Source organism: Numenius arquata, chromosome 15 (genome assembly GCF_964106895.1).
Source record: "Numenius arquata chromosome 15, bNumArq3.hap1.1, whole genome shotgun sequence".
NCBI classification, from domain to species: Eukaryota; Metazoa; Chordata; class Aves; order Charadriiformes; family Scolopacidae; genus Numenius; species Numenius arquata.
Window position 1 is genome coordinate 8,921,257 of NC_133590.1, and position 72,089 is coordinate 8,993,345.

General features: G+C 40.3%; 1 protein-coding gene across 1 annotated transcript; it reads left to right on the plus strand.

Moving 5' to 3' along the window:
* Window positions 1–926: 926 nt before the first annotated feature.
* Window positions 927–29,094, plus strand: TRUB1 (TruB pseudouridine synthase family member 1). Its single transcript, XM_074159020.1, has 8 exons — window positions 927–1,110; window positions 2,888–2,980; window positions 6,759–6,814; window positions 19,881–19,962; window positions 24,514–24,586; window positions 25,869–26,008; window positions 27,117–27,173; window positions 28,554–29,094. The coding sequence occupies exons 1-8, from the start codon at window positions 966–968 to the stop codon at window positions 28,766–28,768; spliced, it is 861 nt and encodes a 286-aa protein (XP_074015121.1). The 5' UTR covers window positions 927–965; the 3' UTR covers window positions 28,769–29,094.
* Window positions 29,095–72,089: the final 42,995 nt, after the last annotated feature.

Consider the following 72,089-nt stretch of genomic DNA (forward strand, 5'->3'; position numbering starts at 1 on the left):
TAGCTATGTAGATGAGGCCTAAGCAAATAAGGTGCCTGATTAATCACAGGCACAAGAGGCGTGCAGGGGAGGCCAGTTGGCGTTGCTGGTGGCAGGAGGCCATCACCCCTGTGATGGAGGTGGCGGTGGCAGCTTGCAGCTGGAGGCTCCAGGCCCCGTGCGGCCGCTGTGGATGGTGTGGGCTGGCACGGAGCGAGCCGCCGACTCTGGAAAACCACACAGGGCCCTTGATCCTGCTGTGTGCAGAGACAGCCATCGACTTCAGCAGGAAGATTTGCTTCTTTTAAGCTCTGGGAAGGGCTGGGAACGTGCATAGCCCTTGGCTAACCATGTGGTTATTTCCCCGAAACAGTGTCTCTTCATGGTTTCAGTGGCAGGCTCTTAGAAATGAATAGATGAAATGCATGGATGAAATATCTAGGCTTGCTCAAGCATAGCTTGCTTAAACGCCTCAGGAGTGCTGTCAGAGAAGCGAGTCTGTACAAATGGGGCCTGAGGAATCCCCTGCGCTGTGCTGCTGTTGGGAGGCGAGAGACCCAAGAGACGCCCGTCTCCCCAGAGCCCTCTTATGTGACACATGGGAGGGCAGGCAGATTAATGGACCTGCCACCTAGTTAGTGGAATATAGTTCTTTCAAGTTGGGCGATGAAGGTACGAGGACTGGTGTTGGGATGGGTGAGGGGACATGCAGCAATTAGTGAGCTTCCGCAGCAACGCCTCAGTCAGCCCCTCCGCCTGGCAGAGCTGCCTAAAGCCATCTCGTTTGGGCTGACGGGTTGCTACCGGCCAGCCGGTCCCTCCGTGTCGCCGGGCCGGGTTGAGGGGTGCCTGGCCTGCCGCTCCGCCGGCCTCCCCTCACGGCCTCCCCGCCGCGGCCGGCGGACTACGTTTCCCAGCGGCCGCCGGGCGGGGCGGGAGGCGGGCGGTGGCGGCGGCTGCCCGGCTCGGCGGGGCCTGCCGGGAGCATGGCTGCCAGGGAGGCGGGCGGCGTCGTGCTGGGCAAGTCTGCCGAGAAGCTCTTCTCTCTCAGCGGGCTCTTCGCCGTCTACAAGCCCAAGGGGCCCACCTCGGCCGGCGTGCTCAACCTGCTGAAGGAGAAGCTGCTGGCAGGTAGGCTGCGGGCCGGGGGAGGCGAGGTCAGGTCAGGTCAGGTGAGGCGAGGCGCAGACTCCCCGAGTTGGGCCTGGAGGCCCGAGGTAGGGTTTTGGTGATAAAATAAGGAAACTGTGACAGAAGAATGGGCGTAGGCCCTGCCCGCAGTCCCAGGGCAGGAGCAGGCCGGCCTGAAGCGAACACAGATTTAGTCCTCGAGCGTTTTGACCAGGGACGCCTTCCCCAGCATGGCTGCGGGATGGCCGTCATGCAGTAGCGTGTGCGTTCCTTAGGATGCCAGAGCCACATCCCCTGTCAAGCCACTGCACACTCTTTTTCAGCATTCAGAAAACTAAAGGAGAACTGGCTTTTTGTTAATCTTTTTTTTTTTTTTTGGTGGTAATTCACAGCCATGGTGTGGCGCAGGCTGGGAAATGGAGCCGTTCCTGGACATGTTCTGACTTGCTGCGTGGAGCTGCTGGGTCCCTGCAAGGCTCAGTGTGTTGGTCACGCTGCATGGTGAGCCATAAGGCCATACTCACCACTTCCTTATTTGGGGCAGTCATCTGTTGTCACCTAAGGTACAGCATGATGTGAGCCTTTGTTTTGGATGGGGATGAGATTTGCCCCAGAAGAAAGCTCCAGTTCTGCAGTGCACAGTGCAGGGGATCCCAGCTTCCCTGGAGAGCTGTGGACCATGGTCCTAGGGACATCATGCACCTGTCTGCATATCAGCAACATCCCTGCAGCACAACAATAGCAGGATGTTCTGCTTCAGTTCCATTGCCTATTACCATTTAAAAAAAAAAGTCACCAAATGAGTGAAAACCAGTGTTTTGAGGAGTTTGAAAGTCCTGGGCGCACTCTGCAGAAACTGCTTTTCTGAATACAAGGGAATCTGGGTGTCACATATTAGGGAAAAAAAACCTAAAAGCATGATCAAATGTGAGGGACTGTGGCCTCGATTCTTTTTATAGTGGATATGGGGACCTGACTATATAATCTGAGCTTTCGGGCACTTGCTGATGAAGTGAGAACATAGACTTTCAGACTGGTGGTTGCTTATTTAGGCTGATTTACTCTGTAGTGAACAGTAGTGTAGGCACTGACTTCAATTCAGCTTTGTATGGAAGAGATTTAGCTGGATCATGTCTGATTCCCTGATGTGAAAAGCATAATGAAGAGATAATAAAAATTGGTAAGGGAGCTTAGACCATTTGTCATATTTAATACTAATAAATAAGGAGCATTGGACTCTGCAAAATTCCTGGAGTCATAAGCTGCATGGGAAGTATGGTGGGTTGAGATGCTCTGACAGCTTGAAAGCAGCAGTGAGCTGTTCAGTTCATTGCAGAGTTTCCATAGGGCTGCATAAATGCAAATAAATGTGGCCCATTACATGGCAGTAAATACAACAAGAATTACTCAGATTACCTAGCGTAAAATTTGTGTATAATAGATGATTTTGGGGACTCTGCTGCTAGTTCTTGCATGCTTTGTTAATGAAACTTCACAGGTGAACTGTTTGCCAGGTTTTCTAGTGGTATTTTCTCAACATCTGTTTATAACAGTATGGAAGATTTGATTAGAATCTAAGTGAAAATAGCTCAAAGTTTTTTTGAGGTTGGGAGTAGGTATAGATGAATCATTGGTCTTATTCAGTACACCAATTTCTGCACTACTAATATAGTTTAAATAATTAATTTTTATGTCCTTTAGCAATCCGGAAAAACGTGCTATTTTTCTTATCTTCTAAGGCTGTCCTATAATGCCTCCTTTCAATTTCTATTTGCAGAAGCTGGTGTGCAAACAAATGGGAACAAAAGAAACCAGGTTTTGAAGATTGGACATGGTGGAACTTTGGACAGTGCAGCGGCAGGAGTTCTAGGTAATGAAAAATATAAACACAGTCATCAAAAATGATTTCAGGAAACGTTTTCATGCCTACATGAAATCAGAGGTGGAGAAACAATTTTGGATGCACATGACAAGCTTTGTGGTTTTGTGGGAAGGACAGGTTACTGTGGAAGAGTGGTCCAGGTTAAATTTCCTCTGCATGTACTTTTACGTGCGAAGGCTATATTCCACCCCCTCCTAAACTCCTGAAATAACTTGTCAGTTACTACATGAAAATACAGACTCTTGTGTAATGAATTCTAAATTACCTCAGAAATTGATTGCCTTTTTGCTTAAGCTGGGGATTTTTAGTCATCATTATTTTCTAAAGTATTTGTTCTTAAATGAATGCTTTTCTGGGATTTTGAGGGAACCTTTTGGGTTGTAATATGAATCAAATGAAAGATGTGTAAGAGCAATTCAGCTGTTGCTTTTTTTTGAGACTCAGCACAGAAGCAGTTTTTGATCCCTGTCTTGCTTAATAAAGAGGAGTCATCAAAGAGATTTTGTCTTTTAATTTTCAATCCATTTCTCAAATTGCTTTGTTTTATTAAGGAACAGGATGTGTCGGTTGCTGGTGTTGAAAACTCAGCTGTGGGTGTGACCATTGGGCTGGATTGTTCCCATATCATATACATCATCACCGATAGTTTTGTTGATCAGTAACATACATACAAACTACAGCTTGCTTCAATCATAGCCTTGTAGCTTTACTTGGCTAGAAGAAATAATAGCAATACTTTTTTTGGTATTGAAATCAACAGGTGCAACTATGAGTATACACTGGAAGTAAACCCACTGAGTTTTGATGTAATGACTTCTCACGGTGAGAAGGGGATGTTGTTTGCTGAGACTGTTGCTAGTGGAGGCCCATAGGCTGGTAATTGTCTTTCTCTGTCAGCTGTGAACATTGCAAAATGTAACATTCTTGGGCTAGAAGTAAACTTGTTTTATTCCAATTTCCTGTACTGTGTGGCCGCTCACTGGAGAATACCATGTGTATTGCTGAAGCGGACATTTTCCTTTTACACAGATGTTCCCTTTGAGCATGCTACTGCTCGTTGTGGGAAGTCAACAGCATTGATCCATAGGAAAAGAAAAATCACTCATGCTTCTTAATTGCTTCTCCTACTGTTCTCTGATATCCAGCCGTCTCCAAAGCCTGCTCCTGTGGCATGACAAAAAGTACTTGAGCTTGATGTGCTTGGTAAAGACAGAGAGGTGCATCACCTTAATATGCTATGGATCGATTAAAAAAAAGAGGCACAGGATCTTTCATTCCACTGCCATACAAAACACAGAGAAAAATCAATGGTAGCTAGTTTGGACAACAAAACTGGAGAGGATTGGGAAAGGGAATGTGCTTAAATTTCTTGTGGGCTCAGATCGGATAATGAAGAGAGAGGGGAAGACACAACAGAAACAAGTTATTCAGAAAATGTGTGCTGCTTTTTGGCATAGAGTGGTAGGGCAGGAAGCTCTCTTTCCTCATGGACAGTAGCATAATAGAAGTATTTATTTTTGGAAACCTCTAACTTTTTTTTTTCTTGATGTATACTGATGTTGCCCAAATAAAGTACTGCCTATCTATAACTTTGTTCATGGGAACTAGCTGATACAGTCTTGCTTATTGTGCCAAGTATACTGCAAATAACTGGGCAGTGCTTTTCATTAGAAAATATACTTTTGTGTTTCTTTTCCTACTGACACCAAATGTCGATGAGGAAGGACCTTGGAGACGGAGATCAGTGATGTGTGCATGGCATGTGAGTGAAAGGCGCCTTAGAGACCAGGTGGCATGTGATGGCCCTGCACTGGTGGGAGCCTGGAGTGACTGCTGTCTGAGAGGCAAAAATCTTTTGTCTGTTGCCATCTGTGGCTTCTGTTGCATTTGGAAGGTGGTGGGAGCTGGGACTCAACTTCTACTTCTGACTGCTGGGTCTCATGTTTTAGATAAAAGAAGCAAGGAGTTGTAGGTCAAGTCTTAGTGAGTATCTTCTTTAATATCTGTCTAGAGCTGTGGCTCCGGTTCAGTGTTTCTTGCTGCACAATGGGAATGGTAAATATTTGGTTTGTTTCTATATGGCAGTTATGAAATATGCTTCCATAGTAGAAGAAAAGATGCCAAAGTATCAAAATTAAAACCTAGCAGTAAAGTTTCTGAGGAGAACTGCAATTACATCTTTTGAGAGTGAGCACATCTCCGTAATGCACCCTGAACCTTACATAAGGAAGATTGGAAGTCCTCTGTCCTGGGAGAATCTAAGCCATGTATAAAAAGGCAGAGATAAGTGATGGTAATTCTTTTGAAACTGAAGTATGTATTATTTAAGCCAAGTAGCAAATGCCATTCAAGAAGTGGTTTAGAGGCTGGCAAATTAAAAGTAAAGTATTCAGTTAAACCTTGTTACACTCTATGTAGTCTGGCAAGGTTAGTTGATGTCATCTTTCAACAATACATATGCTACACAACCTGATGATTAGTTGGGAAAATTGTTAGTTTCTTGTTCACAAAAGCGTTCAATGTCTCTTTAAAATTATTCTCTTGACACTCTTCAGCAGATTTCAGCTCAGCAGTTATGTTGAAGTGTCAGTGATGTCATCACATTGCAAGAAAAGTGCTTGGTTATAAAGTTTTATCTGTGTGCTTATCTCCTTTTCTCAGCCGTGTTGCAGCTCTTTTCTATCTGGTGAATATGACAGGAACAGGCTGAACTGAAGGAACACAAGAGCGTGAGCACAAGGGCATGTGTGACTAAAAACCCTCAGGAACAAGAGGAGAAGTAATTGAGAATAAGAAGTTGTCTAATGAGTCTCAGAACGTACAGACTGAGAAGCAGTAGAGCACATGTGTTTGGTTAAAAAAAAAAATTGTTCATTGTCTGATTCAGTGCTTTTAGTACTGGCTCCTGGTTAACACAAAGCTGATTTCCTGCAAGCTCCCTTAACTCCTGTAATTCTATTAAAATCAAGGACATAAGCTGTTTCGTATTCCATGAGTTGTACATGAAGCTAATGTCCTTCTAAAATTTTCATTGTCTCCCATCTTCCTTCTGTTGTCATTGTTTCTTTAGATTGCTGTATGTGGAGAAAATCAATAGAAAATCATATTCAAGGAAAGCACCTTGTTGTAAAAAGCTTTAAAATAAAATATAAAATAGAGCTCTCTTGCCATCTGCTTCTTTTATGAAAAGCTGGCTGATTGTTTCACAGAATACCGGTGTAAGTTTGAAAAGACAGTAGTCTGTATATACGCAATAATAGGAGGGTTTGATTATAAAAGATTTTTTGACAGAGGCAATTGGACCTTTTGATTATTTTGCTTTCTTGCTGTAAGTCTGATAAACAGTTTCATTGTACTATCTTGGCTGTATTACTCCTGGTCACTATCAACCTTTAAAAGAGCTATTTAGTTACAGCGAAGGCTCGATTCATTATTAGTGAGCCATAGCCTTCATCAAACCAAAGGCGGTGTTAATTGCACTATCCATTTCTATGGTGATTAAAAGATAAATAAATCTAGGGGTTGAATTAAAGCATTTTAACAGTAGATGAAGCTTATTTATCTTCTGCTTTAGACTTTTTTTCCTTTCACTGGTCTCGTGGTGTTTGAACATCGGAGATACTTTCTCATAAGCATTGATTCTATATGCTACCAGAACATGAAAGGCTGTATTTCTGACCAGCATAATATCGAATAATGAATGGTGTTGAATAAGCGAACTGCAGAGCTGTTTTTTGAAGTCGCGTTTCTCCTTCCATCTTTGCAGTGGTTGGTATTGGAAAAGGAACAAAAATGCTGAGAACGATGTTGGCAGGTTCCAAGGTAAGGAGTGCTAAATTACTTGTATTAGTGGGGGTTTTTTTGTGTGTATTTTGTTCTTCTCTTCCAGTGAAGAGCACCATCAAGATACAAATACCTCAACCATCCTGTGTATTTTTTAAAATGTGTATTTCGGTTCCTTTGTGCATTTAGTCAGAAATTTGATATTAAGACTTTTACGTCCAGAGTAGTTATTTTAAAACCTTTGTTTGTCTTGTTTTTTCTACAAAACGTTAATAAGGACGGAATTCCTATTTTACAGGAAGATTTCTAGAATAATTAGTGTTTTCAACAAAAAAAGAAAGGAAAACTGTAATGAGGATGGCTCTGTAAATGATGTTTTCGGGATGTAATTGTGTATGACGGTTCAGTTTTTGGTTGTTTTCCTTATGTGTAGATAACATAATTGTTATTTAGCTCACAGTAACAGATGGTCTTTGTTTCTTTTCTCTCTTCTTAAATACCATGGGGCCTTAAGAGGCACCTTTTGGAATGAAGAGTGTTTTGTGTTCGTGATAGTAGCTGTCGTTCCAGATTGCAGCTCCTGTAGACGGGTGCTCTGCAAATGCGGGGACAGGCACGTGTAAGAAGCCAAAGGTAACAGAAGCCCTGTGGCTGCATGAGATAATCCAGACTGGAGCCTTGACAGATACCAATCTTGTTCATCGCTGCTTTTGATTAGTTGTACCATGTCTTTGGTGCCTTCGCTCCAGATTGTAGGTGTTTTGTATGCAAACAAGTGTAGGTACTCGCAAGAACAATCTGCCAGTGTTGATTCCTTCTTTGCAAGTAACATCCTGTGGTTTTAGCTATTATTTTTAAATGAGAAGTTCAGGTGAGAATGGCAGATGCAGAAATCAATTAAGCCTTCCAGATTTCATCCTGTACTCAGGGAAAGTCAATAGTGGGCTCAGCAAATTGATAGCCTTTCTTATGCATTTGTTTCTGCTGTTTTTCCCATTCTCTTCTGGTCTTAAGCTCTTTACAGGTGCTGAACTGATAACTTGAGGTATAATTTGATTGACAATCTTCAGTTCAACTCAAAGGAAAATAATTTGGCAGAAGAGAATACAACCAGGTTAAAAAGACGTAGCTGTAGTCTGATTCAAAACTTCCTGCAGTGGGTGTCAGTCTCTGCACTGACTGTAATGGGTTTGCACTTGGTTTATAGGACCAGATTTCAGAGGTGTCTGCATTTTAAAATATGCACTAAGCAGCTGGAGCTGGGTGTGCAGTGGAAGTGTAAGCAGTTACCACCTGACATCTCCTGTCGAAGAATTTTTTAAGTTAAAAAAAAAGGCATTCAGATACTTCAGCTAAACTAAGTCATCATAGCTAAATGTGCAAAAATTGTTGATTTAAAAACACATGAAGCAATTGAGTATCTCTTAAGCTGATGTTCACAGTGGAAACAGCTGTGATGAATGAATTAATTTCAACCTTTTGGGCAGAAAAGAGTATGCCATGCACAAGTTCCTTGGCAGCTTCACTGTGAAGTCCTGTAGCCAGTGGGAGTGTTATCAGCCAAGTGTTGGCCCCAGATAGCTCAAGAAGGCTTCTAGCTGCTGCTGAGGGACAAGGAAGAGGAACCCAGAGGAGAAATGGGCAGTGGGGGCAGGCTGGTAAGCTACTTCAGGTAGATCATCAGCTTTCATCTGGCCTTAGATTGGTGTAGCCTGTGGGCACTTGATCCAATGAGGCAAGCAAAGTTACATCCTTACAGTAGATCAGCTCTTCCACTGCAACGGTTTGTGTGTTCTGATGTGGCAGAGAGTGTGAGGTAGGTGACAACTGTACCAGGTGGCATGGCAGGCATGAAACTTCATTTGGAGCTTGTCTTGTCTCTGCTTTCCTATTTTCTATTTATACTTAGGCACACAATAATTTGAGAGGCTTAAAGAAGTTGAATGATATCGCACATATATCTGCCTATTTGTCTTTTTGACCACACTGACAACAAATAATGTAATCCATGACTGTCTAAATAAGTTTGAGTATCTTTTTGCACCCCATGCCATGTGCTAGGAATTTATACTCTTCTTTCATCTTTTTTTACCATTGTGGATGCTAAAGTGTTCCTTGAAGTGGGATGTTTTTCTTTTGTTCCTTTTATTATAAAGATTCAGATGAACTGTCTGAGCCTCTCTGGTTAGGATTTACTATTTGGTTATAGGAATGTATCTTGTAAAGAAATAGTTCAGTCTATCATTGTTGGCAGCAGAGTTATGCTGAGTGGCCAAAACGTATGTTACTGCAGTAAACTCCATATGGTGGCTCTGCCAGAGATTGGACGACTTCTGATTTTTTCCCAAACATTGTGTGAAACTTCCCTGACTTTGTGTGGCAGCTCTGAACATTATCACTCGATTTGCAGCTCATACACATTATGCGAGGGGTGTTACTCTTTCAGTGTAAATCGAGTTCTCCATTGCTTTGACCTCCTTGTGAATTAACTCAAAACAAATAGAAATGTGCAGCCAAGGGCAATACCTACTTTGTGTTCCAGATTTCTCATTGAATTCTTAATATTTATCCAGAAATAAAAATATGCGCGAGCTGGCTTAGGTTTTATTTGTTTGCCTTATTTTATTTCAAATGTTCCAAGTGAGGGGGAGAAGCTGAATCCTCTTGGATCTGGAATTTAAATACTGAGCATTTAATACATATTCCCTAAGAGAATCACTTTTCCTTTTTGTATTCTGGGACTTTGACTTGGTCTTGCTTGGAATTTTTGCACTGTATTATTTTGAGAGAAACTTTATTGTGTTTGCAAAATAAAGATGGTAGAATGAGAAAATATTTCCTGCTTTAGTAGTAAAATGAATATGATGAGGGTGGACCAATTTTTATTATGGTAAATTGCTCCTGAAGGACTCAGTCTTATGGGTGACTAGTCTGGGTCAAACACAATGTAGAAGTGATTTTTTGTGGCGGGGGGGCAATGGGTTAGAAAATGCTAGCTAGCAGCACAGTTTGCAAAGCAGTAATCCTGTTTTTAAACCTCTCATCTACCAGAATGTGCTGTTACATAGAAGCAATGAGGGAAATTATCAGGGACTCGGCAGAGAAGAAAAAAACAGAAGAGCAATAAGCAATGAAATTCTTCATTATTAAAATACTTTCTGTTGGGAGGAGATGTCTTCCAACACATGCAGCCTTTATTTTTAGGTGGGATAAAACAGGATAATTGACATTTTCAGACTTCAGTTCCGTGCTTAATCTGCGTATTTTTCAGTGAGGTAACATCTGGGTTCACCATAAGAGAATTTTAGTCATGCTAGTGTGAATGAAGCCAGAACTTGGCCATCCATCAAACTGTGCTTGAAATCACTGCCTCTCGATGAGCAGAAAGCATGGGCGTATTGTTTTTATCTGAGGATGCAACTTTTTGTCATGGTCCACATATAATCTGAAACCCCAAGTGCTTGGGCAGGGACTAGTTAAAATAGAAAATTTAATCTCAAAAGCTGTGGCTTTTGAGATGGATGAATAAGAATGAAACTATCCAAAAAAGAAATAAAAATCACTAGATAGAGTAAAACCCAAACTCCAAACGATCACAAGGACTAGGAAGAGAAAAAGAGAGTATGGGCAGAATTAAGATATGCCAGTGACCTGATACGTGACAACTTCTATTTATATAATTGGAGAAATTTGAGTTCTTCAAATCCTGGATGGAAAACAAGTGCTAGTTCAGTGATCAGGTCTCAGAACTTGCTGGTCACACTTGTATCCTGTGAGAGAGGGCTTGCCTGGGCAGGAATGGGTTCATATCATATAAGAGAATTTCTGAGCCTTGTAAGTTGCTTTTTTGCAGCCTGATTCAGTATATTGCAAAATTGTTTCTCTAGAGGGTTGGCACCAGATGCTGCGGAACAAAGTGTCTGAAAAGAAGGTTGTTTCTTTACCTCCTGTGATTATTTTACTGTCCTAAAAATTAGGCTTCTCAAAGGTTGCTAGCTTTCTCCCTGAATTCCTTTTTTTTTTTTTTTTTTAATTAAGTCCTTAGCTTCCATCTTTTGGCAATGAGTTCAATGAATTAATAATGCATTAAAAAGCACATCCAGTAGTTCTATAAGGAGCAGAACTAATGAAGCCTTGTCTTGTGACTTCGTTTGTTTACAGCTCGTTAGACACCAAAGCCCCATGTGGACTCTGCTATCCAGTAATACACTGGGGCTCCCTCTGGAGCCTTTTTTGCAGTGGAAGCTTTATAGCCTTACAGGTTTATTTCCTCTATCTGTCTATTTTCAAGAGGATTGTAAGAACTCATCATCTGTGAGACCTCTATTCCTCTGCCAGCATTTGTGTGTTTGCATGTTAACATGCACACCATGATGGTGTAAGTGCTATTTCTTTGGAAATCCTAATTTTCTTTTTAAAGAACCTTGCTGTATTTTGGGGCTTTTTGGGTTTTTTGAGGGGTTTTTTTTGTGTTTTTTTGGGGTTGTTTTGTTGTTGTTGTTTTGTTGGGTTTTTTTTCAAATGTACTTCAGAAGCAGTTAATGCTCCAGTTCCTATATTTGAGTTATGAGTGCAAGAAAATTGAGTTGACTTTCATTTTGAAGGATCCTCTTGGTGGTGTGTGCTCTTACTTTCAATCTTAAAAATTTCTTTACAGTATCACTGCCTGAGCTCTTTGCTTCATCTTGCTTTCTTTTGGAGGCTGTAAAACCAAAACTACTTATCCGTGTGGTGCATCGCGTTGTTCTCTTTTCTTTTTCGTATTCTGATTTTAGCATTCTCTCGGGAGGGTAAGATTTGTGGGTAATAGTAATACTTTTTGTTAGACTAATTGGTGTATTACAGAAAACTAGGTGTTTGGATATGTAAGCCCTTTCTCAGGTCTAAAATAGAAACCATGGATTTTAGAAGTAAGTGTATTTCAGATTTGTTTGGAGTTTAGTGAAGTAGATATCTTTTAGACCATTTTTGAAAGAAAAAGTAGTTAAAGCTTGTGAGTGTGTTATACCAACAATTGTGGGTGGGCCAGCCGTTATATGTAAGGCCCCAAGACTGTTCCACACAGATGGGCTATGTTTCATTACCTGCTTTAATAAAATAGAGTAAGAAAACAGTTTATCTCCCGTGTTGGATAGCAAGGTTTTGTTCACAACTGATCAGCCAAGCTTCCAATCACAAGGCGAGGGGGACCGTTACTGCTTGTTTGATGATTCTTCAGTTCCCATCTTGCTTATGTTTATCTGTGGTTTTAGTCGGGCTTTTTCTTCCAAATGGCAGTATTATCGTATCCAACTGTCTATATTTGTCTTGGAGGAATCCAAGTAAATGTGACTTGTTTGCTCTTTAGCTCTTCCCCTAGGAAATTTTTCATCTGCAACACCTTCTCATTTTTCGCTCTGTGGTTCATGCCCTTTCACATTCTCACACCTTTTTGTTTATGGTATCCCATCCACGATAACCAAAGGTCGGACTGAGTTTCTGTTTCTATTGAGATGGGAGAGGGAATAAAAAAGGAGTGCAGTGTGTGACCTGCTCATTTAAGCAAAATGGATTGTAGCTACACAAAATGTCATTACTTTGCCTCTGTTCAAGCCCAAAGAAATTATTGTTTCCTTACAAGGGAGGTAGGAGAGGAAAGAAAGAGATGATAAGGTTATCTCCTAGGGGAAAGAGAGAGCCTGGTAGATTATACATTGTGGCATGTGAAGGGGTTAGTGTGAGGTAACGTTGTAGTGTGCCATAAATCCAGTATCTCTATTGAGCCCATGGTTGTTTTTTTTCTGAACCCAATGGAGTTATGAATTTTAGTTCCCAGGCTTGTTTTGAAAGGTGTTTTATAGGTTTCCCTTGAGGAACAGGACTGGCAGGTTGGAGATGGAGTGATCTTTTTATGAGAGATGTTAACCCACGGGCAGATGGATGTGTTTCAGCCCTTGTAGACTGGCTAGGTGAATTCTTCCTGACATGCAGTGGTTGCTTAATTTCACCCATTTAGTTGCCATTTTGTGTGTTCTATGAAGTACATTGTATTCCTGAAATATATGTATAGGACAGAGAAGTCTTGACATTTCTCTTAGAGAGTATTTGTCACGGTATTGTGCAAACATTGAGGGAATACTTCCCTGTATGTTTGCACAATACAGTGCAAAGGTGTCATGTCTATTAATAAAACTTGTCCTATTTATGTCTGTAGTCTGTAACAGCTATATCCAAGTACTGCTATAATAGTTTGCTTTTTTTTTTTTTGACCACTACTGACACCTGAGAAAGTTGTCGCAGAACCAGAACTTTCTGTTGTAATTCCACGACCTCTTTTCAGAGCAGAGGCGGTTGGTTCAGAGACCCATCGTTGTTTATGCAAACTTAGCATTGGTTTCTATCCTGTGTGTATTATTTTACTTTAATGACAAAAAAATTCTTGTTCCCCGAATGCTTCCAGATACTTAGTAGAGATCAATGTCAGTTTATGAAAGTAAGGGTGTCTTCCTTATTTTGTCACAAGGAAAATGCTTATATAAAAGGAAGGCTGGGAAAATGCATGATGTTGGTTTTGATGTGTTTTGAGAATGTGTAGAAGGTGTTATCAAAACTTGAAGTGGTGTCTGTACAAAACAAGATGCACTGAGAGAATGTTAAGGCCGCACAGTGGAGGATGCAGAAATCGGGAAGAGCTAAAATATTAACTGGATAAAACAGTCTTAAATGTGCCCCTTACATGTTACACATGGTCGACATCTTTAATTACCTGTTACTGGATAACATATGATACTGTTTTTTTTTGTAACAAATCATAAGAAGAGGCTGATTTGAATATCTAGTCTTTCCTGCCCTGCCCCAAAACAAAGTTGTAGAAGAAGCTGTTAAATAGTACAGATAAACACTTTCCTGCAGTGGTACCATCAGTAAGCTGGCTTTACATGCTGTGTATTTCTCAAGTCTCTTTTATGCTCACCCTAGAGGCCTAGTCTATTAATAGCACAGCTTCATGCTCTATTAATATTCACACTTTTTTTAAACTGTTGAAAATCTTGAGGAGACTGCACCTATTGTGCTGCAGAAGCTCTTTCTTCCAAAAATGCAGAATATTTTAAGAGCATGCTCTAATGTGATATTTCTGTTCTTCCATTCGCGAGGTCAGTGTCGCCTTCTTTCCTCTTGACCTTTCTATAATTGTGTGTCTGTCTGTGCTACATGTACAGTTCTTGCTTGCATTCATTAAAAAAAAATCATGACTGCAACAAGGCAAGATTTTTTCTCTTTCTTAAAAAAATCCCAGGAAAAGAAAATATGTTAACAGATTCAAACTAGCCATTCTGCATTGGTTTCTGTGGTTCCTTTCTAGTAATTTGGAGAAGCTCTTAGCACTGCCTTTTAGAATTTCCTGCGTCTTAGCCTTAGCGGTGTCTTTGAATTCACCTAAAGGGTTTCATGCATTCGATTTTACCTGTGCATTTGTGTGTGAAGTTTTACTGTCTGACAGAAGGACTGTCTTATATTTCTGGGCAGAGAATTATGAATTTCCTTAAAACTTTGCTTCTCAGATAGAAGCTGAAAGTCGTCTTTGTTTATTTTGTATAATCTGTGGTGTAGGTGCTAGAGGACACAATAAGGGAGCAGGTAAAGAACAGGTATTGAAGCTGAAGATGAAATTTAGGAGCCAGCCTGAGACATTTTTGTGCATGTCAGAAAGGTTTGTGTAAAGAGACCGTGGATTACAAGAGGCCACTTTTGCGCATTATCCTGCATCCCCTCTTGGATGTTGTGAGCCTGGATTGTGTTTGTAAGTGATGCGGGGCCATGGTGCTTGGGGTGACCTACTGTTCCTGTTACTGTTGGGATTGTTCCCCCTCCTGCCCTCTTTCCTGCCCTCTCACACCAAAATTTAAACTTGCTATAGTTTTTAGCTACCGCCTTAAGGCTTCTCTGAACTATAGATAAAGCATCTTCTGTGGCTTCCCCCATTACAGGTGGTTTTAGTCCTTCATGTTGAAAATCTTGTCACCCCATATATTTGAACTTTTAAAATAAGCTGACATAAGAGGTCAGAAAATCCTGTTAGTCCAAGAATAAAGATCAGATAGTTCTTCAGCAATGACAGTACAATTACAGTATCTAGCAGTAAATAAAATTTAGTGCAGGCTTAGCACAAAGTCAGCTTTTTCTTCCAGGAATAAAAAATGAGTGGTAGAGAAGAGAAGTTGTAATGTTTGTGTGTATTAAGAGGACATGTTTAGTGTTTGATAACTTTGAATTTGCTCTATCATAAAATACGGAGCTCCTCCCTCATCCTGCAGTCTTTATTTTGCCTCTGTGCAACCTGCTTTTAAGAGATTAGGGCTCTGTGTTTTTAATATATTGGAATCTGCTTAGTGAGAGTGCTTTGTTTTGGAAAATAATTGAAACTATGGCAACCCTCATTTTTTTTTCCCAGCTTATTTGTCTACCTCCTGCACTCCTCTGGTTTGGTGGATGATTAGCATACTGGAAGCCACTGGTAGCTGCTAATGTTATACAAACAGCAAATATAAGTTATGTAAATATTAAATCCAGAGCACCTTAGTTGCGCTTTAGAAATCATTACACACAAACTGAATATCACTGTAAAACTTGGACTTGAAAGTCTCTTTGCTATCTCTGTGGCTCAAGTCTACAAAAATGTAAGTGCTCGCCCCGGGGTGCAGGCTGAACGGGCCAGGCACAGGAGCACTAATTCTGATGGGTGCTTGCCTGCTGTCTGCTCACTCTGATTTCCTTCAGATTCTCTAGGGCACTTGTTTTTTGTTTGTTTGTTTTGTTTTATGTTCTCTCAGACTTGTCAGCCACACGCAGACATCAGTTTACATAAATTGACTTTCTGTTTTCTGTCGAATATGGCTTCTCTTTCCCAGCTTTCAGTCTCTTTCACAGGGGACTGTAGTCTTTATTTATTTATTTTCCTTTTACACTTCTGTGTTCAGTTGCTGCTGTGATTAGAAAATGGGTCATCCTTGGATGAACTCTTATGAACTGCCTCTTCCAGAGAGCTTGCTTGCCTGGGAAATTCTTGAAATGGGAACCATCTTAAAATCTTCCTGACAGCTACTAGTGACCTTATTTCGTAATTACTTGTGTTTCTGTCTAGCTCTTCCAAAGTGTTGCTTCTCCATGTTTGAAAAAGCTTTTAAAAGATGCTATAATTTAAGATTTCCAGGCTCTGGCTTCTTTCCAAATAAAACTTTGATATATTAACAGTTAAAACCGAGAAGCTCCGTGCCGTGGTCTGTCTGGCATTTGAGCCGCTAAGTGGGGCAGACACGCTTGGCAGCCAGCCCAGGGCCTTCAGCCTCCGGGAACCCCCCCCCCGGGTGGGTTGTACAGCTAATAGCTATGCTGGCTGTACAGCCCCTCTAACGGGAAGGGATTCTTCTTCCTTCTCCTCCTCTTCCTCCTTTCACAGTTAAATATGTAAACTGATAAAGGCTTGCCTTTTTCTCTCTTTTTACGGATACACTTTCCCTTTCTGTGTTAGTGAAATCCAATTTCAGAGAAATCCTATGAAATGAAAAAGCCAAATGGTAGCTATTCTCTTACTGGAACATTATCGTAAACATCATATGGTTCGTTGTTTGTGAGAATTTTGCCTGTGCCCTGTGGTAGTGACTCTCAAAATTCCTCTTCTCAAGATCTGTCAGATTTATTATTAGAGGGTCTGTAATTTGTTTCTTAGGGGCTTCTGTCAACCTGTTCTTTCTCCAGTCCTGGCTCTTATGGCATGTTTCTTTCTAGTCACGGCTATGGTAGTAACTGTATGGCTGCTGGGGCACGTCCCTGTCTTTCTGGGCTGGTTGAGGTAACGTCCACTATGTCCTCCAGTCTGTGTGACAGTTTTCACCTTGCATCATCACTGACAGAGTGCAGTCACTGTAAAGCATCTTAAACCTGTCTCCTCACTAGTGTAAATGAAAGAGTTGTATTTGAGGGCTTCTGATCACTTTGCTGCCTTTTGTTTCAGTTGCCATAACGTCAAGAAAATGGTTTTCTAGATGGCTGAGAGATGTAGCCATTCCCTAATGCAGGATAGTTTGGGGAAGGTCTCTATGCCCTCGGAGTTGTTGTACTGTTGTACTATTGTGAGGCTCTTCGGGACCATGCAGACCACCATTAGAAGTTGGAATTAATGCACAATGTCACAATACTTGCAAGCTGGGACTGGGAATGCTTGATCTTAGCTTTTAATGCGCTCCACTTTCATGTTGTGGAATCCCATAGGGAAGCTGAGGTGCTGCTTTTAATCTTTAAATGGTTTGGGCCCTGGCCTCTTGAGATGAATAGGGGGCAGGGACGTAGGGGCTATTGGTTGACAGAGCGTTCTCTGATGAGCTGCTGATATAGGGACGTTTCCTTTCACAGTCTGCGCTTGCCAGGCTTTTCCACTGCCTGCGACACCTACTACCTTGCTTTTTTTGTTTCAGGTTGAGTGGGTTGAAGGCAGCGTGGTTGTGAGCAGTTGCTGTCTGTGTTGCTGCAGTGATTTGTAATTTAAGAGTACAGGAAGAATGCCCCTAGATGTATCTTATAAAACTGGAAGAAATAAATGATTGCCAACACAGGTGAGAAAAGGTCACCAAAGACTTATTAAATGACTCAGAATCCATTGGGCGCTTCTGAGGGCAGTGTGAGTTAGAGTCTAAAGAGACTTAATGCTGAATTTTGACAGAAAATAAGAGGAACAATAGATTAAGTCTGGACTCTCGTGTTATCTTCTACAAGCTTGAGGTCCTGCACGCTTACAAAGGGGAAGTAAACCCTATTAAGCGGCTAGTAAGAATTATGATATATGATTGTAGATACCCCAAGGGCACTCCAGAGACTGATCATAAGCCAACTGTAATTCTTAATTTCCTGACCTGTTATAGCCTTCTTTGTGGATTATTGCATTGCTGGCTTGAGTCTTTTGTGACTCTTTAAAGGCTCCTGTAAGGAAAGGGGATTTGTGACTAATTTTTAAGGATGCTCTTTTCACAAATTGGATGGCTTTTTGCCCTTTTTGAAGAAATAAAAGGGGAAGTCAAGTGTTGAGATTTGGATTGTATTGTTCATACATTTTGTGTTTACATATAAACAGATAATACTGTCTCTCTGTTGCTGGGAGGTCAAATATAACATGTTGTTGTAACAGACAGCCTGAAGGAAGATAGCCAAAACCAGAATTAAGAGGAAAAAAGTAATTTAAATTGAAGTAGTATCAGTACTTTGATTTGAAAACATCTGGAGATGGTGTGTGAGGTCTCAAACTTTCAGATTTAGAGTTTTACTGAACTGCTAAGATCATTCTTCATGCTTGAATTATGAAGATCTGCTCACGTGTTTTCATTAACCTCTAGAATAGTTGCTGAATAGTGTCTCTTCTTAGCGATGCTATTAAATGTTAAGAACTAGATCATTAAATGTCTCGGAAAGAAGGCCATTTTATGGTCCTAAAAGCAGATAATATACTTTAAAGTTTATTTAAATATTTGTTGTGGAACAGCCTTCATCCATTCTTCCTTTAGTTTCTTTTCCGTGCATTCCAAAAGTATCTAAACTTCAAGAATTTGATTTTAAAATGCCTAATTTTGCAGAGTTGTCAGGGGATTCAGACATCAACAGTATTTAAGAAAAAGGTAGCCTTAATGTGGTAAGCAAAGAATGCAGTTATTTTTATGTTAAAGTCTGCAGTGCCTTTTGTCTGATTATTCCTGCTGCTTCCATTTCATGGCAGTTGCTTGAAGAAATACATTCAAGTGGCAGGTTGTCACATGGAACAAAATCAAGGCATGTCTTAGTAGTCTCAGTTGGTTTTTTTATAGGTGTGATTTATATGCCTACACTATTATTACTTGAGCTTGTACTTCACAAGTACATGAAAAAGGATGCTTTGCATCAAAGAGTAAAATGTTAGTGCTTATACCTGTTTGGATGTGTAGAATTTGGTCAACTGACCTCTAGAAGATACATCCTTTTACAACTTGGTTCAAATTTGTATTAGCTCAGTTGGGAGTAAGTTCATTGAAACCCTACTGGGAATTAGGCGTGTGGAACACCTTGATTTTTCTCTCCCAGGCTTTACTTTGAAGTCCCCTGGACTTAACATAGGGCTGAGGGAAATGGAATGGAACGGGATAGGCAGTGGGTCAAACAGCACATTTTAATACCTGAAGGTATCTCCAGACTTGACTCAAACTCATGTTACAGGGTGAGTCTTCATGTATTGGCAGCCTTGTGACAAGACACAGGGCAGCTAGTTCACGAGAAGCCTTCTGGCAGATCCCGCTCATTCTGCCCTATGCCCATGTTCTGACAGTGCTTGGAAAAGAAGGACATCAGGTGAAATGCAATAAGGACAGGAGCTACTGGCCTGGGAACAGGTTAATTCCTTCTTGCAAGCTACAAAAACGTACACTGAAGATTTCTTTTAGAGAAGAACTGTAAGGAAAAACCCTGAAACAGAAATATTTGGAGAACCCATGATGAGCAGAGATGTCACCCAGTGGCCTTGCACTCCTTCTGCTGGTCACAGGGTCCTTACCAGATTCCACAAGTTCAAAACTCCAGCTTCAGGCTCTCACATATCACTACATTTCGTGGCAGAACTCTTGTAATTCTTCGCCTCGGAAGTGGGTGTTTTGCCTTCAGAAGCAGAGGTCTTTGTGTCTTTTTTTGTCTTTTTTTGTCTTTTTTTTTTTTTCTTAAATTGTGAAGGAACAGAAAAACTGTGTGTGAAAGGTACTTTATGTGCCTTACTTCAGCAGTGACATGTGGCACCCCACAGAGACTTTGATTTTACCACCCTATTATTGTCTTTATGGTAGTGATGTATTTATAGTAAAAATTAGATTCCATGTTGCTTCTTCCTGGGGTTTCTAAAACTGAAATCATAGTGGCATGTAATGCAGGATTTAATTTTTATTTAGTTCCATATCTTTTCATCTTTACTTTTACTTAGCAAAAAGTTGCTGGATTGACTACTCAGATAGTATTCTTCCTGTCCTGGTTTGAAGTACTTCGTACTTGCAGTCTTTATTTTAAAAAAAAAAAGAAACAACCTTGAAGACCTGACTCACTAATCTCTCTTTTTCCTTCCCAGAAGTACACTGCCATTGGACTACTGGGCAAAGCTACTGATACATTAGATGCTACAGGAAAAGTAACTGAAGAAAAACCTTATGGTAAGCGTAGATATATCTATATACTTGATGTAATTTGAAGGCATAAATGGTCTCTATCATAGAAAAGTGGAAGAGATGTTTGGGACCCTGTGAACTAAATTTAAACGTGAAATCAAACTAAGATTATTTCATCTTCAACTTCAGTGCTCATATAATTCAGACCAGCTTAATGCAATTATGTCCTGTGCAAGTGTTCATTTCTGTTGGAAAAAAAACAAGTCAGGCATTAGATTAGGAGGGAGAAAATAAAATTGGGCAGGACCGTGTCCTTTTAAATCTTTGACAGGCTGACAAATGACATGCTGTGTCCAGTAAAATTTTCCTCTTTCAGTGTATAGTCCCATGAGTGCTCTTTTAATAACACCCTTCAAGGCCAGTGGAGGAATAAAGTACTTAGATCTTCCCTCTAGGATGCCCCTTTAACTACAGACTGTAGTAGATGCAACTCCCGTGGTCAATTAATTAAAAAAAAAAAAATTATCTTTTTCTTGAAACACTAGTTTTGCTTTTCTATTTTGTATTGTTTACTGCAGACAGAATTTAGGGTGTTATTTTCATGCACTTTTTCACTGGCAGCTCTTGTTATAGTAGTTCCCACCTCTGCACCACCTCCTCTGTTACGGCGGTTTAGCTTTCTGTTAGACTCTGTGCTTGGGGAACTGATTTGGGTTAAAAATACCCCCTATTTTTTGAGTTGCTTATCTTTTTAAACTGAGATCGGTTGCATGATCCAGTTCATCACATGGTCTCATGAAGAGCAGTATTGGCTTTGCTGGGACAGTGCAGTTTTGGGTGCTGGACAAAGTTTTCTTTTGCTGAATCTGACAGCTGAAAGAAATGCTCATGAAATTGGTCTCAGTTGATTTCCATGTTGGTGCAAATCAGTTGGATTTAAATTCTTCACAAAGGAGAGAGAACATGCATCATACTCCTTTTTCTCTGCTAATCTAGCAGTTATTTCTCATCTTTTCCAGTGTCTTCTCCAAAGCAGCTTGGTTTTCTGCAGGATTCTCTGAGTGGCCCACCATCCCTAATCCCTCACCCTAATTTGTACTCCGAGAACCAGATATTTGAGCTGAATTTCAGCTTTCCTTTGACACTTACAAGGGTCCTGGGAGAAGCAGAGCATCTGCTAGGGTATATAAATCCTACAGTGTCAGCAGCATCCAGGACTGGGCCTTAGTGCAGAGAAAGGGCACTAAAACAGCTTGCAAGATATATAAAACTCTTCTTGAATGACTCCACTGGACCACAAGAGGAAGGTGCCTGCAGAATGTTCCCTGCTATATTGACTATAAGAATGTGTTACACTTTAGTCCTCAAACTGTCCCTGGACAGCAGTTTAGAGAGCAAACTGTTGTGTATTACAGTTAGTGGCAATGAAAGGATGTACTGATGAGAGCTCCTTGGGTTAATCCCTCCTGAACTTCTCATAGTTTTTAGTTTGTTTCTTACCAGAAGAGTTTGCATTTCCACATGAAATTAGGTTGTGGTTTCATACTGCTCCCAGGCTATCAGATGCTGACTTTGGAAGCAAGTAGTATTTAGTGTTCCTCTGATGCTTTCTTGGGAACGTTAATGTTTGTCACCCTTTTTTCAATGTTTGTAACTGTGCACAGGAATATGCATTCTGAAACCCACTTCCTCCTGGCTGCCTACAGACTATATCCAGACACGGAGAACAAAATTCACGAGGGTTTTCTGCAAGTCTTCGCTGATTATGCTGAAATACCTGTTTAATAGAGTTATCTGAATAATTTGAAAAAAGTAGACCTTCAGCATTCTGCTTGTCTGTTTGCAGATAATTTGTGCTGGGCCAGATTGAGTGGAGTTCTGTTGGGCTGTCATGGATAGTTCTTGTGTTCTGTTTTGGTGTAGTTTGTGAACAAGCACAGGGCAGTATCACCCTTCAGTGGAGCCTTCTTGGCACACAATTGGCACCTTTTGGTTTGGTAACTAGTTAACTTCCTTTATGATCATAGCAGGAAAATCAGTCAACGGTCGCCAGTGTTCAGAAACACAACTGTTCTTTAAAATTTTCATACTGGGAGTTAATAGGCTCATTTTCAATATTTTTGGAAGCACTGGAGAACTGAAGTTTGGGGTGTGCTTTGAGATGCTGATAGAATCGTAAGCAATAGCCCGCAGGGAGATGCATAGCCTGTGCAGAGATCACATAACCACACTGTTGGTCCTGCAGAAATGTCTCTCAAGCCCTTACTTTCAGGGAGTAGAGAAGGGAAGTCAAACAGGGAAAGTTTTGGAACTGTTGATGTTAATTAGCCTTTATGGATGTGTTCATTTCATATTTCATGCCTGATGGAGGGTTGAGTCCAAATGCTGCCCTAAACTTGCTGACCAGACAAGCTGTTCACTACTAAACCCAAGCCCACAGCCAGGTGAGGGAGATGGGTGGGCCGAGGGCCTGAAGGGAGACGGTTCTCCTGGGCAGCAGGACTTCATTCCCACCTACCTGTGCTGTGGATGTAATGACTATGGGAGATGAAAGGTGGTGAAGGAGCTGGTTCCGAGTGTGGGCTGTGCCCGCTACAAAGCCATGAGTCCAAACTGATGCCTGGGACAAATACAGAGCTCAGACATAGTGGAACTGTTTGTTTGGGATGAGACTAAGGGTGCATTCTTTATGACTGAGAGCTGGACGAAAGCCCCACCAGCTTGTGTGTTGTTCTAGGAGAGGGCAAGAATCCAACACAGTCCATTAACATAAAGGCAGCACATGCTGGGGGAAAAAAAAAAAAGCACAGCACATGGTTTTAGGTTATCAGAATGTAATACTAGCCAACTTGTGCCACGATGTATTGCAGAAGACAAATACAATTTAATCTAGATCTTAGCAAACTCATCTGTAAATATTTACTTTGATAACACACCATACAACTTTGTTTGTTAATGGCTTAATACATCATTCCTCATATGGGGATTATTTCTTTTTTTCCTGAGGCAGAGATTACCTGTAGCATGAGTGATTTCCTCAGAGGCTGGATGTAACCTCTCAATCAGGGGAATATGAGATCAGAGCAGGAACTGAACTCAGGTGTCGCATTAAATGCCCTAGCCACAAAAGCAGCTTACAGGGTAAAAACTGAAAGAGAACCCCAAGTGACACTTACACTTAAATCTTAAATATTAAATTCTAGCCTGAAGCAACCTGGGATTCACAAGAAGGCTGCCAGGATCACTGACATAGAGCTGGGTCATGCTAACTTTCTGCCATGCAGTTTTGTTATGGTATGTTGCTAAACTAGAGTAATGCAAACAGAAGGTTAAACTAACCCTGTAAGAAGCTCTTCAGAAGAAGATCCAATCTTACTGTACAATCGATTTTGTTGTTCCTGCCCCGTATTTTGATGTACGTTGGTCTCTCAGCATCCCTGACTGACACTTGTGCCTTGCAACCTTGCTGTTAATTGACACTTCTTGAGACAGCTGCTGGGGCCTGGGGACAGCATCTGCTCTTGAGGCTGCAAAGGGTTCTTTGCAGAAGTGAGGTACCACATTGCTGTCTTCCAAAGCTGCTGTGGAAAGAAACCTCTTCTTTTTTTTACTTAAAGCATGAAATACATCTGTTTTGCAAGGTTTGCAAGTAATGCTCTGTTCCAAAACATAATGAAAGCTCAATAATAAATTTGGTTGATTTATGTTCCAGGATGCTGTTGACTTAGCAGGGTAGCACTAATTGAATATAACTTATGAGAAACAGGACTAGTCAAGTCCTAGACAGTAGAAATGCACTGAAGTGCATTGTGATTACTGATCTCACGTTTGTACTCATTAAACAGATTAGAGATGAATGTCATCTGTATTGAATGGTATTTCAAAGGACCAATGCAATCAGCTACTTAGGTTATAGCCTTCTAATAAAAGCAGGACAGATGTGTATGTGTACTCTTAAAAGAGAGTAGATTGCCTAAAGCAGCTATCTTTCTTTTACAGGATTTCTTCACTAAAATTGCCTTACTTAATATATAACAATACCCTGGTGTGCATTTGCAGGTTAGTTGTTTGATACGGAAACGTGATGTGTTGTTCCAGATGCAGTCTTTTTCTTCACTAGAAAAAAAAAAAGCCGCAATGTTTTAGTTCTATAATAATCAGTCGTGTTTTTCCCCTCACTTAGATATTCTTAAAGAGAAGTTGCCAAGGTCAGATGAGTATTTTATTCTTTTTGATACTTTAACAAAAATGAGAATAGGACAAATTTTGTAGTTTTTGCATAGTTCCCAAGAAAAAATGAATTTGCAGTCCCAAGAGAGAGAAATTGCAAAAGAAAACTGTGTATCTTGGGAATTTTGCCCTTCTGAAAGCGTCCAGACTGTCTTAATCACCTTGGACAGTTTGTTCCACTGTTTTTGTGATAATTCACACTCCTACCTACATTCTGGTTTTTATCTCTTTTCTTTGGTGTTTTTCACCCAATCTAAATTCAGACGAGAGGGGCCTCTTCTTTGTATCTGTTTGCAGAACGTGATTGATGCCATTAGTGCCATGTGAATAATCAATGCTAACGTACTTACTCTTTTCTTTCTACAGACCAGATAACAAAAGGAGATATTGAAAATGTGCTGCAGAAGTTCACAGGAGACATAATGCAGGTTCCTCCACTGTAAGTTCTACAGTATCGAGACACTCAGGGCAGTTGGGTTCTGCTGTCAGGACGAGCCAACAGAAGTCAGTTCTCTCAGAAATAAAAATACATGTTTTGGCAAGAGGATAGAGGAAAGGCCGACTTAGGAGTTTAACATTTGCAACTGTAGATCATGCCCATTTCAACATCAAGCACAAATAGTAACCTGGAGTCTGATTTTTTTAATGGTAAACGTAAAGTAGCAAAGCAGTCTTAACAGCTTTGCAGGGCTTGGTGACATCTATCCTGTCTTCCAATTAGAAAGCAAAGCTCCGAGTCTTTAATTTTAGTTGTGGGGTAAAGGGAGGCTTACTGACATCTGTGCGGAAGTGTCTTAAATGACTTTGAATTAGTTTTCTGAAAACTTAAAGAGTATGAATGAGTGATTAGTGACTGGGCTTCTGTTGCGTAGCAAATTTCTTCTAGTCAGGTGAGCCATAGTAGCTGGCAATGTGCAAGCACTTAGCTTGCGACAGATGGCTTTTATGGTGATTTAAGCTAACGTGCTTTCCTTTGCATTTGCAATGGGCCAGTTACCGTGGTTCCAATGTGAGCCCTGTAAGGTCAGTAATTCAGTGGATGTTCTGCTTCATGTGACCTGTTTCAAATCACCCTCCGATAATTTGAGCAAGATCTTCTTTGCTTTTTCTATGGTCATCGTTTTGTCAAGACCAAAGTTGGAGCTTTGCATAAAGTTTCATGTAATCAATGAAATTAATTTATTTTTTTTTGTTCTATAGTGGTCCCCTAAACACCCTAGAACAAGGCTACGTAACTTGGCAGCTGCTGTTCAGGGAAGACCCTGGTGTGAGACGAGTAAAGGTGCAAGGCAGAACTACAGTAGTTGCCTGAGCAGCTCCCAGTGCTCAGCTCGACATAATGCTGAAACAGAGTATGCCCTGCAGACTTCTGAGAGACAGTATGTTAGAGGCAGCTACAAGTGTTGTACCCCTTATAGGAACCCTTTGTTTTCATAAACTGCAAATTGAGCAATGAAACACTTTTAAATCTGTATGGCAAGAGATAAATACAAGACCGTCTCTTGTTTTCCAGTTTACACAGCTACTGGCGAATGAGATGATTCTCTCTAAGAGATTTCAGAAGCACTTACTAGGTTTTTTGGGTTTTTTTATGAGCACTTGGAGAGGATTAGAAGGGTAAAATGTATGCTACTGCAGTACAATATTAACAGGATCTGGAGGATGGGAAGCTTGTTCTATTACAACCGTATGACACACATTTCCATGCTCTATCTGATCAGCTATTCTGCTTTGAAAAAGGATGGAGAAAGGCTATCAACTCTGATGAAGAGAGGAGAAGCAGTCGAAGCAAAGCCTGCTCGTCCAGTAAGAGTGTACAGCCTCTCTCTCCAGCAGTTTCAGCCACCACTCTTCACACTGGGTAAAGGCCAAAGAATTATTACATAGAGTGATGCTCCCAGCTTGTTAGTGCTTATTTACACTCAGAATGGGAATAAGAGAGTGAAATGGGTTTCATTTCCCTCAGCTACTTATTTTGGTGTGAGCCCATGTGCAGAGACTTTCACTTTGCAGTAAAAGCACCGTATTTTGGTTTTAAGTTAAGCTGATTATATGTAATCTTTCTGTGAGGGAAAATTCTGAGAGACTGGTCAGGGGATTATTTGCATCTGTCCATGATTTCGCAACCTCCAGCTCACTCCTCCTTTCTCAGGTCTGCTTACTTCGCTTTGCCCGGTCTTTTCCCCAGATGTGCAGACCTGCTGGCATCGTTCCCAGGGCACATCAAGGACCAGTATCTGTTACTGCCAGGCCTCTTTCTTGGTTGAGGAGGCAGGATCTTATCCTTCCTTCTGTCATACATGAAGAAACCCGGGTAGTACATTAAGGAGCACATTAATAAATAAACCAAAAAGACCGTTGTAAATGTTTGATGCTACTGTGAGGTCAAGATACTGTCTTGCATTGATCAGCTCCCTAGTTGACCCATAGTCCTCTGATGGGCCAGATGTTACATGACGTGCAGGTATAAGTGACAGAACTCAGCGCTGTGTTACTTCAGCCCTCGCTTTATGGTTGGGTGACCAGCAGCCGATCACTGGGGGAAGGAAAGGGCTGAGAGAGCAGGGAAAGTCAAAGATAAATTTTAAAATTTTATTGGACTGCCCATGTGCAGAATCTTAAAAGCCAGTTTAGACTCTACTTGAAATAACATTTCATCATTAGAAATATGAAACCTTCTGAAACCTTTAAAATGGCAGGACTGCAGCATTTGTTAACATACCACAGCAAGTACTTAATTTCTAGTGAGTTAGTTCAGTTGCCATTGTATTTGCTTCCCCTCCTGTCTAGCTTAGCAATCTCACCCGCACATATGTTACAGGATGAATAATTGATGTTGCATCCTATAAATATTTTATCACTAGGTTGTTTGCTTAGCGCATTTTTACATTTATGTGGGGGCATGGTTTCTATGTAAAGTGGATTTCACATTGCACTGGCAATTTACCATGTCACTATTAACATTCCAGATGTTGAATGTGGTGGTGGCTTTTATGTCAGGAGCCTGGTCAGTGACATTGGCAAAGGTAGGCATGAAAAAACCCGTGACAGGTTAAGGAATGAATGTGTCTGTTTATGGAAAAATTTTGTCATTTTGTGTATCTCCAGTAACTAGACCTATGTGTTATTTTGCAGAATTGTAATGCTATCACTTATTTTTATATACTGAGGTATTTTCATTGGGAGCATGGGGGAATGAAAGCTAAATAATTGCCAGCGGACCTTGGGGGCTGGGGGATAAAAATGGAGCAAGTAATAGCACTGAGCAAGATAATAAAAGGCAAGGTGGGGATTTTTTTTTTTTCCTCCTCCATATGTTAAAGCTAACTCAGATTAAGGATGAGAAGAAGAAGAAAGATACTGTCTTTTTAAACATTATTCATCACATTTTGAAAACAGATTGCACAGAACATTACCATGCACATAATAAACCCTCTCTGCTGGAAAGACTTCCACATTTGTGATGATTTTTCCAGTGTTTTCTTTCTCCTTTACCTGAACTGTGAATGGATTTGTTTTCCCACAGGGTTATTTGTCTTGTGCTCTATATCTATCAAACTGCATGATGGAGAACAGATAATCCATTTCAAATTTTTTTTTTTTAAATGATACATTCGCGGATCAAGAAAGCAAGTGATGTGGGATAACCCTATGAATTTAAATGTTGTTATTTGTGCTTAGGCAAGTCAAAGATTCTCTTTGTGTTACTGCCTTCTGAGCATACTGGCTTATGTTTAGTCCTTTAATGACAAACCAAGATGAAGTCTGTCCTCAGTTGGTTTCTTTTCAAAAATATAAGATGTAGTAAAAATCTTCCTGCATCAGAAAGGATGGGAGAGAATATTTTAGTATATGTGTGCGCTTACAAGTCAGCTCTGGTTGCTGTTATGTTCTGTAGCCTCTCATTATGTAACTCTGTCCTACTGGTATTTATTTAACATAGGAGAGCATTTGTTTATATTTTTTATTTTTCCTTATCTTAGTTTATATTATCTTAGCACAGGATAAAAATGTCCAAAACCCTTCTTAAAGGCAAGAAGTGTTAAGGCCTCAAAGTCTGTGGAAAAATAGTGCATGGTCTTCTCAGTCACTTGTGAATACAGAATGTTCTGCTGACATCTTATGTCATTATTTCCTCTCTTTTCATTCTGATTTAAATCTGGAAAACCTTTTCACAACTTTCTATCAGATTTTGAACTGTTTACTGCACTGGAGATCTATTGAAATCAAAGGCATTCCTTGGCTCAAATTTAAGAAGATATAAATGAGTGATAAATCTTAATGAGCTTCCTTCTCAAAGCAGAATAATGTAGAAGGTTACATGTTAAAATACATTTTAAGTGAGTTGCAAATAGTTAAACTTGACCATGCACTTTTTCTAAGTTCTTTTTTCTCCTTTCCTGTAGAACTCTCTACCTGTGCCACTATGCAAGAGCTGACCCGAACCAAACAAGGGCCATTTACGCTGGAGGAGCACGCCCTTTATGAAGACAAATGGACAATTGATGAAATTGCACGATCCTTAGAGCATTGCACGTCTCTTCTCCCGGATGAGCCATCTCATAAAAAATTGAAGACAGAGCATCCTGGTGAAACTGCTGTGAGCTGTGAAGATAAGTGATAAGTTGAGTCAAGGAAAAAGACTGAATGATTGAGACGTTTTAAGATTGGATTGGGATTGTCTTGCCTCCTGTGTAAATTTACAAGCCTGTACTGGGAGGATGACAAACTGCAGTGCAAGAAAAATGGTTCTTTTGTTTTCTGGGGTTAGAACATGCACTGAAAATATCCAGCGCTTGCTGTTTCCTGATCTGTTTATTTTCCTTCTTTTACACTGTAAATGGGCCTGATGTCAAATCTTCATAAACTTTTAAAGAACTCGTAGCGTGCAATATAGCTGTTGTTGCAAATTCCTCAATAAAAAAATTATAAACCTTAAGTTTTGATAAATGTGCTCCAAAAAACAAATCTTTTTTTTTTCTTTATAGCTGGTAATCAAACCCTGAAATACCATGGTGACAAGACGGTCATAGCTTGAAGGATACAAGAATGTGGTGTGGCAGTTTGCTTACTTGAAATCCATTTCAGGCTTTGTCCATTTTGCTGTAGTTTTCCCTATGAAGATTGTTTTTTCAGTCAAATGTCAGTCAGAATGCATTAAATGGAGATGCTAATACTTTATGTTAAGTCTGAAATATCAGTGTAAGTGAATAGTTTTAAGTATAAACAATCCGCTAAGAGAATTATTTGATGACAAATGCTCTGAAGAGTGCAGTCATCATTGCAGGTGTATATATCTTATTCTGGTACAATGTCCCAGTTGGAGACCACCCATAATTTAAAGTATAGTTACCTGTTATGCCCTTCGTGGAATTTACTTTCGTCATTTGTGTGTTGCTTGAGCTGTCTCCCATGGGTTGGGTAGGAGGCTGATGTGCTTCTGGGCTTTGACTCCAAAAAGGACTTCCCTATGTCCCTGTACAAGTTAATAGTGGCTCTATTTATCTGTGATAATGAGGAACATGAGTAGTTTAAACATGTGAGTGATATCTGAGAGAAAGCCCTGCTTTTGAAATAGTCACTGAAATGTCACCAGAGAGGAATGGACTGGCTGCTGTCACAGGTCTGTGCTGCTGCTGGCCAAGTGGCCTGCTGTGGCACACGTTTGGGTTTTGGTTCTGGAGTACAGGGGCTTGACTCTCTTACTCTGAGTCACTGAACGCTCTAAAGCCAAGAGTTTGTGCTTGTATTAGGGTGTAACATTTACAGAGAGACATGAAAATTTGATTTAATACCCTGTGTTAATGGACTTGCTACTTTCCATGGTAAGTTATCTTGGTAGCTAATTACCTCTGTTGCTTAAAACAAGTTGTGTTCTATTCCCAACCTGACTTGAATCTCCAAATGCTGCATTTGATGTCTTTGCACCTTACAGAAAGGAATTTCTCTGTGTGCTGAGTGAAATGAGCAAGTTCCAACCTTACTTTCAACCTAAGAAATTAAATAAGTACCCTGAAGTTTCTCATTGCAGGATACCTTTCCAGAAATCTATAGGGTTTTTTGTTTTCTATAAAATAAGAAACTGAAGTCTATGCAAAATGAATGAAGCTTTTGTTTAGAGAGAGGGTAGAGTTCATGTTTTATTGTTCAGTAAACAGACAGTTTTCTTTTGTATATTCTTGTAAAGAACTTAAGGGAAATATTGAAAACCTCACAAGCCAATTGAAATCTTAGAGCACTGTGGCAGCAGTATATTTAATGTACAATATGGATGAAGTCACCATTGTTAAAAATTTTGATTTCAGAGATGGGAGAAAAGAGTTGTGTTCAGTAAAAGAACAGTGGGAGATTTTAGTTGTTTCGTTTCAGGTTGGGTTTTTTGGTACTTTGGATAGGAACAGAGAAGAAAGAGATTATTTCCTAAAGAAATCAAATAAAGCAGAAAATGTCATTTTCCAGTATGTTTATCTTGAATGATCAAAGACTGATTGAAACGCAGCTTCTTTTATTGTCTAAATCTCTATTTTTCCAAGAACCTAATTTATGTTGTCCCAGTGGTCTTCTAGATTAAGTTCTCATTTTATTTATCTTTCTGACTTTTTAAAAATAACCCTGTAGATACAATTCTGTTAGTCCGCTTGCTTCATCTACAGGGATTTGTTCCTTAAAAAATTAGTGCAGTTGAGAAATCTTTCTATTAATAGGGTACATTTGTATACAGTGTTGTAAGGGTCTAGCACATTTTTTATCTCATCTGTTTGTTTAATGCTCACCATGGCTCTCTTGCTATTCCATGTAGGACCCCCTGATATTTTTAATTTCAGATGGAGTTAGCTTGCAACTGGTCTGTTGTAATTATTGCTAACAGATCTGTGATCCTGAGAAGACAAGATCTGTTCCATAGTGTAGTCACTCAAGAGCAATGAAAACCAAAAGAAAGCCTCCTATTGACATCAGCGAGTTCTGGCTTAGACTGCAAGTCCTAATGCACATGGAAAGCAGAGGGAGAAAAGGAATGCAGTTGCACACGTTCAGAAATCTGCATAAGGTGTGTAAACAGTGTTTCTAAAGACTGGAGGTATTTTTCAATTTACAAATGCACCTTCCCACAATGTTTTATTCCTCTGCAGCAAGTAGTCAGACTTTCACCAGCTCTAGCTAGACTTCTTTTTTTCCTGCGATTCCTCTCATCTTCCCCAACGCTAGCGCAAGGTTCTGTCACCTTCAGAAATAAAGGCAGAACCTCTTTATCTCAAATTAATGACGAACTTCTCCCCATGCAACTCGTATTGAGCTACAGAAGCTATTTCACTTACAATTTGGGTAGCAATTACATCTGTCTGTAGTTGTAGATGGCCGGATAGCACACAAAACTGTGGCAGACAGCAGATACCTGTTCTTAGAAGACACAGAGCAAAGAGTGCATAAAGTCATGAACAAATTACACAATAACAGCTTGTTTTATGACCACTGATGAGTGTCAGCCCCGTTCCAGCCCTAAAAAGCTGAGCTAGTTTTTCAAACATTCTGACTCCTCTGGCTACTTCCCAGTGTCTTTTCTGGATGCTCGGCCTCACTTGTGTGCTCTTTCCTAGGTACCCGTGGGATTTAATGGGTCTCTGCCCCTTGAGCCATTTGTCCCAGTGAGTAACCAGGAAGCCACTGAAAAATCTAGGAATGGTTGTTTTAGGTATGTTTTAATACGTGTTTAACCCAGTGTCGAGAAACTATCCAGATGTGGAAGTAAGTGGTGTGTTCCCATGGGAACCTAGGGAAATACTCATTTTAACTTCTTTATTCCTATTAACATGCATGTCCCTGAGATACCAGACTTCAGAATTGTCCTCAGAAAAACATGGTTTTTTTCCAGAACAAAATACGCTGGGATCCTGGGTCTTGATTACTGAGAGTCGTGATATCTCAACATTAAGGGCTATTTAGAGTTGAGAGGAAAAGTGTCTATGCAATATTTCTGAGATTAGTAGAAGAGTTAGTACTGAGTGCCAGCTGAGGCAAACGGTGGTTAGTAGGAATTTTATGCTACTCTGGCCAGAAAATATGCATGTCCCTGTGAATTACCATTTAAAATATACCCGTGACACAGACTGAAAGATTTGTCTCATTTTAATGAGCATTGTTCATGGTAGAAAAGCGTGTCCTGCTTTTTCGAGCCGAATATTGTCTGTCTCGAATTTGGACTTGTGATCTTTAGTCCCTGGTAGTACGGAGCCATAGTCTGGCCCCAAATCTGCCCCCAGCGCTGGTGCTGCTTCAGTGGGATTGACAAGGGTTTCCTAATTTGTCTCCTTCTAATGTCTCTGCCTGGCTGTCTCTCTTTCTTCCTTATTTAAATGGTGGTTTTTCTGTGCACTTCATAATATATTTCTGCTGCCAGCACGTTGAGCATTTTTTAAATGTTTTTTAAGGAAAATCAATAGGATCTTTTTTTTTATATTAATCAAGTCTGAGCCATTAGCGAAATATTCTAGGAGTGCCTTCATCAATAACTGAGCGTTTGGCATCTTACCGTGCAGTTCTGGTTTTGATGTATATGTTAATTAGAAGAAAACAAAGTCACACTTATAATAACTCTCCGAATTTTGGGGTACCTTAGGATTTAATTTTTTAGTGTGATAGATGGTGAAGTTGCTATTCTGGGCATGAATGGCTGTGAGACTGTAATGGCTGGGGTCGTTCTGTTTGCTTGGCAGAGTCAAGAAATCAGCTGGCAACAATATTAATTTTACTAAAAAGGCCTTATTAAAGAGACAAAGCCAGAGTGCACGTGTGCATACATGAGAGTGTGACTACAATATATACAACCAGAGGGAAGCCACAGAGACAGCAAATGGATTCAGCCAGCCTGGGCAAAATTACCGTCCCTATTAAAAAGCAGTCATTGTTTCTAATAGCCATAGGTTTAATTTGCTTCTTCGTGAGACCCGATTAAGTAAATCACCAATACTTAAGAGCGTGTCAGACAAGCAGGTGTATCATCTGGATGCTTTTGTCTCCGCTCTGGGTGATACGATGGCACATCTTTTCTTGCTGTCTCTGAGATCAACTGCTGAGATCATCCAGGTGTTAAACAGGCAAAGCAAGAAGTTGGTAATTGGGAGCGGTTGGTTTCAGTGCTCAGGACAAAAAATGGACTATATTGCAAGAAGAAAACCATCTTTTTTTCTAATTCTGTTTTTGGGCAACTGTTGGAGACACTGCCATGGCTCCGAGAAGCTCAGAGAAGGTATTAGCATGGCTGCCTGAGAAAAGCCTAATGTTTTTGTTATGGTTGTGCATGTCGTGGACTTTAATCCTCTTCCCTCCTCACCTCTAGCTCAAATAAGTGGGGTTAAATCAAAGCGGCAGCCTTTCCCTGACTCTTCCATGTCACATTGCTGTGTGTGTTGTGGATGCTGAGAGAATCCTTTGCTGAAACTCTGGGTTGTAAAAGGGCTTGTGTGGCTTGGCCCAGGAGTTAACAATAACTGAGAACAAGTAGGACGAGAAATGAGGCAATGGAATTTGTAGCATAAACATAAAACAGCTTTCATGTATTCATCTTGGGTTACAGCTCTGTGCCTGGCCTTTCCACTCTGCATCCCATTAACTTATCTACTGGTTGAGACACTTCATCCTAAAACTCCCTTTTGAATTCCTTTCCAGGTACATGAGGGCCTTGGGATAGCGTGGAGCAAAAACGCTGCGTAGTGTCTGGGGGGACAGGAAAGCTGGTTACAAAGAAGAACTGAAAAGGTTGAGGTGTGTCTGGCCCGTTTCTTACCCTGACCCTTCCACAAGAAAGATGTAGTTCTAAATGCTTTGGTGCCATTTCTCTGGGACGTAGGATTATTTTAGATATTTCAGAATTAAGTACTTCAAAGTCAAATCTGCAGCTGAGTGCATGCATTAAAAACAAAATACATTGTTTCACAGATGTCACGCTACTTTTAGTGGCTTCAGAACATGATTTTACAGCTTAAAAGGAGGGGGGTGGAAAAGGAATGGCAAGAGGTAAATGCGTATTTCAGTTGTTACATTTTTGAAATAGATGAACTCATTTTAGGTAATCATGAAAGAAAATACATTAGGTACTCTAATGGAGAAAAGCTGAAGAGAAAGGACACAATTTTTACTACCTTTTCTGTTTCTTTTAGCAAATAAAACAATTAGCTTAAACATCTTTTCAAAGCTTAAGAAGCTTTTATGTGGAAATGCATGAGAGGTTGTTACTGTATGCTGATGTGAAAAAAGGCATTTATTTTCATTTCAGCAGGTGAAAAGATAGTCTTCTATGATGCCCTTCAAAAGGTAGTGTTTTGTTTTGCTTACATTGAATTGCCATAAATCCTTAGCATAACTTACTCTTTTGTGGGTGGAATGTTCATATTAAATCATTTCCCGCAAGTGGCTTTCCTAGGGGTCAACAGAACCGCTTCAGGTTCCGCAGGTACATAGTACCCATACCCAGTGTAAATGGAACGTTGTGTATAAACAAGAAATGTATTTAGAAAACAAGATTAATTCTCTGTAATCTTTGCTGTGCAGATTGCTCTTTCAGGAAAATGTTACCCAGGCTGCATTGAACCCGGCTGCTGCTTTGCTGCGTTGCTTTGTGTACAGCTCCTGCTTTGTACTCTGATTTGACAAAGGGCACTGGCAGACTTTGGTGATTTCTCCTCGAGGTGATTGATTTCACCCCACTGCTGCTCATACAGAGAGATTACTGCCTTTAACTTCTGTATTTGCTAGTTATGAATCCCTAGTCCTGTGCTCAGCGCCTCTGCTGGAGACTGCCTACCCCCAGCGAGACGTGTGCGTCCACCTCACCCGTCCCATCCATAGACTGGTGTGTAACGTGGCGGTGGTGCACATTCTGTGCAAATAAACTAGACCGTGTTAGGAGAAGACCGTATGTCTCCTCGTGTTGCTTAGGTAACCCCCAGCAAAAGACAGAGGGGGCAAGTAAGAGGGGATAGTAATGTTCTAGAACTCCTCCTTCCAAGCAAGAGTGGGTGCAAAATGTCAGGGAGGTGTATGGGTACATAGCTTAAAGCACGTCATTATTCCTCTTGACCTCAATGAGAGGACTCCTGCCCCGTTTAACTAAATTATCTAAATTATTACTCACTGGATTAAGGCTTTGTGTATTTCATTTTCACCTATCATGGTTTTTGTCGATTTTCTTTTCTTTTTATTTTAGTAATGCAAACTGATGGATTGAAAAATTGTATTTCTTTTTACAGGAAGAAAAAAAAAAGAGTAAAATAAATATTAATGGTGTGGCACAACACTTAGGTTTGTTCCATGTCTAATGAATATGTAACAGCTCTATTTTCTACTTAAAAACAAACACGCAAAAATTGTCAAAATAGAATTAGTGTTGTTTTTTAAAAAAGTGTTTATCTAGGAAATGCATTTCTCTAGAGAGTGCTATTAAGGACTGTGCAGAATGGATAAACCTATTTGTTGAGTGTGCTGGTGATCTGTTTCTAGATTTAGGAACGTGTAACTTTTATTGGCTTGTATACCGTTTCCCTGCACCAGTTTTATCTGTTCTCTGCCGTGTTGTGGTGTTTATTACTGGAAAGAGCATCGTCCTACAATCTGAGTTGGTTTTCAGCTGTTCCTTTCTGTCAGTGGAAATATGGAATACTCGTCCCCACTCTCTCCCCCCTGCATTAACGAATCCAAACGGATCCTTCAGAACTTTATAGAAACAGCCCAGAAGTAAGCAATTGTGCCACAGAGAAGGCAGTATATGATTAGGATTTGAGGAGATGGAATTTATCTAGAGGCAGAGCGTGTTTTACTGCTGCAAAGAAGGGCAAAAGTCCAACAGGATAGTCTTTCCCACGCATCTCCGATCTGATCCCGAATGCACCATCCAGACAGCTTTTTCATGGATGTGCATCTTTTAGAAGAATGTCCAGTTGTTGGCTCACAAGAGTAAAGCTTCCGCCATTTTTCTGTGTGTCAAAATGATTGAGTAAACTTTCCACCTCTCCTTTGCTAAAGGAGCTCACCGACTTTGTTTTACTCTGGCATTTCAAGGCTCTTTTTCAATCAGCTCTTGAAATTTCCCCATTTTTCAGTGACTTATACACACATTATGTGCTTGGGAGAGCTCCTCCGACACTACCTTTTGGTTTTCTTAGCTTATTTAGTTCGGAAAAAAAGAAGAAGGGACGCCTGGCAGCATCTCTTTTGTTACAGACACAGCCTTTCTGCTTTGTGCCTGTTCTTGTGTGAGATAAACCTGGTGGTGGGAGAGGGAACTCCACAGCTGAATCTCTCCTGGAGTGTCTTTCTGATGGTTCTGTGTAAGAAAAGCACAAATCTTTCTCATCACTTCTGGAACATGTCCATGCTTGGTTTTCTTTAGAGTTGGACAGCCTTCCCCAAGCCCTTCTGCTCCCAGGTACCCAAGAATCATTTTTCTCTCACTACAGCAATCCACTGGTTTCATGACTGGCCCAAGGCTGTGAAGCAAAGCCACCGGGCTGAGGGTGTTGCTGACTGTGGTCCAGAAGAGAGCAAAAAATTGGCCAGGAGCAGGTAACTGTTAAGTGGCAGAAACAACTGGGAATTCTTGGTAAATCAAGAAAAATGGCTGGTGTCTGAAAACACTGATGTGGTACAAAGCTGGGAAAAAAGTGTGCTTGGGCTTTCTGAGGTGTTTTTATAGCACTTAACTTTGTTCTTTCTTTACAATGCTACAGCCCTCTCAGAAAAGCGGTTTTATTGGTATCAAGTCAACTCCAGTTGCGGGTTTTGGGAAGCTCAGTTGATACAGCATTTGTTTATTTTCTAGCAAACTTCTATGTATTCATAAATCCTTAAATAAAATGCTATAGACAGTGGGCAAAGTTGAAATTTAAACTTACATGTTCCTTTTCCAGTGCACTTTCCAAGGACCTCAGCTCCAAGAGGGGTGAGTACCCTGTGGGTCCCCCACACCTCCTTTTTATGGGGGGCAGAGCAATTGCTCAGGACAGCATGGGTGTTTTAAGGAAGGGGGGATGGCTGTGAAGAAAAAGAAATTTGCAGACTCCACGTTAGTATGTTTAATCCTTCAGTGAGGAAAATGTTTTTTTCAGTGTTCATTTTGAAGTAAGGTCAACCCAGTGACTTTTTAATTATATATAAGCCAAGCAACATGCTTCATCTTCCATTCTGGGAGATTTATTTGACGCAGAGAGACCAGGGAGGAGCTGTTGTCAAGGGAAGGAAACACTTTGTGTTCCACAAACCTGATAAAATACCAGGTGTGTGCCCACCATGGAAGAAATTTTAGGCTACATTCAAATTTACATTTACCTGACTTCAGTGACATAAAGGAATAAGAAACTTTCTGATGTGTCAGCTTGTTTCATTTCCCATAATGTTTTCTCATTACAGGGGGCTGCTTCAGTGTAATAATTATAATTTCACTCCATTGCTATGAGCATCACAGTGTATGACTGTAGAGAGAGACTCGGTTCTTGCCTCTAAAATCTACTTTCTGTACTGACCACAGCATAAGCATCTGACGTGCTGAGCTGAATGGTAAGCTTCAACCAAGCACTGCTGCTTTTTTAAAATTATTTTTATGAGTATGAAAAGCTTTAAAAAAAAAAGTGAGTATCAGAGAATGATTTGAAAGGGGAAAAAATACTTGTATTTTGAAATTTTTGCTTTAGAAATAAGCCTGTCGGTAATCTCCCAGGGTTAGCAGGGAACGTTTCCAAAGCACAGGTTAATGGCTATTTAGAGAGGAGGATTCTTAGCCACGCTGTTGAATATTCCAGGTATTTGGTTCAGTGAACTATTGCTCTGTGGGCCTGACTGCCAGCTAAGGGGTTGTTCCTCACTGGGGTCCTATTAAGTCACTAATATTTAATTCGAGTGTGGTGTTTCTGTCATGCTGAGTTGGTCAGTCCGTTGGCCGGTCTGTCGAGGTTACAGCCTGATGTATCAAAGCTTGAGAGCTGCTGCACAGCTGGCTGAACGGAGGTGATCAAAATTAGCTCCGTGGGAAGGATGCATCTAAGCAAAGAGCACAAGATGCACCTAGGCATAAGGGTACGCAGAAAAAAATGTGTGAGGAGAAGGGAAAATTTGGTTTTGCTTTAAAAATCTGTTTTATTATACTTTATCTGACTTTGGTTGATCAAGCTTGCGTTAGTCTGTGCATTGTATTGCAGGCTGAAGGCAGAATGAAAAGAAACTGCAAATTCACAGAGATCAAAACTATGATGGTTAATTGAAGAACTGTCAGTGTCGTAAGTGTGCACCAGGTAAAGGCACTTCTGAGTTTTACTTAATACTCATCTGCTCATCTTCTTTCACATCTGAAAGTTCTTCATCTGCCCTGGTACATATCACAAAGGGCAAGCCCTGGAAATGAAGATATTGTTGTTATGCTTTAATTTTAGAAGCAAATGGTAGAATCAGGACTGTTGACTTGTGGTCACAAGGGCTTTAAGGCAATTATTGAGGCATTATTTCACTTAGAATAGGATCTGGCGTGTGAATGTGAGACAGCATTAATGTGAAACATTAGTGTTCCTTCCCAGACTATGGACATGTCACAGCAGAAGATAATTTTTACCTCTCCGTAGGTTTCCCAGTTTAAATAGAAATCCAGGCATATCATGAGGAGAGGAAATAAACGTTCATGTTTATGGATGTGAACTCTTTAACAGCAACTAAGCTCAACAGATCACTCAGTTGGGCTGAGATTAGCAGTTCCCTGGGTCATGGTTCTTGTCCCCATACTGAAATGCAACTTGCAGTATAATTTAGGATTCATATACATATGGTTATTGGAAATATAAGCTGGTATCTTAGGGCAGGAAATGCACTTTTTTGTATAAAACTATTTTAAAAATATTTTTGGGAGTAGTTTAGAGTTCAGTGTTCTGTGCTTTAAAGCCTCCAGCTGTCATGTGATAAAGCCAAATTTGATCAGAACACCACCCTTTTCAGAGCATGCAAACCTCTGTGTTCCCCTGGCCCATTAACTAATTGTGAGATATCTGCTTGTCTCTTCTTGTAGTTAGATTAGTTTTAACCAGTTCTGCTCAAAATTGTCTATGTAATGCCCAGAAATTTTCTATTGACTTCACTGACATTGTTACAGATTTATAGTGGTGTGATGTAGAGCAGAAATCCTGGAGAACGTAGAACCCCAAAGGCATTCACAATCCTTTTTTTTTTTTTTTTTTTTTTTTTAAATAATAATAAAAAAAGATGTCAACATTGAATATCATTTGTCATTGTCTCCCATTTGCTTGTATCTAGTTATAAAGGAGGAAAGCAAGAAAGCTATCCCATTAGGCTGTTAGTTCAAAAGTAGTTCAAAAAGAAAGCCCAGTGCCTCCAGGAATACCTTTCCAGCAGCAGTCTGATCTCTGCAGGCTACTGTTCGGAGTTATTTTAAATCAGCCTATCCTTAGGCTTTGCTGGCTGGAAGTACCTGTTACCTCCAATCCCGTTTAGCTTGTAACTTCAAAACATAATTGAGGATATTATTTCAAAGCACAGTGCTTTCTGAACCTCCTTTTCTGAGAAGGATTTTGCACTTTAACAATTCGTCTTCTGATGCAGTGAGCACTGACCTCTGTCCTGTTTTCAGTAAAGGTAAAGCTAAAATGGAAAGGCTCTGGCATTCTTTAAAATGTTTCACCTAAATATCCTTTAATGTTTCTGTGGCCAAAAATGCAGATGAAATTTAAATTCTGTCTTCTATTATTTTCTTTAAAGAAGGGCCTTGCTAAGGAGCAAATTATTCCACAAGCAATTCATTTTTCTCTGCACTACTGAAAGAGCTCAGACATAAAGGCTGTTCCTTTATAATGTCACATATTTCTCCTGCATGTATTACTTGGGGATATAAAAATAATTTGCAAATGTTAATTAAGGATTGCACCCCAGTCAAGTGCTAAGACAACAGATTTTCCCTGGGAAAAAAAAGGAGTTGGGAGCTGGCTGGCAGATGAGCAGTGCATGGTCCTAGCGATAATCATAGAATCATAGAATGGTTAGAGTTGGAAGGGACCTTAAAGATCATCTTGTTCCTAACCCCCCTGCCATGGGCAGGGACACCTCCCACTAGAGCAGGTTGCTCAAAGCCCCATCCAGCCTGGCCTTGAACACCTCCAGGGATGGGGCAGCCACAGCTTGCAGGTGATGAAGGGTGAACTTCAGAGCTGTTCCGACAGCAGCTATAGCTCTCACCCAGCAGAGCACGGAGCAGAAACTTCATGGCTGGAAACTTGTTCTTTGAACTCTAACATCCTCATGGATGGTTTCCAAAGGGGTCTGACCTGGACTCGCTGAGGATCCTCTCCTGCCTTCTCACTACCACAGACAGAGATTTAAGGCCTGTAACAAGTTCATGCATTATCCAGGGGGAAAAGCCAAAGTTCCTCCTGGGTTCGCTGCCAGGTCGCAGGATCGTGTCTTCTGTTAGGAAGATTAAATTTAGACCCTACAGATGACACCTGCAAGCAGAGTTCAGAGGTTGGTCTAGCTTAGATCTCTCTTAGTTCAGGTCCTAACCTGCAGGTCCCTCAGCCTGCTGTCGGATGCCTGGGGCTGGAGGCTGTTTCAAGGTTATGCTTGGTTTTTGGCCAGCGCAGGAGGAAAGAGAGAAAAGTCCAACAGCGTATGAATCACGGCATGTAAAACTTAGATTGTTCCTGTGCTCATGAGTGTGATTCTGATTTTGTAGCCATGGGAGTTATATCACATAAAGTTCAGGTGATGAGACTAGATTTTCTGGAAGAGATAGATTGTTTGGTTTTCATTTTATGTAATATCAGAATGCAGCTAGGCTGAGGGGTTTCATGTCTCTTCATAGATGCCGACACGTCAATTGTGCCTGATAGCAGCACTACAGAAAAATCTCTTCTTTTCTGTCGGTAACTACTATATACTGGCCTAGTTTCCTCCCAGCAGCTGCACAGCGTGGCACCCGCAGTGTAATTCAAGTCTAAATTTATGAATGTCTGTTAAAGTGTGAGTTGCACTCTTATGCACCGCTTGTTCTCAAACATGTTAAAGCAGTTAGAAAATAAAGGAGCGGATGGAAAGAAGGCACAGTAATGTAATAATAATAGTGGAAAGCACCATTTTCCCTTCTAGTTGTCTGAGAAAGAAATGCGTGAAAAGATTCTGAAAGAGTGCTGAAAGCTTGCTGCTGTAGTACGTGGCTCGGAAATTTTAGAGGGGGAATGTTGCTCCATGAAGACATAGCCTGCTTCTGAGTCAAAAGAGCTGGGGTGAGCTCGGCTACAGCAGCAACACCCAGTCAGTTCTGGGCTCCTTCTGTATTGGGAATTACAGTTGAAACCATCGGTAACCTGGGATGCAAAGACAATGAAGGGCTTCGAATGGTCGAGGATAAAAATCTTCCTGAATAATTTTGAAAGTCCCAAACATTAACCATCACAGTCCTTCTATTAACTGTTCCCATGCACTAATTATAGTGAACCTGTTTTGGGGGTATCTGTCTTTGACCCTTTCTAGGGTGAATTCTGCACGAGGAGTCCCCCCAGAGCACATTTCCTCATGGCCTGTGCTGTGGCAGTGTTATTTCCCTACCTCTGCACTACTCCTTAAAGCACTTTCTGTTTTATAAACTGTTATGGTTTATAGCTCTCTGCTTCTCCCTTTCACCCTGCTCTACTCTTTCTATACACAATCTTTCTTTTCTTTTCTGTCTTTGCTTGGCCCTGTGTTTTGCCTCTGCTGTTTTTTTGTTGTTGATGTTGCTGTAGTGAGGGCCCAAACAGCTGGATTTCCCCTTTCCTTTTCTTTGGATTGCCTGTTTTTCTTTTCACCTTAATGAGCACCACACTCCATAGGTTTTCCTGTGCAATGTAGGGTAACTGACTGGCATTCTCCAGCCTTTTCTTAAATTACACTGCCCTTAGCTGTATTACTGTTATTATTTACTGTTTTTTCTTTCTCCTTATCCTTGGCTCCAAAAAGAGAAGCAGGGCTTCATTTTTCCAAAGAAGCTGGAACTTGATGGATGAAGGTTGGGAGGAAAGATGGTGCCCAGAGTGGTGGGGTGGCTCTTGTCGGTGGTGCTGAGGAAATTTGCTGACACCTGAGCTGGTGTCTTTTAACACTGTATGCTGATACATAGCATGATACACAGCACTCCACTCCCTGAGGACTTAAAGTAATAATGTATATTGAGGAGGAAAATACGTTCTTAGAGGTGTCTTCCAATATGCACCCAGGTACCTGGGAAGATGGGAGAATGAAGACAAGGCAATAGTCGCTCTTCAAAGTGATTTTTTTTTTTTTTTTTTTTCCCCCCTGGTTCTTTATTACTGTCTCTCGCTATCCATTCTTCACTCGGTCTCACCATTATCTATGATCACCATACCAGTAAGAGCCCACTGTGGACCAGTATCCCAATTGCTAGATACTGGATAAACTGAGACCGAAAATGCAGTCCCTGCCCCAGAGAGCTCCCAGGGCCCTGCTGCTGCTGCAGGACAGTCAGGGGCATAAGGGCAGGATGAGCCTTTTGGGGGAACAGGAGTGGGACAAGCTCACAGCGGTAGGTCACAGAGGGGACTGTGGGATTTAGATGGGCATGGGAGGACTGTTTCTTAAAGGTATTATTTATGAAATAATTTGTAAGATCTAGATGTGGCCTGGCTTTCTGTAAGAACAAACAAAAGGAGGGCAACCAAGTCATGATCATGAATGTCTACCAGGAAGGTGGGGGGGGGCACTGGGAAGAGGAGAGGAACTCGTGGGAAGGGGTTGTGAGTGAGAAATGCAGAGCTCTGTTTAGTTAGAAGGGATTGCTAGATATCTGTGATGCACTCTTGGGCTGTGACTTTGCTTGAATAAGGGAGATAGATTTGTTTCTCTAGTTTAGACCTGAGTCATCAACAAAAACGACTGAAGAATTCGTGTTTTTTGCGGACAAAAGATTGCCCAGAGATAAAGGGACACAGGGGACCAATAATACATCTCATGGTGACCCTCTTTTCACTGTACCTTATTTCCAGACCTGGAGAGAGAGATGAACATCCTCCAAAAAATGTACTGAAGGAGCGATTAAAGATTAAAGGAATCTTATTTCCACCTTTCTCCTTGTTTTCTTAATTTAATTTATTTTCAGTTCTTCCTTGCCATCTCATCACTTCTTCCAGAGGTTCCTGTTGTCTTCTCTATGCTGTTAATTCTGGTTCTTCCCTTTCCTTGTCTCTCTTACCTGCTCTCTCCAGCTTCTACCTCTTTCCAGTCTCACTCTTCCTTCTTTGAATCGCTTTCTGAGAGTTTTATCTGTGCCTTTTCCCTACTTGCAGACTGGGGAAAGTGGGGGCCGCTTTCTTTAAATGTAAGAGATGCCTGTGGGCATGTACCTTAACTCTCTGAAAAGCACAGGAAGTTGAATTGTCATTTGTGAGGTTCCTTAGCTCAACTGATGCAAAGCAGTTTGCCATGTAAGGGTGTTAGAGAGCTGTAGTCTTAAATTTTGAGTTAGAGATGTCAGCAGCGGTTACCAGGGAAACTTCTAAAATTACACTGGCAACGTCTCCGCTCAAATACTATATCAGATCTTTGGGAAATGGCACAAAGTGAACAGGCATAGACTGGGAGAGGGGCACTGTGTAAGACTCAGGGATGCTTTATATACAAGTTAAATAAAAATTCCTAAAGCTTCGGGACAGTACAGGGTCCCTCTGCAATCCTAAACCAGGAAAATAGCATGAATAAGTAAAAAGCATTGGTTCTGTTAAAATTTCATACAGGCAGTAGCTTTAACAGGATTATATTTGTTAACCTCCATTTTGGGTTTTGTTTTTCATACGAAGAAAATCAAGGCTGTTTCTAACACGTAACTTGCAAAAATTGTAACTCGTTCCTAGAAACTAATGGGAGAAGATAACCCTGCACTCTGCCACCCCTGAACTTCCCAAACAGGGTAAGACTATAGAGATGTATTCATGCATATGTAAGTGCATGCTAATCAGAAAGAACATTTGGGATTAAAGCAAATGTCAGAAACCTGTAAAAGGGAGAGTTCCAATTGCACTTGAACAGGCTCTTCACCTGAACTCTGTAATACCTTCTCTGGCCGAGTAGATCTGAGCCAGAGACTACTGCAGACTGGGATAATATTTTAATCACTACATGTCTTCCCTGTCCTGGTTGTCCTTTCTGGTTATTCATTGCTGTCAGAGGATGGTCAAAAGTCATTTATCAGGGTCGATGGTCTTGTTCTGACCTGTCACAGCCAGGCTTATACAGGGACAAACATCTGTCCTTCCTGGAGCTGTCAGTCCGCTGCTCCTTGGAAGGACTGGCCTGATACCCTGTGCTCGTGTACCACTGGCACAATGGGAATTTGTCCATGGCAGGACTTGAGGCACAAATAACATTTCCCACATCCTACATGTCTAAGTTGCCCATATTTCATTGTTGTCTTCACTCATCCAAGTCTCTGCTTTACATTATGAGCTGTATTAAGGAGAAAGGTTTATATTTCACATTATTAGCTATTACAGATTTTTGTGTATATAAGGCAACTTTGCTTTCCTGGCCAGCTAAGCCACATGTATGTATTATCTGATAATAAATGTTGTTGGATCAACCTCTTGGTTGAATAACATTTGTGGAAAGTACAGTTAGATTTTAATACATGCTAAAAATATCTCTTCTTGCTGGCTGCAGCATATTGATGTATTAATGGGCTAACTTTTACCACTTCCGTGCAAGTGCTCTAAGAACATAACCTAAACATATGAGGAATGTACACAGGAATATGCTACATATACATCTAGTGACAGATAATTGGCCAACCTCAGAATTTGGGAATGTGCTGCTGTGAGAAGCCAACTGCCATGCTGAATTCAAACCATAAAGAGTGTAAGTAATTAATCACCATATGATTAATCAAAAGCTCATCGTGCTCTGGGTGTTGTGCGTGACACAAAAAGTGCGTTAAGTAGCGAATTCCTTTGGGATTCTGAGGAAGTTTATGAGAAGGGGTGGGTGGCTGCTCCGGCTCACCGTGCTGCTGTAGGAGTAGATGGTATTTTGCTTAACGTCCATGCCCTGATATAGGGGAGTGACTTTTCTTTTAAAACTTAGTGATCATAGAAGATAATATCCATTCAAAATTATCAATAAAAGATCAAGTTCTATTTTAGTTTCACCTGCACAAAATTTTGTTTCTTTAGGTTTTGGTGGCAGAGAGCGTTCATGCAAGTCTAGTCTTGTGGAAATGGCAGGAGGAAGGCTCCGAAGGTGGCTGGTGAGGTACGGTGAAAGCTGCTTGGAGCCATAGGAGCAACTTCAGGAGTACGTGGGGACCTCCTGATACCATTTCTTTGTGCTTCCTATTGTTTTACCAGGAATACATTTTTTTTATTCTTGACATGAGAAGCTGGTGTCCTGAAAACTTCAGCATTTTGAGTGGTGTACGTGCTGAAGGAGTGTTACAGTCTTTTTTTTTTTTTTTTTTTTTTTTTTTTCTTTTCTGTAGCAGAGAGCTACTAATGATACAGCAGCTCCCTTCCTGAGGAGCAGAGCTGACACACAGATCAGCAATTCTGAGAAGCTGTGGGAACATTTAATGAGACGTAGAGCTGCTAGTCGTTGGGGTGAACCCACCGCAGCCTGCCGTGCTGGCAGCTGATGGGGAAGGGGCAGGTCCTGGGGCCCACGGTGGTTGTCCCGGTGTGTGCAGTGGGGTTCCTGGGTGGGAGCAGCAGAGATGTCCAGCAGCATGTGACCTGACTCCACGCTTTCTTCACCCACCATTGCTCATGATGTCTTCTTCCTTGGTGTGGGGCAAAGGCAATGAAAGTGAAATGGTCATTTTCCTCCAAGAAGCAAAACTGCACTTTAGAGAGAGAAGGGAAGAGCGTTTTTCCCTGGCTCCCCAGAAAACCTCGCAGGAGATGCAGGGGTGTTCAGCATCACGTGCATTTGTTTCTCACTCATAAACTATATTTTAGGCATAGTTATTTGCAGTACTCTGGTGTAGACAATAAACACGCAAAGCTATTTTATAAAAACTTGGAGCTCTTAATTTGAACCCTACTTTTGTTCCTTTATCTTCACAAAGATGTGGAGAAAGGCTGAGAAAATGTGGGTGAGTATATTATAAGATATTCCGGTTTCTTTAGGGTAATGTTTAATGATCAGTCAGTGACTGAGTTTACATACATTAAATATTTATTTTTCTTCTGTAAAGCTGAATGGGGAAATGTGCACACATTCCTGCCAGATCACTAATTGGGTAACTGCAGATGCTTAGGGTATTTCGGAAGCAGCAGTTTTATCTGTGGTACTTGTCTCATTAAGGATTTTACTGTTTGTATTCCAGAAGTCATGAATTCTCCAGCTGGGGCTGGGGCTTTGATAAATTGTCATTTTGTATACTTGAAACGTAACTTTATTACCTCTGAGTAATAAAAATTGTCAGTTTGCATTTTTTTTAACATTTTTACAGCACAAATTTCTGTTCATTTTCAGTGTTTCCAAAATCAAGATTTTGTTGAAATTGGTGGGTTTCTACTGGTTGATCTGGCTGCAGAAACAAGACTATAAATCTGTGGGATGTGTGTGATTTTTTTACTGCTCCTCTATTACTTTAATTTCTGTGCTCAGGTTTGTGGTGGGAGTGTGTTCTCAGACCTCTTGTTGCTGTGCTCAGACTAGGACCATTCTGGCAGGTGCAAAGTAGCCTTGGCTTTTCTTCAGGGCATCAGAACTCAGGTGGTGACTGGCAGCCACGGGAATGAATCCTTTCTACCTCCTGTTAGTGGGAGGTCTGACACAGGCACCGATCTCCATTTCCCGTCTCATCCATCCCGGGGATATTTCTGGGGGACGCCTCGTCTGTGCTGGTTTGAATTCTGCCCCAGACACAGTCCTCTCCACCACTAAGGGCAAGAGCATCGGCTTTTGAGGTGGTGCCCAGCACTTGTTGCTGAAGGCAGATTGAGGCTATAGTGGCTGTTCCTACTAAAGTTGTATTTAAGGGCATCCCATGTCCTGTTTGGGCTTTTTCTTCCCCTGTAGGACAAGGATGCCTTTCCAAGCTGCTTCCTTATGCCTGCCCTACCCCCAGTCGTGATGCTGGCGACTTCATTTGTTTTGCTGTCCTCTGCTTTCCATGCTCTCTTCTTTATTTTTTACGGGGATAGCCCTCCTTAGGAACTCTCTTCTTTGCCAGACCTGAGCTGTAACGTCAGTTCAGCCCAGCAGAAAGGAGCTGAGTTTGCAGAAGGTGTGCAGAGGAGGATCCTCCCATCCAGGAGGATCTTTGCTCAGTGAATGAATCTCACATTTCTCCTTCTCAGGAGAGCTATTTTATCTACTGTTTATTTAAGTTCTGCCCCAGCTTCATTTTAGAAGCCTAAGAAGTACCTTAACTCTTTCATTTCTTCAGCTTTCAGGTGGAAAATAATATTCAAATAGTGTAACAGGTGCTAAATCTCCCACTTGTTTGCAAAAAGGCCTGAGGTACCAAAGTACTGAACTCTTCAGAGAAGAGTATTTATTTATACTGTGCATTATTCTGATAATGTCACCCTTAAGTGTTCACCATTTGCTGCTCTGAATGTTATTGCATAGCCTAAATACCACTTTAAAAATAAAGTTGATGTTGAGTCTTTAAAATAATTTTCCCTAATGGAATTTTAAATATAGATAAATGAACATATGACGTGCTAAGTGGGTTTGGTTTTTTTTTTTTTTATGTTGAGGTTTGGTTAATCTTAATTGTTTGCTTAGTTATGACTAGTTCTTTTTCTTGGCACATTAATGATATTTATATATGGAGCACCCTAAGGAGGCTTCATAGCCAAAATATTTGAAGTCACAAAGGGTCAAAGCTGCCATTCTAAAGCTTAGTTTAGAGTTCCATTAATGACATCCATAGTTAGTCATTTCTAAGGTCATATCGTGCAGGTTTTACTTATCTCTTTGTAGCCCATGAGCAGTCTGTTTAATGACTGCTGCTTTTGTGTGGAAGAAAAAATACAATTCAAGGCATATTCTTTGGCACTTTCATCTTTAAAAATATTTAATATTTATACTATCAAAGTGAAAACTTCCTTAGGTAATGACAACTGAAATAATTCAGAATATTCCTGCAAGAGGTAAGCTGTCAGACTGACGATCCGCTTTCCAATATCGCTTTCTCCTTACCCTGCCCATCCCCCTGCTTCTCTCTTGATGTATTTGCCTTGAAGCTTTTAACTCATATGAATCTCTCTCCTGCCTGTAAGGTTTTATATAATTTTTTTTTAAATGAAACAAAGGTTATTTGCAGGGTGTTTTTTTGCTGCAGCTAAAGAATTATTATTTATCTGAGCCAATGGAGCGTTCCACATTTGTAGTATTAGTCTTAAAAGCATGATTTTTTGTTTATAACTACATGCACTTAGATAAACAGTAGTGTATTTCCATCCACTTTTGTATTTATTTATGAAATATAACAGCATAGGAGGCTCAAACATCTAACTAAACCTAAATCCTTTGTTATTACTTTGATTAGTTCGTTACAATGTTTTTATTGTGGTAAGGCGCATATAGAGGAAATCCAGCCTCAGTGTGTTCTGTTTCAGCATAATCTACTGAATCAATGGTTTCTATAAATAGTTTTAAAGATAAAGTACACATTCATGGATCCACCGTCATTAGCAGTGGTTTTCAATGCCCAAATTATGAAATGGGTCTCACTTGCAGGGCTTTTTTGAGTAGAGCGACTGATCTCAGTGAAGGCACAGGACAGTTGTGAGCTGTTCCCACAGAGGATTCTTCTTTTTGGTCTTCAACTATTAAATAAATGGTCTGAGCTTGAGCAGTCAATTTATCTTGATGGAATCAGGCGAGTTTATGCTGATTTATGTATCTAAATGTAACGTTAACTTTGTGTCCATGGAACTGACAAATTCATCATTGCTTTACACACATAGATGAATAGGTACAGATACACACATGAAAATGAACCACTAATAGATTTATATAATGTCACATACTGAAAAATTATCAAGAAAACCCAGCGAGCCCCTTAACGAGACATTTAAGGGCAGAGATCAAACCTGCTGTCTGCTCTGCCATGCTGTCCTGATGCCCTCAAGGCCAGATTTACAGAAACTAACACTCTAACACCGCTGCAAATCGACACAAAGTGCGATGGCTTCATTTTTACTGTTTGAACAAACATGAGAAACAATAGTTTCAATAGACTTTGGTTTAACTTGTGAATAAGGTGGGTTTGGTTTTGGTTTTTTTTAGAATTTAAATCCTTTATTTGATAAAGCACATGGGTATCGTGCCCAGCTTCAGCACGCGTTACAGAAACTGTTTGACAAGGCGGTGGAGTCAACCCAAAATGCAGGTTGTTTACAAAATCTGATCAGTAAGTGATGTTTTGGCTCCTGCAGCAGCACTGCTGTGGTAGCTCTGTTCTTTTAAGGGTACCAAAACAAGCCAGTGTAGATAGATATCATCTGTTTAAGATTTTAGACCGATGGATACAGAAACAGAGGAGATCTGAGGCCTGACAGCTTGTCAGTTTTCTTCCCTTTATCAGCTTGTGTATCCCTAGTCTCTAAAATTTCATGTTGAAGAAAAGGCAAAAACTGAAGAGTTTACAGTGGAGCACCGTGCATTCAGACCAGCGTCCACAGGAAGCTCCCACAGTTTTGTCTCCCACAAGCAGGTTGTTCCTCTGCAGAAGGCTGGAAACCTGAGAGCAGAATGGGACCCTATGTCTTCAGTAAGGTAGTTGTACTTATTAGCTAATACCTGAAAACTAAGCAGTAATGATTCTACTTTGCAAAGTCAAAATGAAAAATATATTATAAAATCTCTGATTTCTGCTACTTCTAGGAAACATAACGTTTAGCCTAGTCCCACCACCGTAACACCTGTATCCTAAAGCAGTTACATTTCCCAAGTACAATAACTTTCATTTTTTCTTTCCCCTGGAAATATTCACCATTGAAGACTCATGTTGGTTTTGGGAAAAAAGTGTTTTGTTCTGCATGGCTTTTGGAAAAGGTATTGTTTGCAATAGATTAAATCCTCTTTTTCCTCTTTTTTTTTTTTTATTTATTTTAATGCTTGGTCAAGGCACATTAATGCTCCTGTACCATTGCTTAATGGTTTCATCTGTTTCTAAAGAGGTCAGAAAGAAACATCTTCCCTTCTGCTCAATTTTTGGAACTTAATTTTGTATCCCCTGTGTATTACCTCCAATGATGGCATACGCTTTTCGTTCTGTTTTTGGCTTGTGCTCTTACTGAAAGCAGTGTTCTGTACTGCACGTTGCTCTGTAATCCTCTTAAGTCATCATTTCATTTGCACTGTAAATAGAAATCCATTTGTGTAATTAATGATTTTGTTATTACAAGAACTTTTTTTCCCTTTAATTTAATTTCTCTTATGCATAGATGTCAAACATGCCATCTTTAGCCTGGAACTATCCCAGTTAATGTGTTTAGGGGTCTGCTGCTTATTGAAGACAAAGATGAGGCTTTCAGGTAAGAAGCTACGTTTTCGACCTCATACTTGCAAGAAAGATTCTTCTGAAAGTGGAAATGAAAGAGCTGAGCAGCAGTGTTTGCCAAGCCACTGTCTCTGAGGGAGTATCAACTTCCAGGTCCCATTGCTCCTATTTAGGAGTTAATCCCCAAATCTAATGTATAGACCAGTGATCTCTTAACTCTCTTTTTACAAGTGTAGGGAAGAGTAAGACACTCACAAATGAAGGGAAGGAGTGCGGAGGGAATCAGTAACTGTCTCGTGGAAGAAAAAGAAAAGACATGGAAGAGACTGCAGAAAAGCAAAAGGTAATAATAGCAGTGATCCCCAAAAAGAGCATATTTTTTACAAAATTGAATTATGCTGAATGCAAGAACGCAACAGTGAAAAACTCCCATCCTTAGTATGTTCTCATGATTAAGAGAGTCTCTCTGAAGGGTAGTTTATATTTGACTTTCACCCTTTGTGTCAGTCTTTCCCTGACAAGAGAGCACTTTCTTGCTGCTGGCAAATGAGCCTGCAGCATCTTCAGTTCTTACTGTGACACATGGACTTTCATCAAACCTGGAATCTGGCTCTTTGGTAGAATAACCCAGCCAGGCTGTTTAATAAAAGGAAACATGCACAGTCTATGCCCAAGCTTTTTTTCTTCCTTAGCCATAGCTAAAGCAATCTAGAATATCTCTAAATTAAGGTAGGAAAAGATAAAATTCCAACTTTACTCTAAAACCGTTCATTGATAGGCTTTCATTGATAGTTCCAGCAAGATGGGAAAACTCTCCCTGTTCCCTTTGAAACAGGAAAGTGATTTCAGGAAGTACAATTATTAATTCTCTGCCTGTTGCAAGGAAAACGTATCTGTGGTTTTCTCTTGGATCAGTCACATAACTGATTGAAATGCATGCAGTTTTCACTACATTGATATTTAATTTCTTTAGAGTTCCCATATCTGAATTTGATATTTTGTATTAAAAAGGAATTACCTCAAACCCTTCATTATAATGAAAAACCAGAAACCGAGAGATGTCAGACACTGAGGTAACCATACCCTTTTATGACCCTGTCTTGCCCTTTACAAAAGCCAGCTTAAGTTGGTTAGAACTGCCTGTGATTGCTCATCTTTTCTAGTCATTACTTCCTGCATACACATAGCAGAAGAAAAGTCTTGTGCCAAAGAAGATTAATGAAAATCTACATTACACTTCATTCAAAGCATCTGCCTGCTTTGGAAGTCATGCACTGGCACACATACTAATTAGAGCAGAACAAAATGTGCCTTTTTTTTTTTCTTTTGGGGAGGAAATTGAAAACCAAGAAGCTATTTTCTCCCTAATTTTTTTAAATGGTCACACCAGCTGTGCACATTAAATTTCTGATATGCAATGTGCATTTTGTAACCGAGACTGCTGCAGGGGTTAAATTAATAATTCCAGTTTCTCAGAGAAAGCACAATATAACAATCATCCTTGAAAAGGGAGAAATCTACTTTTCTGCAAATGAAAAAGTCAAAATGATCACTAAAAATATATCTGCACTCTGAAAGAATCCAGTGATGCTCTTGCACATAGTGCTATATCCTAGCTGCTGACTAAGGGGGAAAACAGATGGTATATTATGACTAATTTTTACAGTGGGAATAAAACACAGGTAATAATATGCCTATTAACGGAGAGGACTGTTGAGGAATTTCCTGAAATTGAGGAATGAAATGTGCAGTGATACATGCTCATTCTGAACTGATGTTCCTGCCTCAAGGCTGGGATGGGAGGGATGGGGAGGAAGGCAACTGAATTGATCTGAAAGTGAAGCTGTTTAACCAGGGCAGGTGTTGTCCTGGGACAAACACTCCTTGGCCCTTCACAAGACCGATGGTTGCACGTTCTTCTCTGAGCCAGGGTAAATCCAGTTTATCAATCCCATGCGTGTTCCTGGACATGTCCTTGCCCTCAGCAGTGGGAAATCCCTTTCCTACAGGAACCAGGACCCAGGAGGTGCAGGGGGGTTGGAACAAGATGATCTTTGAGGTCCCTTCCAACCTGAACCATTCTATGGTTCTATGACTTGTTGCAGTGGAGCATTGCAGTCACCAAGGAGAAGTCAGCAGAGTTCCTCTGAATTTAGAAGATGACCCAGTTGTCCTGTCAGGTATGAATGGCTAAAAGTCATCAAGGAAACAATTGCACATAACAGAGAAGAAAGGGCTGGTTCTGGGCAGTCAGTTTAACATGCAGGAGAAGATTTCTGAAAAAAATATTACTACCAAATGTATGTATATAAAAAGAAAAAAAGCAGCACAATTTCACTCCCAGGTATCCACTTGGAGGAGATGGATGTGCTTGAAAGAAAGAAAACTTTCCAGATCTCTTCATCTAGCTTGCTACATGGCAGAATAACATCCTTCAGTCTGTCAATTTTTTGCCATCAAAAGGCTATGAAATTCAAAGAAATGTGTTCTTTATACATTATTCAGTGTAGCTTTCCAGTTGCATACTTTGTAAATAGTATTTTTAGGGGTTTTGAAATGATGAGAAGACAGGGGCTGGCCAGTTTTCATTAGACTGCCTTACAATTTTCAGCAGAACACAAAATAATTCTCCAGTGCTATAGAAAGAGGGATAGTGGATGAAGAACAGTCACCCATTTTTCCTGAGCATGTGGCTACAGAAAAAGACTCTTCTGTCAGTGAAATGTAGTTTGAGTGTAAAATCAGAGTACATTAGCTATGTGGCTCCAATTTTGTATGTAAATTGCCTTCCCACACCCTCTCAGTATTAGTGGTTTGGTGACAAGCAAAGAATGTAATTCTGTTTTGAGCTTTTTATCTGATGATAAGTCTCTGTGCTCACTGCTCCCCAACTTGTCACCACTGTGGTGAGATCGATTGCATCTTAAGTGCTTCAAGTCATAAGATATTTAGCATATATTCATTAAAATTCCTTATTTTCCTCCATTAATATTTTTAAAGTATCTCCCTAAGGTTTTGGGTTCCCCTTGGGGTTAAAGCTAATTTGCAAGGACTTGTTTCAATACATTGTTGGAAATATTTGCTTAACATTCTTTTTTTTTTTTTTTCTTGAGGGTGGTGGTGTGGGGTGAGATTATTGCATTTCTCCAATTTTACTGAACTTTGGGAGCTCAAGGAGACTTCCAGATAGCGTCTGGAAGACTTCAGCAAATTGGTCTGGAAGACTTCAGGTTGAAAAGCTGGAATTGATTCCACCTCAAAAATTCATGACATAAATATCTGTCTTTGGCTTATAAAACCTGGACCCAGAAAATAAAAACCTGAGAGCTTGGGTTGTCCATCTTGGTGAAGTCAAGTCAGAGAAATATTAATATTGATAGCCGTGAAGAAATTGTGGAGGAGTAAACGCCAGAGAATGACAGAAAGTATTTGAGGTAGAACAGATTGCAACGCTGGCTCAAGAGCAGATAAATAGCCTCTTGGCCCAAGTACATCTAGGTTGAAAATCAGACATTTTTTAATGATTAAAAGACTTTGGCTTTGCAAATAGTTTTATAATGGCAGTAGCAAGAGGAAACTACCCAACAGATGTTAGAATGGCTAACGATGAATTTACATGGGGAATGTTATGGCATTTCTCTTGTAGGCAGCTTCGGCTCAGGGGGGGGACCCAAAAGCCCTGTTCAGTCCCAGGTTTCCAGGGACTTTCAGCCTTTGGATCTCATGCGAATGTCAAAAGCAAAGCCTTGTGCTGGAGGAGGCAGATCCTGAGTATCGGTAATGTGGTCTTTGCAGAGTGCAGATTCTGTCACAAACTGTCTGCTGTCCTACAGAAAAGAGGGGGAAAGAGGGAAAAGATGCTTTGTTTTTTCAGAGGTGTCAATGCAAGAAGTTTAATATGGTGCTAAAACAATTTATAACCTTCTGCATTGTATCTTCACTACCTCAGCTTCTATGTTTCCTTTCAATGCAAATAAGCTATCCCCAGTAACACTGCTGGTAACCAGGGATAAAAATAGATTTAACTCTAAGAAGAGAGACACCTGAATGATACACGTTCAGGTGTAAGTTCAGTGTTTCTTTTAATAGTGCTCAAGAGTTTGAAGAATGAAGCTGCACTGAAGAGGTGGCTTAATAATAGCATCTTTGGTATTGATTGCAACCATGGCTTCAGGATAAAAAGTAAGATTTTATTGCATTTAGAAAAAGACACTTCTAAGGCTTTTTAGGATGGGGTGTGGAATTAGCCTCCTCACTTCTCCCCTCAAATGTTGTCATGTCATGAGACACATGAAGTTTTTGAATATAAACAAATATAAAGTAGTCCCTCCTTACACTCACGCACCTTGTGACAGCCTGAGCAAGAAAATCCTGCCTTTCTCTGACTGTCTCTTTGGACTATGCACTGATTTTCAGTATGCACTATTTATAATAAGTAAATAAGTAAAGAAGTTGTGGAAAAGGGTCTGATGAAGAGTCTTCTCTCAGAATCAGAAAGCAGCATCCTGTCACAGCAGGTACACCTTCAGAGTGAGCGTATCAGGACTTTAAACACTGATATTATCACCTATAGTAAACTCTCTCACTGCAGTGGGGAAAGGAATACAAGTTCTCTGTAGTTTCAACACTTAAATAGCACAAAAATGCCTGATAATAAGCAAGCAGAGAAACCACTCAGTGGAACTAAGCTTGACATGGACTGTAGATAATGCTAATAGTGTTGTATTAAGTTGTGCTTTCATCTCTGTCCTCTTTTTATTTTGATTGTTAAAACCAAATTACTATAACTTCATTCTGTCTTACAGTGAATGCCTTATTAAACTGGCCCCATATACCCTTTCTTCTCTCTGATGTATTAAGATGGCTTGACATACTGTTATATTCCAATTTTGAGATGCTGGAGTTACAAAAAAGTAGTTCCTCTTTAAAAGGTGGAGGGTTTTTTGGCTGGTTTTGATTTTGTTTTTTTTTTTTTGTTTGGTTTGGTTTTTTGGGTGGGTTTTTTTGTGTGTGGTGTTTGTTTTGTTTTTTTTAATTTTGGTGGGTTTTTTTACTCTTCTCTTTCAGTTCCGTGTGCTGGGGATGAGAGCAGGCAGATGCCAAGCCATCAGTGCTACAGGACATATTTCTCAATTTACGTTTTATCTTGCACATGGAAAAGCCTTAGGGCAACTGAGGTTTGGACCCTACGGGTTACTCAGCATTGCCCAGGATGAGCAGTGGCCAAGCTACACGCTTGATTTGGAACAGGCTGAGGTTGCTGCGACAACTCAGGAACAAGTGTGTTTGCTAAAACCTGCTCCAGTGTGTCATGCAGAGACAGCCTAGAATTAGACAAATCTGAAGAATTTAGGCCTGTAAACCTGCAGGAGGCTGCTTAGGATAACAAGTAAATCCAGATTTAAATATTTAAACTTTTAAGTATCTGAACATTAATGCGTAAATTTGGAGCCCTGGAGATGTTTGCCAGCTGTGCGTAAGGTGAGGTAACGTAGTTACACCACAGCATTTCCTTTGCACTTTCAGTGCAGTATTTTACTTCTGTCAAAATCAATTGCTGAGCCTTTGTAATGAGTTTATTTAATTGTCTCAGTTACTGATGCAAGTTCATAGAAAACAGGTCTCCATACTAGAAAGGCAATCTGTAAGAAAAGCAAGTGTGCTTTTTGGTTTTTGCATATTCAAGAAATGCTCGGAAAAAAAATCTGTAGGATTTATTAAAAGATATGGTTTAACTGTGAAATAGCAGGAATATGTCACGCTTGCTTACATAGGAAATGCTGAGACCGTAACTGTATAAGTATTACCAAGAGTTTTATGTAGACAGTTGGGTTTGGAGACAGCTAGCTATGATAGAGCTCTTCGCTGGAAACACAATGGTTGGATGAATCGTTGTATTTTCTTGTGTCCTTTCTTGCATTCGATAGACTTAAATAAAAATGAGCTGATCTGGCTTTGGCTAAGAGAGGAATAGTGGTCAAAAATAGAATTCTACTCCAGAAATGGAGTCCTCTTCAGCTTCAAGTTTGGCCTCCAATTCTCACATTTCTTAGTGTGTAAGTGGACAGCGTAGGCTCCAACTATTGTTTATTGGAGTTGTTTTCATATTTTTTTAAATAACGGGCTTACTTCTATTGTAAGGCGAGAAAGAATTTGTCACCTCAGAGTGCAGTCAGGTAAATGCAAGGACCGGAAAAGCCTAGTCCCTTCTGACCTAATAAAATGATGCTTTATCTTCAAGGTGTAAAATCACTTCCTATTTATCCACACCCCTGCTGAGGCTAAAATTAACCTAAAGAGGTGCTTAATGGCACCTACTAAGACATCACATTAATTAAACAGCTTTATAACATTTACTTTCCGGGAAAGCACCTTTTCCTTTATTTGTCTGCCATGCACACTTATGACACTGTAGGAATGATATATACTAATAACTCTCATGCCACCAGGGACTTTCAACATTTTTTTGGGAAACAGCTCCTACACTGTTCTTGGCTATATATATATGTATATATATCTTTTCATGAAAGTGGTGCTGGCAAAACATCTCCTGCCGTCACAGACATTGACAGCTGAGGCAGCCTGGAAATGCCAGTTAATTAGGCCATTACAAATTTTGCACTAAATTTTGTCTCATTTTTAGGGGAATTGCAAGGGTAAAGTAGAGAGGGGAAAAGGCTGGCTGATGAAGGAAGTGATAAGGGTCTGCTTATAATATTTCAAGCAAGGAAAGAAAATCTAACTAAATACAGTGATAAAATATGCTGAAGATGATTGGTGACAATTAATATTAATTCTTTGCTTATCTTTTAGTTTCATTCAGTATGATGTCATCTAAATATTTCACAGATATCAAGGAGTGCAGCCTTTCCAGAGCCTGCGGGGCAGAAAGTGCTGTTCTGCTGGAGCACCAGAGGAGCAGAGATTAATAACCAGGTCTCTTGCTTCATAGTTCCTATATTTACATTAACACTCTTCTTCTTCTTGTATGTAACAGTGAAATTGGTGCTGCTCTAAATGCATGAGAAAAAAAGAGATTTGTGACAGGAAGGTAAAGCTCAGCGGAGGATTGTACCAACACGGACGGGCTGGATAAGAATCTACACAGGTATGGGAATGTTTTCAGGGATCTGGTTCCCCATTTTTAAAACCTTATTTTAAATGGAACCGACAAACCTGTCTGTGTAGAGGTTTCAACTTACTTTCTCTCTCTTTATATATACATTTGAAAATTGCTGCTTTTCTTTCTGTGTAAGATGGTATACATAGTTATATTTCCAGATTTTTTGTAAGACAAATCCCCTTGTGCTTTCTTTTAGCCGTTTCAATAATGCTCACGGCTGTAGACATGTCTTTGTCAGAAGCCTGAGGGGTCCACACACCTTTTGCCTCGGTGGCCACATCTTTCCTAGCACCTTTTGTCCTTTTTTGTGGTGTGTGTCCTACAAGTAATTAAAAAGTCATTTTCCTTTTTTTAAAACTGTGTTGTTCACAACTAGCCCATTATTTTTACACTCAGTTCTTAAATCTATCACGTTTTTCTTTGAAAGGCTAATTTGACTAAGGGCTGGACCCTAAATTTTTGTTCTCTCACTTAATGAAATGGTAGCGTACCCCCATCCAAGAGTAGAGCAGGCTCATGCTGTCGGTCTGGGCTCAGAGAAGATGCCCAAGTTGGCTTAAGAAACGCAGATTTTGGAAGTGAGAAGGACCAGTGCTGTCCATCCACCTGGACACACTCATGTCACAAAAGGATGGTTCTGAGTCAGTACCTGATTACAAGAGGAAAACTTTATTCAAACCAGCTATCCTCAGTGGCTTGCCAGTGCCAGCATAAGCAAGCCCTTTCAGAAGCAATGCCATGCATTCCTAGAGATAACACAGCCATCCATATAGAATTATAGAATTGCCTAAGTTGGAAGGGACCTTTCAGATCATCTAGTCCAACCATCAGCCTAACACTGACAAAAAACATCACTAAAACCATCACCATGGTGCATATCTCTAAGCATCATGTCTACCTGTCTTTTAAATACTGCCAGGGATGACGACTCAACCACTGCCCTCAGCAGCCTGTTCTAATGCTTGATAACCCAGTCATTGTAAACATTTTTACCAATATCCAGTCTAGACTTCCCCTGGTGCAACTTGAGGCTGTTTCCTCTTGTCCTATTGCCTGTTACCTGGGAGAAGAGACCGACCCCCCCTGGCTACACCCTCCTTTCAGGGAGTTGTAGAGAGCGAGAAGATCTCCCCTCAGCCTCCTTTTCTCCAGGCTGAACACCCCCAGCTCCCTCAGCCTCTCCTCATCAGACTTATTCTCCAGAGCCCTCACCAGCTCCGTTGCCCTTCTCTGGACCCGCTCCGGCACCTCAATGTCTTTTTTGTGGTAAGGGGCCCAAAACTGGACACGGCACTCGAGGTGGGGCCTCAGCAGCGCTGAGTACAGGGGGACGATCGCTTCCCTATACTTTCTTGGAATTCAGTCCCTGGAATATGGCTGAAGCCTTCTGCACAAAGGAAATAACAAGTCTGATTTAGGAAAGAAACCAGAAGAAATAGCTACTGATAAGCAGTTATTGAAAGCAAAGCCCGGGATCCCATGCCAGTTGGCATGCTGACTTATCAACCAGATTTTCATCAAAAGGATTTGGATCATTTTGAAGTGGGATGCAGGAATGTATACTTGAGTTGAAATAACTAATGCTCTAAAGCTTTATATTAAATAACTACTCAGCTACAGTTACTGAGTCAGTCCTGCCCACCCTAAAATCCTTTCACTGGCTTGGATCCCCAGAACTGAAGCATTGTAAACTCGGTGAAAAAAAAATATATACATTTTTCTGTGTACATTAAAAAAAAAATTATTAACTTTTTAGAAATGATGAACGGTTGAATTCACACTAATTGTCTGTTACGTTGTAACTTGCATTTACAGATTCCCACTGTGATACAAAAGCTGAAAGTATTTTTCCTTCAGCTGGTTAATGTATTCAGAGTCTTTTAACTATGGCTGGAAGTGATGAAAACATGTCATTTTTCTGACATGTATTCTCAACCAAGAACTCTTTACTTGTCTTTTGCAAGTACAATAGACTGTCTATAATAATATCTCAGCTCTCGCTGTGGTATTTTTGAAGCAGATGCTCATGTTAGTCATCAACTCTTGCTCATATTAGTATGCCTTAGATATACCAATATCTCATTGAAGGCAGTGAGATTTTTCATGGCATAGGTACAGTCCGACATGAATTGGGGCTGCATTATCCAGTCCTTTGTGTCAAGATCTATGCCCAAGGCAGAATGTAAAATACTCACAGAAAATGTAGCAAAAGGAAATCGCAAAATTTATCTAAAGCATATTTTGTAGGTAGCATTCATGGTGCATCAGGGAATGGCTACTATATGAACTCCAGTTTCTCTGGGCTTTAAAATTTGTTCTGGGGAATGAACATATTATTTTCTTTTTTTAATCTTTTTTTTTCTTTTCTGGGCAGAAAATAGGTTTTACCTTTATTTTGTTTTATTTAAATTTAAATGGAAACAAACAACAAAAGGAGGACTTCTTAGAAATTGTTATTTTGTGTATGATTTCAAACCCTTACTTTACAACTTTATAGCTGTTCATAAGGTCAGCTGGAGGAGTTACATATTTTTGAAATGATGACATATTTAGGGCGCTACGTTGGCATTGTGAATGAGCAAAATATATAGACATATAGCTATAAAGGAATGGATGTGTACGCTAGCATACAAAATGTTGAATATATCGAAGGAAAATCCTGTTGTAGCATCACATATCCTTGTCTTTAAGCTTGACAGCCCCCAGTTGTGCTCCAGTGGGTTCCCCCATCCTTTACAGATGCTGCTGGATTCCTTGTTCTGCAAATGCTACTGAGCATCATGTTCAATGCTGGGCTCCCGAGGCCACGTCAGCACAGTCCTTCATCCAAATGCGAAGCCCAATGTCTGTGTGCCCATGTAGAGTGCTCCAGGTATGTGAATCCTGAGGGGATGTTTGTCAAATGATGCAAATTGCCTGTTTTACCTAAAACTGGGACACCTCAGCAAGAAAGGATATTACTGCAAGAGACACAACTGCTTTTGAGGTCTTCTTCTGGCCTGTGTAGCTTCAGGACAGTCGTTGTGGTTATGGGTGGTCAAAGCTTAGCCCGTGTATTTGCAATTATTTGTCTCGGTTGCTGGGGATAGTGCTGCAAATGACATATGTGGAAGGGAAGTAGTTCAGTGGCTGTACAGTAAACTGATTATTTCAGGTATTGTCATTTTATCTTTCTCCTGTGAGCATGGATTTACATATCTACAGAAAGAGCAGTGAAGAATTACGATTTCTAGAAACCTTCACCTTCTAGCTGAGACCGCAGTGAAATGATTAAATTCATTTTAAAATAGAGTTTTTTTAGAAAGTAAGCTGACAAAATGGAGAGGGTTCCCTACAGGGCTACAAAAATGATTCAAGGTTTGGGAAACCTGCCACGTATTTAGAAGCTTAATTAGCTCACTCCTTTTAAAAAGAAAATTAAGGACTGATATGATCAGCCTACAAATACTTATTTTGTTGTTCCTAGTGACAGCTCCTTTCTCTCTGCCACAAAAGCATAACAAGATCCAGCCAAACTACTCAGTGCTTAAAAATAAGAAACAATATTTCTAATTAGATAGATAGATAACTGGCCAAAAGCAGAAAGGATACTTGAAATCTATAAATCAAGACCATTGACTTCCTAGGAGGAGGAATTAACTCAACCACAGCTTGATCAGGGCTAAAGGACGTTCCCCACCAAGGATATCCAAAAGATCAGTCTGAAGGAGGAGGTGTGATGATAACAATTCTTTCTGCCCTTGTAATCTGTGACTGTATATAAGGGAGATGGATAGGTAGGAGAGAACCGAGCTTACTTGGAACAGACGCTATTTTACAGCCTGCTAAAGACTTCAAGGCCAAAGTGAATTCCATAATAATGGCAACTAAAGCATAGCTGGCTCACTTTTCAGGTTAGACTTTTGAGTTAATCATGCAAAGGTCATTATTATCGCCACTCAAGCACAGCACAACATGTAAAACCACCTCTAAACCACCTCTGACAAAAATGGGTTGCAAATCTCATCACCTCATCTTTCTCCCCAGTCAATTAAAAAGTGGCTTGGTTTTTGGTTGGGTTTTTTTTTTTTGGTAAGCTGTACAATTTTTTTTAAAAGAGTGAGTACTTTAGAATACACAGAATATACTTTAGAGTACAAGGCCCATTCCTACATATCGAAAATATTTTATTGGAATTTCAGGTGTACAAATAGAATTTACTTGAAACTTTATCAATGAAAAAAATATGGTATCACTAAGTTCATTTATCTTTTACTTTAGAAAAGCAAATAAATACTGAAGTGAGATAAATAAATAGTGCCTGAGTAGGCAGGCAGACAAAGAAATCAACTAATTTTGAAAGAAATAGAATGGGCAGATATAATACATAGTATAGTATAAAATATGATTGTTTAAAGAAGATGATGAATTGTACTTCTTTTTTGAAATACAAATCTTGCAATCTTATTCACAGAGTTGCTACCCACTATTCCATGCGGTTTGCAAAATTCTTGATGAAAATAAATACTTTCTTCATTCATTGCAGAGAAGCTGTTTCTGTTCACATACACAGCAAAAGTTCTAATTATTACACCTTTCTTCTCTTAGTCTGTGCTCCCATTGCATAATTTTATACCCCTCAATAGCCCTTTTCCTTCACCTTTTCTCTATAATTAGGAAGCAGAGACACTTTGAATCTTTGTTCATAGAGCAGCACCTACATTGTTGAGTCTTTTGCAGAGGATCCTCTCTCTGCTGTGCCTCTGCAAGGAACATGCTGCCAATTATTTTTAGGGAAGAGCCGACTTACAGTAAACATCTCTCTTTGAATGGTGACAGACTTAGCTAGGAGAGTGAAATAATAAATCTTACAGAAAGAAGGAGCTGACCAAATTATTGAAAGAGAAATCACTCCTGCCGGGTACTAAGAAATTTGGTGACAAAGCGAAAATCTCCAAACCCTGGAAGGTTTTATCCATCTCTTGAATAATACTATTTTGCATTTTTAGAGCATTTCATGTCTTCAAGATGCAGAGCAGATGTTTCTTAATTCTCCTAATGGCTTTGTGAAGCGGGTGAGCATTATCTCAGCTTTACAGATGGGCAAAGTAGTAGAGAGAGCTTGAATGATTTGTCTCGGACCACAGTGTGAATCAATGTCAGAACCAGGAATAGGATTGAGAAGTGCTTGGGAGTACATGCCCATGCTGAAACCACTCAACCACACTGTACCCATCATAAGAAATGGCAATTAATTTTTAATATTCCCGTTTCTAAAGCGAGATTTTGGATTTTAGAAAAAATTAAATATTTATTTCATTATGTATGACTTCATAAGCCTATAATTTATACCAGATAGATTTATTGGCTTTATTTCCCCACAATAATTATATAGTTCTTATTGATCTAATGGTCTTGTCATTTTCAGTAATGTATCCATCTGCCCCAAGAAACAGCATTATTTGCCTATTATGTACTTAGGAACAGAGTGCAACAGTACGCACATAAAAATCACACTGAGCTTCAATATTAAAATGAAGGGGTTTTCCTTCTCCTAAACGCAGATTAAATATACTAAATTAATTTGCAACTACTTCAGTTTTCTAAGCAAATTTAATCCTCTGATATTTATCAGGCTGGCAGCATCGCAGTCCTCTATTTGCTTAAAATATTGACTATTTAAACTGCTGATATGTAGCAATGACACCAGCAGATTGCAGAAAGTTTACAAACATTAGTCAGTCTGCCTTTAGCTGGAGAAAAAAAGCAGCCAGTGCCTCTGCCTGGATGGGCATTCAGACCTTCGTGCAGGATAGTGTTTGACACTGGCTGGGAGGGGAGTATTCAGTACTGAGACACCTACAGTCAGAAAGGTTTCCCTTAGTCCCAGCAATCTCCTTTTGCTTCAGAAACTCGAATTACTTTACTGCTGATAATACGACACTGAAGCCTCCGCAGCCATGGCATCACCACTGAATTTCACTGAATTTTTAGAGTTGGAAGGGACCATAAAGATCATCTAGTCCAACTCCCCTGCCGAAGCAGGATTGCCCAGAGCACATCACTCAGGGCTGCATCCAGGCGGGTCTTGAAAATCTCCAGAGCAGGGGACTCCACACCCTCCCTGGGCAGCCAGTTCCAGGGCTCTGGCACCCTCACCGTAAAGAAGTTTCTTCTCATATTTGAGTGGAACCTCCTATGTTCCAGCTTGTGCCCGTTGCCCCTCATCCTCTCACTGGCAACCACTGAAAAGAGCCTGGCTCCTTCCTCCTTCAACCCACCCTTCAGATACTTATAAGCATTGATAAGGTCTCCCCTCAGCCTTCTCTTCTCCAGGCTAAAGAGTCCCAGCTCTCTCAGCCTTTCTTCATAAGGGAGATGCTCCAATCCTTGAATCATCCTCGTTGCCCTTTGCTGGACTCTTTCTAGTAGTTCCCTATCCCTCTTGAATTGGGGAGCTCAGAACTGGATGCAGTATTCCAGTTGTGGCATCACCAGTGCAGAGTAGAGGGGGAGAATGACTTCCCTCGACCTACTAGCCACAGTTTTCCTTATGCAGCCCAGGATTCCATTGGCCTTCCTGGCCACAAGAGCACACTGCTTGCTCATTGTCATTTTGCTGTCTACCAGGACCCCCAGATCTTTCTCTTCAGAACTTGACTCCATCAGGTCCACACCTAACCTGTATTGGTGCCTGACATTCTTCTTCCCCAGGTGCAGGACCCTACACTTTTCCCTGTTGAACCACAAACATCAGTTGAAAATTCCAGCCCTTTTGCCTGGTCAGCCTCAAAATTAATTTCTTTCCGTGACTCAGTTTTTTTTAATCAAAAATGTCCCTTCCCAGAGCCACACGGCTCCTACTTTCCCTGTGCAGAAATGAGTCTCAGTCTCTTTGCCCAACAAGTCTAAGAGTCCTCTTGTTTCACAGGGTCCCTACCATTTTCCTTCTGGGTGAAAACCAGGTTAAACTGCGTCTTGTTATGTATAAATAGTATATTGGAAACTGGGAGAATAGTGACATTCAACATACAAACTCTAAAAAGTATTCTGACATTTTCCAGAAATGAATATTGCATTTTCAGCTAAAATATATATATATAAAAGCATTATCATATTTTTCATTCCTATAGTATTGTGCTCATGATAAATTTGGAGAATCCTACAGGTGCATTCAACCAGAGAGTCGAAAGGAGGGCCCTGCTGGGTATTTTTAAATAAATGTGTCCTTTAAAGGTTAAGTACGAATGAAAGGACATAACATTTTTGTTCAATTACACTAATGTTTTAAAGACAGCATTACTGTCATATAATTCAAGCCAAATAACATCTTAGAAAAAAAAACAAACCAAGGATTGAGGGAGGGGGAAATAGTGACACGGAGGAATCTAGGCCCTATATAAGTATAGGAAAAAAAGACAATGACGGAAAGATTGAGTGGCCTGGATTGTGAATGGATAGATTGGTTGTGATCCTGCTTTTGCTGCTTCTTTCTCTTTTGGTCCCAAATTAGACTTCATCAATTTGAGTCCATGCTCATTCCCCTCCCCTGCTCGCCAAGTTTCTGCTCAGCATTGCAAGGATCAGCACTAATTACCAAAGCAAAAGATTCTCACCTTGTTCCCTCCCTAGACGTCCCCATCGGTGCTCTGTTCCTCTGCAGACAGTCTATGCACAAAATGAGTTTGGGCAGGATGCTGCCAAAAGGGGAAGAATTTAAAAGGGAGAAAAGCATTGCAGATGGCTAAGAACCACCTGTCAAGGATTCCCGGGGTGCAGACAGATTAGTGGTGCTCTTTACTGCTGCCATAGATGCAACTAACTCTTTGCCACAGAGCTTAATGTGGACAAGATACCTGCTACAGGTGTGAGTGGTAAGAATAGCAGTCCCTCTTTTTCTTCACCTATTAAATGGCAGATAGGGGGGACATGTAAATAGCAAAAAGCCTGGAGAAACCAAGCTTTTTATGACAGTCAATATTTTCTTCATTTCACATGATCTTCTATTTCTCTTATAATAGGTTAGGTATAATTTTTTTCCTTTGTCTTGTACTAGATATTAAAGGCCATCTTATTGGAACCGGTTTGACAGTCATATCTTTCTTGTTTATAATACAATTTGACTGACAATAAGTCAGGGACTGCAATTTGAACTCCTCATTGGACTGACAATCATCTCTTTCTCATTTATGGTGCAGTTTGATTGACAATAAGCCAGGGGATTGGCAGCTGGCTAGTTTGTTTTTCCCTGAATGCATATTTCTAGCTAAGACAAGACATCTATTCCTAAACAGTCTGGTAGATATTTTGTACAGAATTCTAAAAGGGTCATATACCTCAGCATTATTATTAAAATAATATTGTTCTTTGGCTTTGTACCAATTTCACTTTTAAGGTGATGGGTTTCTTTCTTCCTCCTCTGCCAGTTGTGTCTCTATTTTTCATCAAGATCATTAAAGCATTGTAGAATTACAGTTTATATATTAGGAACTGTTATGTAGGCTCTTGACAATTTTTCTTCTTAACAAGTATCAGAAAAGCTATTATCTGCTTTGCAAAAGCAACATCCATGTACTATAATTGGGATGTTTGGGGAATTCTTTTCAGTGGTTGCTCCATGTGTTGTAGCCAGGCACTTGCAGGATATCGTCTTTATTTTTATAGAGAGGGAATTCTGCCACTCACTATGTAGTTGATAAGTCTCATCTCCAAATAAATACACTTCCTCTGACACTTGGTACACTACTGCCCTCCACAACTGGGTCTCAAAGCCAAAACCAGCATAGTTTGTGGTGATGTAATCGGAACCAAAACAATTCTCCAAAACTTGGCCAGGAATCAATACCAAAAAGGTCCATGAAACATTCCTTCTGCAACAGAATATCAACCGTCAGGATGCCTAATGCATCTGCACCTTCCCTGCCATGTCCAAAAGCAGAGGAAAGTGAGAGTAGGGAAAACAGATAGCCTGAAAAGCATTTTTCCTTAGGGAGGGGGAAAAAAAAAATCAGATATTTGGAGATTAGTGTTGCTCTGCAGTTTCAGTCTGATCTTTAGGCGCTCTCAATTGGATATACTTCATGAGTGCAGCCACTGTGGAGGCGGGTTGAAGGGCAAGGGAGAGGGTTCATGGGCAGGAAATCAATAAAGGTGCAATTCCCAGGATGAGGCAGCAGATTCTGCAGCCACTTATAAGTCCATTATTCACAGCAGTTCTGGTGTCCATGGTTTGCGCGGTACTGCCTGCATTATAAAGGGCATATTCTTCATACCCCCTGCACACCCTCATGAGATGCATTTAATTAAAGAAGTAATACAGCTACAGAGAAATGCTAGTTGATATTTTTGTGGAGCACCCATTAATTTTTTAGCTAGAGGGATATGATCTCTTCATAGTTTAAATGTGCCACCTTCACATGCAAATATTTTGTATACAAATATTGGAAAGGTTTTCTCTAGTCATTGGGTAAATATTCTGCTCAGAAATGGTTTCAAAATTCTTCATAAAGAATCCAGTCAGCTACATCATTTAAATATGCTGGAGGGACTGAAGACTGAACAAGTAAAAGTATAAATTGCACTTGAGCTACCGAGGAACGAAAAGTAGAACAGGTATGTTTGTGTCTACGCTTGTTACTGAAGGATGAAAGGGTGAAGAAAAACTTTAAATTGATACTGAAAAGACATTAGACTGCAGAATTCTGATGTAAAAATATGCAGTAGAACAAGAAGCCTAAAATGAGAGGCACTAAGCCAGAGGATTGAAATGTAAAGTTTGTTCACGGTGGAGAGAAAAATATTTATTCCTTGTTTTCTATTCCAAGTAAATTTCTTTCTGATGCTGTAATCTCATGCTGCTCTTTATCTCAACCTGTGACTTTGCTTATTCCCTCTTCTCTTCTAAAAACCACTGCAGCTAGTGGTGCATTTAAACAGCCTCTTGCCTTGATGATGCCAAATAAGGAGCATCTTCCTGTCAAACGCCTGAACTGGTGAATTCCCCCAGTTAAACGCCACCATTTTGAACAAGGAAGATTAACACAATAAAAAAATCAAAGGGAACAGAGCTAAATTTCAAAGATACTCAAGGCTAATGTAACAGCGCTGAGCTCTGTACTCACACAGAGAGCTGTTGGCTTTAGGCATGCTAAATGAAACGTGTTTTGTAGCTGGATCAGAGTTAGAAAAATCTTAATACTGCTATCATTTCTTGGGATTTTTTTTTTTCCTGAACAAATGGCAAAGAATATAGTAGCCAGTATTGCTACAGTATGAATTTCATAAAACAGAACGGCTGTTTTCTCACTCTTACTCACTTGGTATTCACCATTCAGATAGTGATATTTGTTATCATCTTTTCCAATTAACTACTGATGGGCTGTTTGGGGCACAATATTAGCCAGTTATGGCGTAGAAGCAGACACAGTTGTTCTTGCCACCTTTCCAGATCCATTTAAAGTGGTTCCTATTCCATGACTAGGAGCTGAAGCAGCTACTTCTATGAGCTGGAAAATAGAAGCATCTACAAACTCTGCCTTTGTTTCTTCCTGGGGATGCCCTAAGCTGTACTTTCACTAGTAATTAAATTTCAAAAATTTTGTTAATTATGGACCCCTGCCCCCCAGTAAAAAAATGGAAAAATAGATCATTTCATCCTCTGGGGAACTACAATGGAAGACTGTAGTGCGGAAAGACAGATACAAGATCAAAATTTAAAGTTCTTAATTTTTGAAATATGAACTCTCTCTAGGATGACTATCTGAAAAGGAAAAAGAAAAATAACAGTCGTGGACACAAAAGCAGAAGGAAAACATGGAAACCCAGTTTCCCAGTTCAGCAGTCTACTTCTAGGTAACATTACGTAAAGTAGATATGCAAAGACGACAGCGAAATGTACTATTTTTATTGCCCTCTCTCTAAGAAACTGCCAAACAAGCAGTTTTCTTTGATTTATTACATTTATGAACATTTAGCCATTAAATGGTATCACAGGTAACATTTATTCTTTGTTTTTCCATACTTCCAATTATCATGTTCATAGTTTTGAATAATAGACAAATTCTTACATCTGTGTGAAAACCTTTTCCCTCATCCTTGCGTTACTACAAATAGAGATTCTTGCCTGCTTTTTTTTTGTCTAATATAATACAGACCATTTAGTACAAGATTTGGAAGACAGATTTGGGTGTGGTGTTTTTTTAACTGGTCACTCCCTTTTTTATATTATTTTTTCACTTCTAAGGAAGAAAATTAAAAAGAGCTAAGCATAGGAGACAATTTTTACTGTTTCCACCACTACTGGTAAAACATACGTACGTTATATGATTGAAAGAATTGACTTTCAGCTTTGATAGGTTATAAATAGAAGGCATTGCCATTGTCTAGCAGTTCTCCTGAAAAGGAGAGGTAACTGAGTAGATGAATAAAATATTGGCATTAAAAAAACATTTTAAGTTAAATCTCAAAGTAGGTGATGAAATATATCTATAGCAGTCCTGTCAGCTCATGTTCCAAGTAGTAACCTCCTATGCTTGGGGTTTTTTTCTTCTTTTTATGAAGTAAAAAAACCACCCCAAAACCAAAATACCTGAGCTTGGGGAGAGTCTGAGAGTGTCCCACAGTTAAAATCATAGTTTGGGTTGGAAAGGACCTTAAAAGACCATCTAGTCCAACCTCCGTGCAATGAGGAGGGACATCTTCAACTAGATCATGTTGCTTAAAGCCCCATTCAGCCTGACCTTGAATGTTTCCAGGGATGGGGCATCTACCACCTCTCCAGGCAACCTGTGCCAGTGTTTCACCAACCTCATTGCAAAAAATTTCTTCCTTGTATCTAGTCTGAATCTACATTCTTTTAGTTTAAAACCATTACCCCTTGACTTAACAGTTCCTAAAGTCTTCTTCAAGTTACCTGAGATGGAGACTTTTCCAGATGTGCCATTCACACAGATCCTGTTGAGGTGCTTTGCTCTTTAGTGTCCATCCCCAATTTCACAGTACCCGAACACCTTGCAGTACAGCCTGCTTGTTCTTTAAGGAGTCGGTGAGGCAGAGGAGTGCTGCGTTCCGCTTCTGCAGATGGAGAGCTTGGGCTGCTTGTGCACTGTGCTCGTAGAGAGGTCTTGAGGTGACTCCATACCTGCTGCCTCCTTGAAGGTGCACAGTCACTTCTGGCCAGCACACGCTGGGGAGAGGACGGGACCTGAAATCTCTAAATTGTGGGGCCACATCAGGCTGCATCTGGTTCTTGGGGCTCAGTTCAGACATTGTGTGGAAGCAGCAAGGGAGATGGGCTGGTTTGTCCACTCCACTCTAGATCTGTGGCTGTGTCACAGGTTGAGGGTCCCTGGGCTGGGCTAGTGCACTGCCCTCCTAGTGCTGAAGGAGGTGAGGGGAACGCAAAAATGTTCTGGGAGTTTGTTAATACTCTTAATGAGGCATTATCTTTATTTAAATAAAGTACAATGTGTGTCATATAAGGTCCGGTATTTCAGGGACAGAAAATTTAAAATCTAACAGCAATTTACCCCTCTAACATCAGACAAAACATCTCTGTTTGGATTTTAATGCTTCTCCAGCTAAGGAATGACAGCACTGAAGATTAAAGCTTTTTTTACTTCTCTTTAAGATCTCAGCAAAGTGCAGATTTGAAACACAGAAAGAGGTTGACCTTCGTATTAACCTGAATCTTTTTTCCTGTTTCTTCTTGAACATATTTTATTCTCTTTATGCACAGTGGGGCTCTTTTTTTTCATGTGCTCCGCTGTTGAATGAAATGCCAAAAAGATGGAGTGTGCACTTTTACATCAAAGAAATGATGAGACCATAAAAACTCATTTCCCTTGTGACTTCTTAAATTGTTGCTAAGGAATTGAATGAGTCTGCTTGAAACAATGTGTCTCTTTAAATTCTGTTTTCTTATTTGTCTTAAAACACAAAGTCACAGTTTCATGTAGATCCTGATCCACAGGCCACCGAAGTCAATAAAAGATTCTTGATTACTGCAGTGAGCGGTAGGTCGGATTTTTCATGTATTTCACTAAGTAAAACCCAGGACAGGCTGTTTTAAAAAGAACTGACTATCTAGAGAAAAAGAATAATTATGCCTGGTTTATTTTGTTTATTCAGCTGGTTAAAAATTTTACCTTCACATGAGCAAGAATGAAGTGAACTCCTTTCTTACGGAGCAGAATGGATCTGACAAGGACAGGAAAGGTCAAGCAGCAGTTAAATTCAGAAATCCAAACCAGTGAAAATATTGATTTACTTCAGTTTTTCTCATACATAAAGGTGATATACAGTAGAAACACACACAGGAACAAAGTCCACAATTTAGACTCTGTTGGAGGGAAACCTTCCCCAGTTCTGTGTAACAGGTTTGGATAATCGCTCTCGCTGGTGGGATGAGTGATTTGTTACTACTACAATCCAGGAAGTTGCTAGAAAAGGTCTTGATTGGAATGAAAAGGCATTGTAAAGCAATTAAGTTCTTACTATTAACAAAGCTCCCACAGGGAGCATTAATTTTTAAAAGTAGACAAAGACTGCATTTAGTAGCTGTATAACTGTGGCTATACTGAAATATGGAAAAATGCTACAGCAAGCTACACCGTTGTAAATATGCCTTATCAATTTCCAGAAAAAGGTCGTGAAGTTTCAATTTAGAAAAGCGTTTAAGCATATGATGAACTTTCTTTCATTTTAACTGGATATAAATTAAACAAATTGCTAAGTCCTTTGCTTAATAAGGAGCAATTTAAGTATCTGCTTATAGCCCACGTTCAGATTTTGTTGAAGTCTCCACTCCTTTGAATTGGAGGCTTAGTCCTCTGAATGGATATTTTTGGGGTCTATAATTCAGAAAGTTGTACTTTTCTCCCGGGCACAAAGCAGCCTTCTTCTTAAAGATACCCACAGTGTGTATCCATGTTCCTTTCCAGAGCTCCAGCCTTCTGCTATCTTTAATGTGTAATTTATTTCTTGCTCCAAAGGCATGTAGCGCTTTAAGCAAGTAATTTATAACAGTTCAAAATAACAATTTCTTACTCTACCAGTTCAAAAAAATCCAGTGCTGGAGAAGATACTAAACCTTCTCTGTGCAGGTCTCTACCTCTGATCATGCTCAGAGGTTGACACGTGCCCTCTTCTGTCCATCGCAGACTCCCGTCACTGTTACACCCTGTGTCTGTTTGGTCAGTCTCTAATTTACACCTAAAAAGAGACACTACCTTTCAGCATCCCACGCTGGGATGGCAAAACAATGGAATAACATTGCTAGCAGTAAAATATGTTTAACTATTTTCAAAATGCTGGAGTGAGCCAACGGTCCGTATCAAAGCCTTTGCGAAGGCATCA

Bases quoted from the DNA above. Each gene is read 5' to 3' on its own strand.
- TRUB1 (XM_074159020.1), top strand. From the start codon at position 966: ATGGCTGCCAGGGAGGCGGGCGGCGTCGTGCTGGGCAAGTCTGCCGAG. The intron at 6,815-19,880 runs GTAAGGAGTGCT...TTTCCTTCCCAG, and splicing joins CGATGTTGGCAGGTTCCAAG to AAGTACACTGCCATTGGACT. The intron at 24,587-25,868 runs GTAAGTTCTACA...CTATCTGATCAG, and splicing joins ATAATGCAGGTTCCTCCACT to CTATTCTGCTTTGAAAAAGG.